The following is a 72,089-nucleotide window of genomic DNA, read 5'->3' on the forward strand; positions in this document are numbered from 1 at the left end:
GAAGAATGTCTCCTTACAGCACTATAGCAGCCTGATGCATACATTAGGAAGGTTTTAATGAGGTTTTTTTACTGCACTTATATTTTAACTTTAATTTGGAAATACTATAGATGGGCAAGGGATTTCATTTTAATTTTCAGGAAGTGGCAATGATGAACAATAAATAAAAAAATAAATCCTTTGAGACATACAAATGTTAGTAGATTTTCATTTCTGTGATAATAAACATACAGTAAGCCGAGTTAATGCACTTTCCTTAGTTACATGCAAAAAGGTTTGCCAGAAGATTCTTTCTGCAATATTCAATATCTGTTAGAAGGTATATAAATTTAAAACAGAATAAACCACATACAATTATCTTTGAGTATCTTTTTGATAAGAAAATCAACGGTAAGAGTGAGCACTCAAAGTGATTACTAATAACCACTATACTGATACAGTATGATGAATCTGTTAAAATATTTGACCCGCATTTACCTTTTGTTTTACTTTGAGCACAGGCTTTATTTTAAAAATCTTGAGTGAGTTTAAAAATAAAGGAAGTCAACAGCACTTCCCTATGTTAATTGCTGCTTGTACTATTGCTGTTGTTTTTTCTACACCATTACATTGTTATTTCCAGCTGGGGTTGTGTTTGCCATACTAATGAACTATACTATTCTTAGAACTATACTACAGTATTGTTAGTGCAGTTTACTTGAAAGTGTATCGAGGAAGCCAAAGAGGAATTATCATGTTAATTACGAGTTCTGGAAAAGCCTTCTGAAGAACATTTTTAAAACTGATTCCAGAAATGCGTGAAGGGAAAAGTAATTAGGGATGAACAATTTGAATGTAACTGGGGAAAGACACATTGTCCAGTGAAGCTTGGCTTCATCTGCTCAGCACCAACAACAGCCAGTTAGCACTGACAAAAATATGTCTAGTATGTACATAAACATAGTGAATCACTCAGCAATAGAAATGTGCTATGGGATGTGAATGAAGAATAAAGTACCAGAAAGAGCAGAGGTTCAATGTCTAATCGCAGAGGGCCACAATCTCCTGATGACTCCTGAACTACTGTTGATAGGGGCTACAGCATTGCATTTCATACCATGCATGATCTGTAGAACTCTTTGGAGCCTGGACAGGAGAATTAAATTAATCTTGTTCATTCAGGTATTTGGACTACATAGCTGAAAACATGGTTGGAACACAGTTAAAGAGGCATTGCCAGACATCTCTGCTGCATATTACCCCTAGACTGCAACTACTTAACTAAACAGTACTTAAATGTTCCTAGTAATTCAGCCACTCACACCTCTTGTCTGTAGCTGTTTACTGCTCTAGAAGTATAATAAGACAAGGGTTTAATCCCATTGTCATGACTAAATTCCACTCTGGGCTTGCAAAAGTTTGCCTACCTCAGTCACCGCTCACTTAAAATCAATTAAGAGTTTTGTTTATTCATCTGATCTGCTGTGTGCTGGGGCTCCTCCAGGTGGGCAATGCACCATAGCTGAGACTGAAATGGTCCCCTCCGACGTATAAAACATTTTGGAGACCTTTGTCTCCAAATGTACTGATGTACAGAATAAATAGGAGTTTTGAATCTGTGATATTTAGTAAAGGATATAAATGGTGAAACAGTATACAACACATAAAAGAAATTATATTGAGACAAGCATTTTCTCCTAATTTAAACCACAGTCTTTAAGCAAAATGCTGACATGTCTGAAAAGATACCATCCTTTATATTACAAATATAACAGAGACAACAAACAGCAAGCCTTCTCTTCAGCAAAATGGCAACTTAACATGCTAAATGGAATGGCTCTGCCCCCGTGAAAGGCATTATTAGGACACAGAAATATCTGTTACCATATAAACGTCTCCTGTTTCGTATCACCTAAAAGTGTTAAATACCAATTTTTTCCATTGCACTTCACAGGACGTTGCGTTGATGGCACTGTGCTCTACTCTATATGCTCTTGAAGTATTATGTTCAACACATGTCTGGCTGTTAAACTGAAATTCACATGCTTAGGCCTGGGCAATAAATGGTGAAAGATAGAAAAAGTAAATCGCTGATACAATTCCAGTGAGTTTAGAAAATCATAATAGTAACCCCCAAAAAAACATGATTGTAATGTACTTCCTGAATGTGTCATTCCTTATTTAAATCTGTTGTCCTCAGGGTTTCTTCTGTGCTTTGTTGTTCTTCCTTTCAGTTTGCAACTGCAAATGATCAGATTAAGCCACCAGGAAAGTTAAAATCCAACCAATCCATCTCTGTGGATTCTTTTAGTCATAGGCTTGACTCTTTGATGGTTGATATTTGCTCTTAGGAAAAACGTCTTATGAATGTTTTCTGTCTGTTTTAAGATTGTATTTTCCTTTGTTTAGTTTTACTGGGCCATGTTTGCTTCCCTGTCCCTTATTGTCACAGTAAATAGTGAACAAAGCCACTGAGGTTGGGGAAAATATTTTCCCTTTGTTTAAACCCCATTGCTAATAAAGTCCAGTTGTTCTCAGTTGACTGATCTAGTTAAATAAAGGATTGACAGGGTACAAATGTCTTCAGCAATGCAAAGCATTTATAATCTTTTAACAGTGAGCACATACATTTTGTATTGGAAACAGCTAAGAAGGCTTTTTTACTAGGATACTGATGTCGAAACTGTGAATGTTTTATGTCGTTTTATACCTCTTGAATCTTGGGAGAAATTTCCACAGATCCAATTTCTTCAGCATTAATCATGTGATGCCAATGATGTAGCATTGATGATAGGAGTTCATTAAACAAAAGTTGCAGTTCCCAGTTTGTTTAATTTAGTTTTTTTTTAGAATTCCAGTAATAGCTTTGACCTGAGTTTTAGAACTGCTTCATGTTTTAGAACTGCTTGGCATTTTCCCACTGGATTTCTTGGAAAATGTAGCAGTTCCGAGTAGTTCATTTCTGGTATTTTTCATCAGGTGTTTTCAAAGCAAGAGGTTCTATACCCTGACCCTGAAGTACCCCTGTGTTTTCCAATTTGTATTCAACCTAAGCTCTCAATTTACACTACTGATCTCAAGTTAATAAGTAGGACTCTGTAGTAGCTGTATAGGGTTAGTCACTAGTTGATCTGATCAGATCTGAACCTATTTCCTGCAATCTCACCTACAGTACCTACAGGTCTGGGTAATTTTAGGTAATTCCACCCCTGCAGGACATACTGTAAAAGGGCTTTTGTTGTGGAAGTGTTTGATACAGTATTATTCTGATCTATGTATACTAAGAGCTTAATTGGTTTGAAAACCAGAAGAACCAGCTGAGTTCTGAGCCTATATTATTTTATATGAGAGTAAACTACAAAGTAAACTCCCATTTTGTGGTCTTTTCGGCTTGCATTAAGCTAGTATTTAAAGTGTGCTTGTGTGATTATGCCAAAAATGTTGTTTGTTTAGAATGTTGATGGAAGTCTGGGATATGTGTTTGACTTTGACTATATTTCTCAAGTATGTGCACACACATTTCCAATCACTGCTGAGATTGAGATATTTGAATTTACCATACACAGAAGTGACCCATGTGGTTACTTGAAGTGCATTACTATTCAAAACAATGCATTGATTTTCAATGTTAGCCTATGTTTTTGAACTTCTGACATAAATAAATGTTTCTCTGTATCTAGCTGATACTGAAACTTGAGTGAATCTTGTAAAGCTGCAGGGTATTAGCAACCTTGAGATTTTCAAAGCATTATGTTTTTATTTTAACCTTTATAAAAGTTTCCATATAGTAGTTTTGCATTGTGGTGATGCATTAAATTCTACTGAAGTTGAATTAGCAGATATAAATTGTTGTAAAAAATAAAACTCTAAAGTTCAAATGTGACAGGACAGTTTGCCAGTTTCTCTGTTCTGTTATCAAAGGGCAAATAAAAAAAGTTTATCATTAATCCCAGATGAAGCAGTTTTCACATTCATTCTGATTCCATCATTTTGGTTGATAATGAAGGTGATCTGGATTAAGCATTTATTTTCCAGAAGTTTTCAAATTGTGTAAATTTCAATCTTTGTTTTCTGTATACCCCGATCTTCAATTTTGTATTGGAAAGCAACTTACAATAAGTAAGAGAAAAAATATTTAAATCTTCATATTTTAAGTTAAATAATGTGCATATAATTTACTGTAAAACCTATGGCTGTTTTTAAACTATAAACATCACCTTTTGCTGCAGCAGTAAGTAACTTCTCCAACATTTTAAATTGAATATCTACTTTTTATCATGGCCATAGGTTGACACTAATCATCATTATCTTACTTTCAACATGCAGTAAAAAGACAATGAGACCAGAACATATATATGTGGACAGGTTAAAGAAAGGGATTATTAGCTTTGATAACAAAGACTTTGATTAAATGTATCTGTGGCAATTAAACCCTGAAAAAGACAGACAAAATCAAACATTCTTCTAATACAGAACTCAACATGGCAAACAGAAATTAAAATGTAAACTTGCAATACATAAAGGACTGAGAAAGGGAGGAAAAACTGTAGAAATAGAACCTCTTCCCCATTCCTTCCCTTTCAACTAAAGCTTAAAAATCATTGTGAGCTAATTCAACTGCACTAATTAATGGCTAAATACTTAATGGCAAAAAAGTGTTTCAAAATTACACTCTGGTGCCTTGACAGTGTGTTTAACAGTCTTTTTGACCTAATTCTTCAGCTAAAAAAATGAACTGAATGATTGGTTAGCAATGGGGTATTTGTTTTGCTCAGTTCATTGCTTTAAATAACGTGATAGGGCAAGCCTCAATAACGGTCTATTAAAAAGCAGGCATGGCAGCCAGTCATAATCTCACCCACCCAGGCCCTTTGCAGTTTTCATGGGCTGTTAACATTTTGATAACAGCTCTTACACTTTCTGGAGCTTTCGTGAAAAACTAATACCACAGGGGAAATCTGTCTTGGGTGCCACCTCTGAAAACCTTCCATGACACATCATGAAGTGATGATCATGGGTTGAGTAATTTTCAATGAGCAAACTTTGCTGATAATGATACTTCAAGGGACAGTGTGACAATTCAACATTGACTATTTCAGATTATACTATAGAATAGTAAGGTAGCATTTTAAAAAAAATGTGAGAGTTTAGGGTACAAAAGGGCTAAATGGAAGTTTGATTTCTAAATTAATTTAAGGGTGATGTAGGTGCATTACAGAGCAATTATTTTAAAAGTAGCTATAAAGTAACTTTTCCAATGTTGTTGCTGACCTTATTTGCATACTTAATACATATTATTTAGCATTTGGGGCTGATATGAAAATGCTTAATAGCAACTGTTTCAGGCTTTTTAGTTTCATTTTCTAAATAGCAAATCAAAACACGGGAAAAGGTAGTTTAGAATTCATTGCAAGTCTTATAAAATTCCCCAGCAAATCAATTTGAAATCTGCTGACATTTGGTTCTGTGTTAGTCATAGCTGAAAATGTCAGGATTGCTCATCTCTACAGCCACATTAGAACATTAGACACTTTCTACTGTTGCATCTCATGAATCTGAAGAAAACAAGGTATATTCATGAAAGGTTCTGCTGTCACAGCAAGAGTTTGCAAAAGAGGTCTTCCAAGGTTCATCACAAATGACTGTAAACCGTGGGGACTGTCAGCTCAATGATTCTGCCTTTTGTGAACAGATGACGTAAATCCTCAGTGAACATTCAAAGTCTCACGCATACACGAAAATACAAAAAAAGACACTTCAAAGACACTGTAATAATAGTTTTGGGGAAATATCGCCAGTAGAAGCGTTATGTCCTTGTACAACACCTGTGTCTTGATGGAAACCAGCACAAGGGTCGCAGGAAGCGCTGCAGGGTAGGATGAGGTCCTGCCTGGTGGATTCAGATTCTCAACGCAGGTGCAGGATGCAGGACTCATTTATCTACCATTATCAACACCACATCTTGTCGAGCACTTGCAGCTGCATCGCTGGCTTAGTGCCAGTTACAGAATAGCTTTCGCAGAGGCATTGCAACCAAGATGAAGTGATTCATGCCTTCTACTAACATCTGGACATGACAATGTGTTTTCTATTGCAAAAGGGGATTTCTATATGAACAGAGCCTTTCAAATTGCAAATTAGAAGTGCAAAAAGGAACACGATAGAAACTGAATGCAATTTAATTCTGCGATATTGCAATTGTAGCAATAATTTAGGCATTAAAAATCCACTTTAATCTAAAAAGAGCAGACTAAGGGACCTAGATGAGCTTGACCAGTAAAGGCAGAGATCAGAAAGCAGGTGGAGCTGGGCTGGAATCATGGAAGCAGCCAACCTCAAGAGAAAATCCCTCGCACATAAATTTCACCAAGCACCCACAACGATACATGTGGCGCACCTGCAGTGAGGTCACAGAGAAATCTGCTGCTCCTCCAATACGTTGAATCTCTCCTGGCAGGCAATGGGAAGCTTGCAATGCCTCAGTAGCAGGTGGGTGTATATGAAGAGCACATCTGCCAGTCTTTACTTTCCTCTGCAGCACAGGAATTGCTGCCAAAAAGGGGTCTTAAACAGGAAATTCCAAAATGGGTTTTTATACAGCTATACAACGTTGGTTTTCCAGTGTTCAGTATTGGGTATAGTCACCATAGTTTCCAAAGAAAAAAAAAGGAATTAAAATAACTGATTATAAACAAGTGACAAATTTATTATTTCCACAAAAGATATGTACAACGTTCATCTCGCAAATAAGTTACAGTACATGACCTATACTCCACTTATGGTAAGTGAAAATTATACTGTCGTGATGTCACAAGACTAACCCAGTCAAATTGTGGCACCTTGCAAATACATTGTATTCACATATTATACCATTTGTGCTTTCATTCTTTTTTTTAAAAAAAAAGAAACAAGAACAATTTTGCTTATACCTCTTGCACCTTGTGTGCAATCACAATACATTTGACAACACTTGTTCAGATGTACATCTCCATATACGGGGGTCCTTCATTTCACAGTGCTTTTGCTTTTCATAATTTACCAGGTACAAGTTACTAAATATGCCCACTGACCAGTACAAATCAATTAGTGCCCGTGCTTATGCAGATTATGTGGGGATGGTTTGGCAAAATGGTAGTTCAATCAGTTCTGTAAACGTTTGACACTAGCCATCATTTCCATCCCGTCCATCCCTTGCCATGGTCTCAAGGTGGCTTTCCTTCACTTTCATGCGTGCTATTAAAATTCCCTTCATAAGTGCTCTTGTGGAATGAGCTCTTTCTGGCTTTTGATCTTGGGTCTCCTCAGTCTTGTAGCTCCAGGTTTTTCCCCCCCAAAGTGCATTTACATATGCAATCTGCAATAAATAAAAGATATAGATGCATCACAAATCTTAACTAAGAATCCTTCATAAATCAGTTATACTGTACTCTTAAGAGTTAAGTCCAGCATGACTCAAGTGTTATTAGTTGTCTCCTAAGAGTTCAGATGACTATTTAAAAGTCATTGGATTTCTAGAAATCCAAATGCTATACAGCGATTTTATCAGTAAAGTGCCATACTTACATCTATGTAGTACACATCTCCATTTAGAGATGAAACAGTTTGTTACAAGTAGCTGAATAACACTTGAATGTAAATTTCAATCCTCATCATATTTCATAGATGAAAGTCAGCAATGATCTATAAGGTGCCTCCTTCCTGGAGGGATCTTCAAATTTACCTTTTTCGTGGTTTGACTTCCCACCCATCTCGACACTTCAAAAAATTAATCTCGTTCCCCGGGGAGATCTTGGTAAGGGCGGGATCTTGAGCACAGAATGTGAACCTGCATGGGGGCATTTTATTTTTAGGCATAGCTATTCACAATTCAATTCATTTTTATATAGCGCCTTTCACAACAAGGTTGCCCCAAGGCACTTACCAAGCTGTGTGGCAGTAAATGACATTACAAAACAGAAAGAGAAAAGGCCATAAGGCCAAGCTTTTGGTGTAAAAATGCCCAGGCGACTTTAAACCCATGTACGTGTGCATTTCTAGATCAATTTATTCAAGGTGGGGGGTGGGCAACAAGCACTTTCAAACCATTTAGCTACAAGATGCAACACGTTTGGAATCAATATATAAAGGAATTTTTCCACAGATGGCATTAAAATACCACCAGGATCCAAGTGTCACCATATACACCAGCTGGAATCTAAAGTTTGAAGTAAGACTAAGTCTTTCTTCATTATAATGAGGGTGGGTAAAACTGTACTAGCGATAAGATAAAAGTGCCTTCCCTCTAGGCCTGGAACTCCCTTCCAAATATTTGAGAGTGAAGTCGCAAGGAAGCAAAAAAAAAATAAAGGACACCAAGTCTCACTCACTTCTTTTGCGTTTCTCCACATTTCACACGGATTCGCCGAACCATCAACACTTGGTCTTTGGCAGGATTTCTCCAGGTCAACCAGTTTTTAAAGAACGTTGACCAAGACTTGGATGTATCCTCCCAAGTGAGCTTAATTTTCAAAAGGTCCCCAATGTCCTCTTCAGTAAATGCCAGGAAAGTGTTGGTGAAATTCAGGCCAAGCTTTCCAGGTCTATGTTAACAGAAATAAAAGTAACAATGTTACACAATATGAAGAAATAGTCACGAGCGGTAAGTGTGATCTGGGGCAGCTTTCCGAAAAGGACCAAAAAGTGGTTAAGTTGAAATTGAATTACATTTGGAAATGTCAATAAGTCTCTATGGCGAGGGAAATACTGAAATGATAGAAAGCAAAGGAAGTTGCTGGAGAATGGGATGTGATGCAATATGCCCATCCCAGATGCTTTGTTTGTAGTAAAATGTATTACAAAATGCCTGTATTGTCTGGAGTGGTACCACACCTTGGTAAAAATATACTCTAGTACAGACACTCTGTACTTTCTAGCAGGTGTGTAAAAGAAACAATAAATAGGAAGCAAATTTACTCCATGCACCATCTTTCTCTACTAATAGAATCATGCAGTCTAGTCTTTAATGTTGAACATTAAAGGGAATCCAAATACTGGAACAGTAAAAAGAAGCTTTAGGTCACACAAAGCACAGTTAACATTAGTTTATGGAAATGCTAATGGCTCTATTAGGCCTTAATGAGCACAGAAGAATGTTTGTCATTTTCCTAAATTGGATTCACCATTTCAAGAACAAAGTTATTTCCTGACCACTTACAGTTCAACAAGTATGTCCTCCGAGTCATTACTGGCACCATACAGCTTAACATGAAGGGTAGGGTCTATATCCTCGGCATCTGTTTTGCCGAACACGTGCATCTTCATCTGGTAATGGTACCCTTGTAACAGAATTTAAATTCATTAATCTTCCATGCAAGCTACCAATATTTTCTGAACAAGAAACTAATTACTACAAGTTGCTCCAAAAAGGAAAACAAATACAGCTGGTTTTTCTTGACACGTTTATTATAAATGAGGTACTGAAGATTGATTTATTGGTTCCTTGATCATACAGGTATTAAAATCACTCAGCTGTGGAAATTCAAGTCACAGATTCTTTTTGAAGTTTTAAGACTGCTACTTGAGCTGTGCGGGACATCTAGAAGTCATGCTGTCCTACGTCCTTACTGTTTAATTTAAAAAAAATAGTTACCTCCAAAAGGGGTGTCAGCTCGGGTTTTAAGGTACATCTTGCAGCTCCTCCTTTTACGCATCTTCTTAGCATTGTAACCCAGGTTGTTACAGCGGTTCTTCCTGCAGCTCAGACAGATCCCCTTCTTAAAGCGGCTTGGGTCAGTGCACTGATAGGCAAAGCTCTTGTGATCTTTGTTCAACAGGGAGTCGACAAACAGATGCACTGAACGCTCATGCTCGCACTTCACCACATCCCCAATACCTGAAAGACCACAGCATCCATCAAAACTACTGCAGACAAGCAAACGTACATTGGTTCAAGTGCCAATTTTGTTTTGCCATAGGGCAACAACTACATCTAGGAACATGAATGTTAGATAGATAGATACTTTATTGATCCCGTGAGGGAAATTGCAGAAATTCTCACCTGACCCATCCCCCCCCAAAAAAAATGGATTTAGACCTTGATAGCACTAAGATTTAAGAAGCACTCACCACCATAGGCCATGGTGCTCAGCATTTCACTTAATCCACAGCCTGGCTGGAAATCTCCTCCATTGGGATAGATGTCTATGTGCCCAACTGGCTGCTGGATGCCAATGCTAACTCCCAGGGCCTCCCTGGTGTAGGTATGAAGGACATCTACAAAGTCAGCATCATCTGGAGACAAGCGATGATCGGACTCCACACCTTCAAACATGGGGCCAGCTGGGTCCAGACCTGCGGTCAAGTAGAATCCAGTTATCCATCTGGGAAAGGCACTCTTGTCATTCTATGTTTTCAGAAAGCTGAGCTGTCCCCCCCAATAAAGGGAGATTTGTGAAACTTTAAACTGACCTTTGTGCTTATTTTTATCTTTCCTTGTACAGGATATCCCCCAAAAAGGTCATTTGTGACAGGATTTCAAGCAATATTAAGGCTTTTAAAGATGTCAGATAACCAAGAATACAGACATTGTTTTTATAACATGAGTGTACCTCAGATGGCCTTTCGGAATAACATACCAAGGCTACACTCCAAAATCTTAAAGATAGGCTGAAGATCTGCTATTCAGCTGAATTACAGCTTTCGAACTTGTCTATCAATCAACAAATCCATTCTAGCAAAGAAAAAGAAAACCTTATGATTGGTAAAACAATACTTGAGGCAAAAAACTAAATACCAAGTCCAGCAGACATTCTCCCTGCAGTTTTTTTTTCTCAAACACTTCACACTACCTGTTATCCTGCCAACTGTTCCTTGTACAAAAGTCCCAGCGAACCCAGCAACATGAGCACCCAGGCTGTAGCCAATCATGTGCACGTTTTCAAGGGGAAACATCAGCTCCTTCTGCAAAAAAAGAACCAGAAATGTGTTAAAGATGCAGATACTGGTGACCGATGACGATTCAAAACTGGAACCAAGTAATAAATTTTGGAGGGAAAAAAAAAATCAAGGTCAGATAATCAGTTTAATAACCAGTTTTGCTCATTATAATTTATATTTTTTACCAAACAGGTCAGAAGAGCCATATGTGCTCCTCTCATTTGTACCCTCAAATGTTATTAGATGTTTACCTGTACAGTCAGTTCACTGAACAGCTGTTTTTCCCTACAGGAAAAAAAGCATGTTCTGAAACTGGTAATCAGACAGTATTTAAGGATTAATCCTTAAATTAAGGGAATCTAGCATTTGTCTGGTGCAAGAACCTTAAGCTCATGCAACAGAAATCGGGTGGAATGCTTAGGATAGCTCTGCCATTGGCTTTCGATTGCAGCCCCCATTTAAAACACTGCTGTGAACTCCCATGCCCTGCGCAATATAAAATCATTACCTTTAGAACCTACTGCAATGAACAGTTTTAAACTTGCCGTCTCTTTATTGAGGACTTTGTCAGTCTTGGGATAAACACTAGCTACAGGTTATTACTTCAACATTTTACATGTTGTGTCTATAGACTAGAATACCTGAGCATCAGAAATAAAGATGCTAAAGGCTACAGAAGATTCTTGTAATGAATCAGCAGAGAAAAATCCAAATACAAAACCAAAGTACCTTTAGCCACTCCAGTAACTTTGCAATGTCGTGTCCAACTATTCTGGTATTATTTACAGCATCTGGGTATAGCCGGTGGGCAAGAGTGAGCCAGTCTACCACAATAACATTGGCATCTTGTTCTCGTTTCTGCAGGGCAAATACTAGGTCATGGAGCCAGTTTTCAAATATACCACTCATCTGCAAGAGAGGCATAAGGAACAGCAATTATTCACGGAGGCATTTTTTGCCTTAGATTTCCCCAAACACAAGTAAGTTTTAGTTAGCCTTCAACTGCAACAAGCCATTCAGACCTTAAAAAGATCTCACAGACTAATACAAGAGGCAATGATTCAACACCTGAATAATTTCATAGATAATACCCCATGTTTTCTGAAAATTGCACTTGTTTGGCTACGAAAACCCAATTCTCCTCTATCCAAACAGGCCGTTAAGAAGCTTAAAGCCCAGATATCCACCTGAATATAAATCAAGGGTTAGTGTTTTTTTCCATGCAATAGTGGATACACAAAACCTCCCTGCAAGAAGGGAGCCTAATGTAACTAAACATTTAAAGCAAAAAGCTCCATTTAATCATCTTTACGTGAAGCTCTGTATACATTTCAGGACAACTCTGTTCCTGCAATAAGAAAGTTTCTGAACATTTTGAAAGCCAGTATGGATGAAGACTATCAGCTTGGGATGTAATTCACACCAGAAGTGAAATGTCTTTATCCGAGGTACAGAATCATTTCCTTTTTACTCAAAGAAAGCTTTATGCCCTTTTGCAAGTTATTCTCAATGTACCGTCTCTTATCCAGGTATTGTAGGATTCCCCCACTACCCACTTTAATTCTTAAATTGATTAATCACTATTAAAGAAAACATTAACAAAGATAAGGTTTTTATTTACCTATACAAGAAGCTGGAGGTGGGAGAGCTCCCTGTACAGTGTATAGAACTTAATTCAAAGCTGTCAAACTGTTCTAAGATGAATGGGAAGTTCCACATGAGGACCAAACTGGATCATTCTGAACCACAAGTCCATTCCATCAAGCACACAAAAAGCAAGATTTCCCATATAGTTCCAGCTAAAAGAGTTTTGGAATTCCCCCAAGTAAGTCCTTGCGGCCGAGCAGCAGCTTTTTCTTTGTGGTCAAAAAGGACAGCTTTGCAGTTTCCTTCACAACAATCTTGTAAAACATTCAAAAAAGGATACAAGCTGCATTTCTGGATTGCAAAAGCATTTCGAAGCTGTTGATACAACGGCTTTTCGTTATAATGATAACCACATTGTGTAATTTAATGGATATTCTTGGCTTTCGTCTTTTCATTCATCATTTTTTTTCCCCCATTATACTTTAAGGTGGGGTTCATGGGCCTATATGAAACAGTTTCAGAATGTGCTGTATCGTTATAGTGTTACTACATCCTTGGAGCCTAACCCAACAGGTAAAGGACGCAAGGACCGGAATGGGTCTTCAATTTTTATCAGGGCACAGACATTTGAGCAGGAAGTTTAGAGGTGCCAATTACCTGGAGAGCACATTTCTGGACTGGGAGTTAACAGGAAGACCCAGAGGAAACCCACATGGATAAAATGAGAACATACCATCTACACAAGAGATGCCCCACTCTACAATCGAACCCAGAACTCAAGAGCAGTGAGGGATTTGCCAGTTCAACAGCTGACTAAACAGGAAAAGGGAAAGGCAATGTGCCTTCCTGGGTCTCAGGTCTATAGCAGGATTGACAATACTCACAGTCCACCCATGGATGACAAAGAATGTCTTGGCTGTAGCATTGAAGCCACACTCCTGTAGACTGGCTTTTCCCGGGTGGATAAAGCAACCTTCATCATCGAGGCCCAGGGACGTTCGCATATTAAACTTCACTTGGGGGTTGCCAGTATCATGACTGCCATTTTCATCTTTGAGCAGGTCAGCGATGGCACCGTCTGCAAGTTAAAAACAGTTAATTCCACTCGGTGAAACTTCCAAATTTAAAGCAGAGGTGTACCTGACAAATGCAGATTTTAAAATCTGCAAAGCCTTAATTAAAAGTTATAACTTTAGTGAACAAGAGAAAAACATGGTATAAAGCCAAACCAACCTTAACAATAACCAAAATGATTACCTGTGATTAGACTCAATATAAAATCAGTTCTTAAAGTTATCTTATCCTTGCATTACAATGTTCACAAAATAACAGCTTCTGCTAAAGCAGCAAGTTATGGCAGAAAAAAAAGAAAACACATAAAAGATCCTCCCCAATGCTTGATAAAGCCGTATCATAGAGGTCACACTATCGCAGCAGCACACACACAGGTTAGGTGTGTAGGTCAAACAAGAGGAAACGCTGTATACAAGACTTCTCAGACTACAACCGTTTCATACAGAGAATGGACGTCAGGTCGTTGGCTTGGAGCCGACCACCTTGGCTACTGTGCTACAGCTGCTGGACACATGCAGTATCACATTAAAAAGTGTTAAAATTCGTGTAAAACTATTCTGCAACATTTTGACGTCAACCTCCCCCTATTTGAGTGACAAAATAAAAGCAATTTTCCCGTCATTCAAACCTACTCACCAATATTTCCTCAAGAACAATCTTTACAGAAAGGTGACAAATCCATGTTAATGGAAAAGTTTCTATGATACCAAATAATTGCAAGGACGGCATGCAGCACAAAGTCTTCCAGTTGTCTTGTGCGAGGAGTAACGTGAACTGCACATCATTTATTGTAAACTTACTAAAGCAAGTCACATCCACTTAATTCCATGGTATGCGGCTTTCAGATGGTTAGTAGATTCTCTATTGACAGAAATTAGAATACAATGAAATGTGTTCCATTGGTGCATTCTTGGAATATGTAAAAAGTTCCCCGATTTAGACAAGTGAACATATGTATACAGATATCGCTAGAAGTTTACACAATGTAACAATGTACTGCACATACGGGTGCAGTCCCAAGCGCTTATAGCGCCGCCTAAAGTCACTTGTTTACAGTGTGGGAAAATACCCACAGAACAAAAGCACTCCAAGTGCGAAGAAACGGAGCGTTCTAGAAAAAACAGATAACCGATTCAAAAGACAGGAGGGCTACATTGATTTGCTTCTGCCACAGTTCTTTGGCAAAAACCTGACACAGTATTCCATATTAATTGATTGGTTTATTGTTCCATAGAAAACCAGCGTTGGGTAAAGTGATACTTATGGACACCTGCACTTTAGAGACCGGATTGAGTTCTCTTCGCTGCTGAAAGTATGCCCCGTCGCCTTCCAGACAAGCAAGAACAAATCGACAGTGGCGTGGCGCCTTAGGAATGTAACCACGGAACATCTTGAAGGAGCCTGTGGTGAAGTTTGCCACATGCGTCAAAGCTCAGCGCTTCTACGAGTTCAATCTCCAGGCAACTACACAAACTGAAGGAATCCTCTGGCGCGCATCGATTATTTTACAAACTCCCTTACCATCCCGCTGCTGGCACCGAGTATTTGAGTTTCGGGTTGGGATTCATTACTGTGCATGTGCACACGTGCGTAAGCAGACACTAAACGTTACAATATATAGTTAGTATATGAATAAGTGTTAAGTATTGTAAACGAGACTTCATGATAAATTTGTACAAATTAAAGGGTTCTAGAGAGCCATGAGTTATTATCTATGTGAAAGCGTTTATAGTGACATTTTACTACGAGAGAAATTTACATCTTAAGTAGAAGGAAGCTGAAACAAGATCAATTTAACGCTTTAAAAAAAGCCGAGCGCAATCAGTGAGCCATTTAACATAAACTGGTCTAAAACAGTTTAGAAAACGTTAAGGCTGCAAATCGTATCATTAAATTGTTAATGTCAAGGATGTACACGTATTCGTTGACACGAAAGCTAACATTACAACGGATTCGACACGATTCGTTACAATCCATCGACATCAGGTTTATAAATCGGCAATGCTACACCTATAAATTGAATAATTAAGCATGCAATTTGTTACGTTGAGAATTGAGGACTAAACGATTTCAAACTATGAAGAGCGACTTTTAACCCAGATCTACAGATTATAAAAAGTAGATCATTTCCAAAACTTAGGACAAGGACAGTCAGCGTGATGACTTATCACACGAACCATCTGACTTACCTTTAAAAAGTCCCTCTTTCTCAAGATCAGAAGCAAGAACAACAGACGACAATACCAAAATCCACAGAGGTATAACTGTATTTTTCATTTCGTTACTTGATTTACAAATGCTAAAACAGGGGAATTCCTATTTTAAAAGTCCCAGAAAATTCCACAGGAACAATTAATATGCCTTTGTCAGTGTGAGATCCTCTCAGTTTGAAATGGTACCAGTCCTTTTGAAAGCTTTGCATTGAGTTTTTCATTGGAGTTTTTAAATAGAGATTCTTTTAGTCATCTGATCATCGGCCGATCCGATCCTATTGGTCAAGCCCCCGAAATTTACGATTTGGAGGCGGGGAGACAAAAACCTTGAATGAAGTTGTAGTACTAGGAAGCTTTTCAGAAGCAATTGCAGTTCATTTCTATAGAATGTTAAGCACATTGTTTTAAAAACCACTTTTTTATTTAGGTTTCGATCAGAAAAAGTAGGCAAAACAGAAGATGACTATGCACTAAAAACATGTTGGAAAGCGCTCTATATGCTAATTAAACATCGAATGATCTTGCTGTGACGGCTCTTAAAACCAAGACCAATATTTTTTTTCTCTCTTGGTGAAATGGGAAATACAATTTGTACAGTGTGTATTCTTCTATTCTGAGCGCAATAAAGTATAAGTCCTCCAACACAGCATCCTCTTCCTGCAAAATGACAGCATTGAGGTGTACACGTATACTGCTTAACTTTTTTTTTTATCGGCGAGACTAAGCTAGCTAAATGACTTTGAAAGTTGATTATCGTGTTCTTGCTAAACACGAAAGACTCGTTTTTGTTTGAAGGACTCGTTGCTGAACTACAAAAGGAGTACTTACGTTTCAAACACTTTGGTAGGAAGACTTGGGGCACAAATTTCGCTTCGCTTTGATTCGAACTTCTTCATCTCATACACTGTATGAGTGAAGTTTGGATATCGTTTAAAGGATTACATGCCCTACAAATTTCATTACCTACAAATTACGCATGGTATTCCACATTTCTTTAGTTTAATCAAGAAACATAATCTTGTACTGCTACGAATTCCCTGTGAAACTGTGTGTGAATTCCAGTCTGTTGACCGACAGTTACCTCATTTCAACCTCGTTGACTGCAGAAGTTTAGCTTAGGTTTCTGAAGCTGGCTTACAGCCACATTGTAGAGTTCGCTCGCCTACACTGTTTAACATAGGGAGCGGGAATCTAACCCATCCTATTCATAGACGACAGTTTTGTCTACAAAAATGTATCCTAACGATTTTGTCTCTGAAGTGAGAAGGACCTACACCTTCAAAGAAAGAGCCAGCGTGTAGGATCAGCCCATCACATGACTGCAAGGTCAAACAAGTCATTACAAGGGCAACACATATGGACGAACACCGTCGTATGCATGTATATTTGCAAGACAAAAATGTCTGTACCTGCTCAAGGGCTGAACCAGACAACTCGAATACTATAACAGGTGTAGTCCAGCAAAATATTGAGTGGTAATATTTTAACGTTTGTTAATTATTTTCTAGAAATTGTACTGGATTATTAACTAATTAATGCAGCAGTTATATCACAAAAAACTCCATGTATAATAATGTAAATACTGTACATATAGCTATAGTATCAATCTTCAATCCAAAGTTACTATGAAAGTCGGTAATGAGTTATGCTTCTCAAACATACTCCAGTGAACATTGACGTTATCCTGTGTTGTTTTCACTTCCTTGATCTAACAGTAAATGAACAATTCTACGCCATAATCACTTAGGCATCAGTCTTTCATATTTTGTCACAGTTTCTGAAATGTTATTTATGATTTCAGTGTTTCTTTAATACATGTATAGTCCTATAGACTAAACTTTTATACGGGAACGATAATTTTCATGAATTCAAAAAGAATCGCTACACAACAATGGTTTGTAGAATAAACGGGAAGATTCTGGAATTAAAGAACACTGATCAATTATTTCAATAATAAAGAATGTCGTTGTAAAAACATGAAAAAGAACATCATGGAACGGGTGCTGCGAAACTATCCATTTAAATCTTGAAAAACAATATTTAGTTAAACCTCTTTCTGATTAAACCGCTTGATCCAATAAAACGAACTTTTTGGGGGTCTTGCTTTTGAAGCGGCGCAGAGTCTGAAAGACTGCTTACTGTATGTGTCATGAGAAATTGCTCTCCCTGACCATCATTCATATCAGAGCACACAGGCAGAAGAGCAAGTCACCTTAGCCAAAGGACCAGTAATTTAACCCAACAGTTGTGCTATCACTTAGACATCAGAGGGCTACATCACTGAAACACTCCATAATTTCGTAGCTTCCTCATTAACTGATATCATCAGACATCATGGCATCAGACATCCAAGAGGCATCACCAATGTCACATTTGGGGTATATTATATATATCCAGGATTCACTTCACCATCATTCAGTAGACACTTGCCAGAACTTCAAAACCCTACTCTGCAGACAGAAAAGGTGAAGAAATCCCAGTAAAGGACACCCCTATGTGTGAAACAGGTACAGTGCAATATTACTTTCACATCACGGCATGAAACAACACTGAACACAGCAAACCTAGAAACTACAACTGAATCAATCTAAAGCCTTAGCAGCAAATCTCCACCCCTCCCATTTTGGTGGAGCTGAAAGAAAAAACTGCAGAAACTCCATCTACAAGATTTTTAAAGATTTTTTTAAGATTTAATTGATTGTTATACAGTATATGCAAGCAATAACATATTCAACACAGAGCCATACAAATATGATCACCTATAATATATTGCTTTTACCTTTTCCTCACTGTAATGCATTTTATGAATATAATGTTCACATTAACCCACAATATTGCATTGTTATCCAACTCTATGAATTAAGGTCTGTATGTGTAAAGTAATGCACAAATTAAAACATTGTGTAGAGATCTGTTCAATTTCTATACAATTGTACTGTTTATTTGCTATGCAGTATACTGTATATGACCCAGATTTCAAATGGGTTCTCATATGGGAATTTAATTGTGATGCACAATCATAGGGTCTCTAAAGCACTGTGTAAAAGATAAAGAAACAGTACCTCTGAGGAAACAACTGTTTCTAGCCACACGGTCCAACATCTCAACACAAACTATGAGAGATTGTCTGCACTCTGCAAATGTTAAATGCTGTGTTACAGACTCAGGAAAGCATAATTAGACAGGTGTAACATAACGAAATAAAAAACTCACACAGTGGGTCTAAAAATTGGGCTACCATATTTGTGTACTATCAAGAAAGTGCCATTTAATCTCATGTCATGCCCATTGTTCACTGTAATGGTGGAAGACTGTTTTTTGCAGATTACAATGCCACAGCTGAGTATGCTATTATCGAGCACTTGAATACTGTTTGTGACACTTGAAGAACTATCTTTTAGTCAGAAGTGACCCTGGGCCTGTTGCCTATAGAAGATGTTTGGGATGTCTATGAGGTTTCCAACAGAATTTATTCTGAATTACAGGAGATAGTCTTATCTCTCCTTGTACAGCTTGATGGAATCCTGAGATGTCACTCCCATGACAGACCAGCTGATGATCCAATGCCATGTGAAAAATCACTTGCTGCACATGTAGCGTGATGTCTTGGTGGGATGTTTGAAATTTTGTAAATGATGGCTTTGGTGTTCCTACTCTGTTGTCCCTGTGGACACATGACATAAGACCGTGTCCCCAAAACACGTGACATGCAGTAAGTCATCCTCCAAGATTAGAAACTACATACTGGCAATGTGTGAGTGGGTTTAATACGACTTTGCTTTGATTTATTCGTGCAGCATACGAGTTGTATGCATAACATCAGCAATCCCTGTGTATTTCGACCAACTTATCCCAGGACTACAGTATGTTTGTGCATAAAACCAAAGCATTGTATGAGACTGTCATTCACCCCATGCCACATGCCATGCAGTTGCTATAAGATATAGATAATGAAATACATTTAGCGTAATTAGGATAACAATTGCTTTCTGCAGTCTCTGAGGAGGAAAGGCATCCTAATCCACCTTACTGAGAATAAAAAGACTTTTTTTCTACATTTCATCAGTCTATTCAAATACCTGAGTTTTTCTGCTTTCATTCTACAATACGTCTAAACATGGTATGACATCTCACTTCATCTTCTTAAACTTGTTGTATTTGTTTATGTGGTACCATAACACATCTATGCTGCTTTCACAATATATAAAAAATTTTAAAAATGAGAGGGGCTCATTTGGATGATTTAGATTATTTGGTTGAAAATATTTAATTAACTTGATGATCGTATCCAGACTATTGAAAGAAGCCAGGGCATTAACTTTGAAAACATGGCAGTGTAACCTTGTTCAAATTCCTATATCCTTTTTATATCAAAAGCTGCCTCATGTTCTCAGTTTGAAGTGCACTTCCTCATAGTTTCCATTTACTGTATGTCCTCAGATTCATACCTTTCTGTTAATTCCGAAGTAGTTGATTTAGTTAATATTTAACAACATATAAAAAAGAAGTAAATGAAGTGCCTTTTACACAATGCAACTATTCTTTCAGGGATAATTCATGCTCTGAAACAACAGTTAGGCAACCTGAAGTCAAAGCTTTTTAACACCTTCACTTGCTAAACGGGTCATGATTGCCCTTTAAACAGATTTTGAGGATTGTCAAATAATTATGCCTGTTTTCCTTGAAAAAAAAAACTATTGTACTTGAAAGTTTATCTGAAGTGTGGTCACAACAGATCCGTATTTCATCTAATTCTAGAAACTTTCATCTGTTCAGGATCTGTAAGAATTCAAACTGAATTAAAATTAGATTAATATAATCTAAAAATGTTTTGACACAATACAATAGACTAGAATGAATTTACCTGTGCATTAAACCTCAATACTGTATTGAAGCATATTTCCATTGTACAGTATAAGCTCCTCAGGTACTTTACTACAGTATGTTATTTTGTGACTCCCTATCTTTTGTCATGCTTGGTCCAAAACTTCCTACTCTTTTTGTGCTTCCAAAGTTTCTAAAGATTACACTTACTTTCTTCATGCTTAACAGGATGTTCCTGTTTACACATTTGTTTCTCCACACACCACAATCTTCAAGGTTTACTGAAAAGGCAGAATAATAAGCACTATTGCCCTTTTGACATAAATACTCTCCCTGTTCAGATGTCAGCTGGGACATGCCACAAATTTCCGTTTATGATTATTTAATTACTGTAGTTCTATTTTTCTTATTGCATTCTTCCACCTAATGACTAAAACAGCAATTCTGTCAATGTGAGCAGAAGATTGACTGGCAAGGCTGGAATTTTCTCTGTTTAATGAGCCTGGCTAGGTATAACAACACTGCATGGTTGAATAGATTCCCTACTGTATATTACTTCAGACATTGTGCTATGAAGTATCAGCAACCTGTATATTTTCATTAAAATTCAGCGTAGAGAGGTACTCTCAATTGCACCAGTAAAGTGCTCCATCTACTGGAAAATGTAAGGAATTGCACAAACGTTCGAGTGCCATAAAGTAGAACTACTTTAACCTTCTGGGGCCAGTTAGCAGTTAACTTTTCAGGTGACAGTGGATGGTTTTAATTAGCGTTAATTAGAAGTCTGTTTTTTATTTTTGATTAGTGCACCTGCTGCCGTGTTTTTAATACTCTGTAAGATTTATATTTGTATTTTCTTTTCCTTTTAAAAAGTATATACAAGTAAGCAGTTTTTGTTTGTGGACCTGTGTTTGAGAAGAAGACTTCTATCAGCTAAAAAAAAACAGGACTAGATCTCATGCAAGTGACAGAGTGGGAGTAGAGAAAGTGACTACGTAGCTGTGCTATGAACACCTGATTTGTATTTTGTTGTTATTAGTTTAACTGTATATTTGTTCAGACTGAGAAGAAATTAAACCCTTTACTGGAACCCCAAATCTTATGGGTTCCAGTCACAGTTTTCATTTTCCCCCCAAAAAACTTGGATGTTAAAGACATTTACTAAGTTGAGTGCAAGCCATTCTGTTTCATTTATTTTAAAAGACTTGATCAGCGACAGAGTTACATGACTACTCAATGAAAACGGCATGAGGTTCCACATCTATTATAAATGTGGTCTATCATTTGAAACCTCTCTCTGGTGCATAAAGTTTTCCATAAAATCATTTAATGAAGTCATATTTTAAAATCTTCTGTCTTTCTGAGGTGCATATTTTAGGCATTGATATTACTAAATTATCAATGCATAAAATATGTTTAAGAACAGCTTGACTGTTGCTACTGAAAATGAAAGCACTGCATTATATTGATTAAAAGCTAGAATTGGACTTCTCAGTTAGAACTGGAGTGGTGTTTCCAAAATGATTTACAGCCAGTTACACCATTTGAAATGTAATAACACTCAAGAGCCACATTAAGTGCCTTTAATGAGTCTTATTCATGGAGATTTCAGCTATGGAAGCAGCTAAGGCTAATCACAATGTAATTAGCGATGAACAAAAAAGGATGTACCCTGAAAACTGTGATAAACTTTCATCTTTCTCTAATGTTCTGTTCTTTGGTTTAGTCTTAGGCACAGGAAATAGTGTCCTGATTTGAACAGTGACCTTTCATTTGAAAAATGTCATTCACTAAATCATTTTGCTCAATCGGTGGTTATTAAATTAAACTGACCAATTTAATTTTTTAAGGTGATAACACAGATTTATTCAAGTTAGTAATAGTAGCAGCAATCATGTCTATAGTAAATGAGATAGATAAAGTGTCAAATTTAGATTTTCTATTTTTACTATTCCATGCGAAAAAAAAAAGTAGAATTTTCAGCATGGAATTCACTTTACTTGCTCCTTTGCAGAAAATGCATACTGACAATATGCATTAAGATTTTATTATTGCTCAAATTTGATTATTTATGTACAACAACATCATCTCCATTAATTTATTATATCATTTTGTAGTAGTTTACATGTGCAATAGCATCCAAAATATGTTTCCAACCTAAAAAACAATAATGGTTATATTTGAAGGAATTGCACAATATAAACAATGTTTTAGAACTGATTTGAAATTATATATAACGTTCAACAGGCTGTGTGGTTGAAGCAGCGTGTTTAGTTCAAACCTCGATTTGGACATTGATACATTCTGCAACTCCACTGCTATGTTTTGGATTGTAAGAAAAGGTGCGGGGGATGTAATGAGTGGTTGTACTGTCTACACCTTAATGTTTGTAGAAACTTTCAGAAAGGTAATTTCCTAATGTATCTGAAGTTATGAAACCTAACCAGTGGTGTTACAAATACTGCCAGTAATTACAATAATTACAAAGAAATTGCTAATTCTTATAGCTAGAACAATTGAGCAAGAATGCTTGCTTGTGTTAAGATCCAGTGGTGTGTTACTACTGTACATGCTGATCCCTAGTTGATGTGTCAGGTCTTTAGTGAGCCTTGCTGTGTGTAGTTGAACATGATTGAAATGGTGGGCCCCAGACAATGTGCTCAACATAAATGTTTGCCTAGAAATCACCACTGATAAGTAGAAGCCAACTCCTAATATCCACACCCCAGTTCCCCAACACTGTAGTTCTTTGCTAAGCTTTATCAATGTGCTCTTTCATTGCTAAATGAGACACCAAACCATAATTAACCATAAAACACTTACCTTTGTCAGCATACAGTGGGATTGCACCCATGTTGATGCACAAACTGAAGTTGGGCAGCACAGCAATATTGAGAAAAGGTGTAGTAATTGTAGGGGTTCTTGATAACTGTGATGGATTATGAGTCTCCTATGATGCCTAATTGTGTCAGCAGCTATAGTGGTATTTCCTATTCTGTCAGTCCTATTGATGGGTTTTACCCAATACTAATAGGAGAACTCTCTCATAGAAAGAAAAAGTAAAGCTGTTATTTTTACAGAAAAGAGTGACATCTGGTGGTAATTTCAAGAACTGATTAAAATTGTATTGCTTAGTATTCCTTTATTTCCTAGGGTGCAGTCTGCATGGTGTGTGTGTGCTCTCCCTGTTTTTGCATGGGTTTCCTCTGGCTGCTCCGGATTACAGTACAAAGACATACTGGTAGGTTAAATAGCTTCTGGGAAAATTGGCCTTGGTGTGAGTGTGTGCGTGTCTGTGTTTGTGGTGCCCTCTGATGTCAAGGTTTTTTAAAAATATTTGTGTCTTGCATAATCATACTTGCTTTGTGCCTGTTTGTCTTCTGAGACAGGCTCCACCTCCCCTCTTTCCCTGTATTGGATAAAGCAGCTAGAAAATGAATGGATGGGTGTGTAGAACTCACAAGCCTGACGTCATGCCACCACAGGCAAATTGATCTGCTACACTGAACTGAAAAGGAAGTTAATCTTAGCAGGTTTAAATTATGACAGTCCAAGGCCATCACAGACACAGAGTTAGATTCTTCTTCTTCTTAACAGTAACTCTTGTTTTCCCATGGTATAGTAGACAGAGTGCAACCATGTAACATTTGGTACCTAGAAGAAACATCCAAAGATTGCACTGATCAGGTCTGGCACTGATGTGCTGCCGCTGTTTGTTCCATGGTGCCTGGCATTTTCCAGGTATTGCTCTTGAGCTCTTGAATGAGTCAGGGGAAATGAAAGCTTCCTCTGCATCAGTGGTGGCAACATGGCTCAGGGTGTGACATGCACATCACTGGTAATTTGGCAAGCAATGGGCTTCCATTGCTGTATCCAAGTAATAAAGGACATTTCCTATATCCTGAAACAACTTTTCTTTCATTTCATTGCTCTAAATTTCTTGCACTGCAAAGAAGCAGACCCTGTGTTAAAAATGTAAGTACTTAAAATCATTGAGAGCAAAATGGAGATGTACAGTACCAGTAGTGCTTTACAATGGAAAGGTGGAAGTATGTTTCCTTCAGCGTGTGTTCATGGACACAAACAAATCCCTACTAGGAACTGATTAAAGGTCTCCATGCACAATTCTATTACTTTCAGGTCGATATTGAAGCACCTGTGTCAAGGATCAGGTGGGAGGAACTATAATTCTTGGGTACCAGGAAATGAGCTGTTTAGAATTTCTTAGCAATAATGAATCCACTTCCTTCCACAAGGTGCTGTAGTAAGGTCTGTTATTAAGGGAAGTCCACAGGATGCCCATGAATATGTGAGCGTCTTCATGAAAATATCTTCGTGGAACAGGCGATTTAGAATAACAAACCCACATATCAGCATGTCTTTGTGAGGTGAACACAGACTGGAGTGCCAGGAGTAAACCCATGCAGAGAACATGTACACTCCACACAGAAGGCACCCCAGCCCATAAATGAGCAGAGAACTCTAGAACCATGAAGCCCTAATGACCATCACCATGCTACTATGCAATAGTGCATAAAGGTATCTGATAAATAATTACAACCAACAACCAGTTGGATATACTCAGCCTTACCACTACTAGACCAAGTAGCCTTCAAGCAGAAATCTGAACCAGTGGGTACATGTGGAAACTACATGGAAGCAATTTAAAACCAAGAACATGATGCACTTCTTTACCCAAAGGGTTGTAGTGGTATGGAACAAGCAGTTCAGCCACATTTTTTAAAGCTGATAATGTGAAAGAAATCAGGGCATCAATTAACTATTACCAGTTTAAACAGGCTAGATAAACAAGTTTATGTTCTAAAACAGGACAAACACAAACATATAGGACAAGTTGTTTTTATTTTATCACAAGGGGCCTAGGAGTTGCTCATGTAAATAGTAGATATTTATGCTACATACTTTAGGAATACAACACTGATTAAAAGGTCTGGAAGTATGAGATGAGTCTTAGAATATACCATTGCATATGTGTATAAAAAAAGTTTAAAGAAGCGACATATCATCATATTTTTTTGTGTTACGTAGCAATGTAACGTAAAGGAGACGAACAAAAAAAGTCAGCACACAAAAAATACTCATCCGCGCAACGTGGTAATATATTACTTCTGTCTGTGAGAGATATAAACACACAGAACGTACAAAACAGTTTTCACAATGATTTATAGGTTATTATTAATCTTGACTTCCATAGACTGAAAAATCTAAATTTCTAACAGACTAATTTCTTAAAGATAAAAATATAAAGTGTAATGACAGTAAAATATATTTTTCTTCAATGTATTCATGGGTAGCAATTTAATTCGGGAGTGTATTTTAACCAACTTCTACTAAAACTTTCTGATGTTATTGAAAAAATGTAAATACAGCGCTGTTGGTGCTTTGTAATTTTTCAGTTCACTGAATAAAGTTTTGTTTAAAAAAAATGACAGATTGTAGCCAGTTCCGCGCTGCTCGGGACTCGTTCAGTAAAGAGCAGCCAGCTCGCCCTGTCCAGGTCAGTAGGGAAGCATGGGGCGAGGCGCGCCCTCTAGCGTTTCGATCGGAGTCCTCCAGCGCTCCGGCAGCACAGCAGTGACAGACTGCGAGGGGGAGGCAGAGAGCTGGGAGCTCCGGATCCATCTTCATGAGAAAAGAGGCGAGAGAGAGCGAGTCCCGGCTTCACTTCTCAAAAGCGGCATCTTCTTGTGTGATCCGTGCCAGGGAGCCCAAGGAGGGGGCTGTGTCAGCGTCTGTAGGATGTCCCGACATGAAGGTAAGCGGGGAAAAATGGGTGCCATGAAGAGGGAGACGGACGAAGACGGCGGCGCTCGGCGGAGGGGGTTGCCATGTTTTGTATTGAAATGCATTGGAAGAGGCGCATGATGGCGGCCGCCATGAAAATTTGCCACTTTTTTTTCCCAACCCCCCTCTCTCTCGGGCTGTAACTAGCCGGAGCCTGACTGCGCCGAGTAAGCGCAAGGACGAGACTCCAAATAAATCTCCTTCGGGTCGAACCCGGCAGAGCCCCGGCCCTGCTGGGAGGCAAAGCACGGAAACGGGCGAACTGCGAGCTTTCGGAGAAGGCCCAGGTAGTGCCTCTTCGGATGTCGCTACGGGGGTGAAATCGTGGATTTTTCCGAGCCTCCCCCCCCCGGACTCCCGGCCACTGAGGTGCTGATTGCACTGTCATCAAGGTGGCCGATGCAAGGATGAGGCCTGTCAGAGGCCTACTACTCCGAGAGCAGACAGGGCACGGTGCGTCTTTGAGCCACCGCTTTGAATTTGTCAAGGAAATATCGAGATCGCTTTACTGCTTGGGTGTTGCTTTACTGTGCCTTTTCGGGTTTCATTTTGTCGAATACCGACTCTGGAAAAAACAAAATATTAAGGCTGGGTTTCAACAAGAGATTGCCTGTTCTGGACTGTTGGGGAGTTTAAGTTACTTCTGGTTATGGTGTTGCGTTTTACTGCTCATAATTTAATCTGCTTTGCGTCTTCTTTCTCAATAGGCTGTCGATATTTACTGATTACGTATCAAGAAAAGGTGAATTTCGTTTAAGAGTTAATAGCGCATCGACATGTTTATATATATGTACTTCACAAGTAATATGCGTATCAGATGAGTTTTTAATTTAGGTATTGGCTGTCTTGTTACATAATCAGCTGTACAAGCAGTTTGCTACCATCTGAATCCTTTGCCTTTCTCAAAATCATAAGCTCCCTTAAACATTATTTATTTCTGGAGTTGCACTGACGATACTGATAGTTTATAATCGCTGTGATATTGCAAGGTAACTTTTGGGGGAAGAGGAATTATATATTACTAAGCATGTTACAGTAAATCGTAGCTCACAAGGAGGAATCTGCGTTTAAACCTTAGCCAAATCTGAAAAAATAAATCTTAATGAATGTAGTTCCGGTTATTCAGCGTTTCGTGTGTGTGTGTGCAGTGCTGTTTCATGCTATGAAATATTAGGAAGACTGGGTGGTGGGAGAGACCTAGATGTATCTGCGGGGTAGGCGTGTTTGCAACCGAAATCCAGCGTTTGCACATGTATATGGTTTCTGAAGAACTGCATGAGCCACATCAGTGAACGGTTTTTGCTTAATCCAGAAAAGCAAAGAGTTGATCAAGTTGTTCAGAGTTCTTTTTTTACCAGCCTCAGTGCGATGGGTGACATTAAAAGTTAATAAGCATTGATCCTGGGTTTAGACTGCTGCTTTGCTTATGTATAGTTTGAAAGTGGTAATTTATGAATGAAAAAGACTCCACTTGATGTGAAAACACCCAACTGGTATTTAATTTGGTATTCAGACCATCTTTATCTGTGCACCTTAAATCAAGGAATTACAGGAGGCATTGGCCATTACGATTGAATGACTCAGCTGCACAATTTGTCTTTAATTATAGATTTGACTAAATTACAGATCTACTAAACTGATTAAGATTTTGTGTTCACCAGGATTCTCTGAAATTAGTGAATTTAAGTTTAACCCAGGTTTTTACTGAACTTCCGTTATATTAAAGATTGAATCCCTTCCACATTTTTGAAGGAGTTCTTCTTCCAATAATCTCTGCTTCGTTAATCTACTTAATTTGCCTCATTACTGAATTTTTTCTCTTTCAGATTTTGGGTAAATAGAACTGTTTACCATGAAACGATGACTTGCAGACCTTAGTCAGAGTGATCAACCACTGTAGAAGATATGTGGGTTGTGATGCAAAAAAAACCCCAATAGGGACAGTGGTAGAGATGTAGAAATAAGTACTGTAATTTAACCCCTTTTATAAAGGACACAAGCTAAGTCTGAGCTTGTTTGCTTGTTTTCAGTGCAATATGGCCCAAAGCACAAATGTTGTGAAAGTGGAAAGATATTCTAAAATAATAGTCTCATCCCTATTGCAATGCTTGAAACGTCCAATTCCATTGCAGCTTTCTGGAAGGAGGTCTGGTTTCTGAAACTGGTTTTAATAAAATCCTAACTTTGCTAGCTCACAGCTCTTTCATCACAAACGTAACTATTATGGTCCTGAACAGCATTCTGTATCTGTGGTAGATTTGTTGTTGTGTTTGTCACAGTAAACATTCCTTTGCTTTTATGTCAGTGCTTTCTTAAATTCAACTAAGGAGTGTATTTGATTCTGACTATTGGGGAAGAATATCTGGAAAGGCAAGAAATGCGACACTTTTGCCAACATTTCTGTGAAGACAACATGAAAGGGTGCTTTTAAATGCTGGAAGAAGGAATACATCGAAGTGCCAGGCTGATTTTAGAATTCTTTTTGTTTTTCTCCAGGCCTGATTTATTGCAACTTGTTCCCAAGTTGTACTAAAATTATATGGGTTGTCAGTTACTTTTTTGTGCTTTTTACTACTTAGTGTATATATTATTTAGATATCTTACTGAAGAGGTGTGGGAGCTTGCTTTCTTGTTATGCTTTTCTGATGCTGGTGATTGTGTACACTTTAATTGTTGGGTAGTAGCTTTATAAATGAGTTATTGGAGTTATCGATGTCCAAAAGCCACATTTTTTGTATGTGTTTAAATACTTTTAAGAACTGGGTTCAGTATCATATTACATAGTTCAGGATGATTGTGCATTGATGAATGAAGCAAAGTTTAATGTTTTACTGTCAAAATAAATCTGTAATTGTCTTTCTAATACTACAGAGGATTTGTCCAACTTTGCATCAAAACACATGGTATCCTATACGTTCACTGGCTGTCTTTAAGTGAAGTTAATTGAACACTTTTAGTATTTTTCCTCGAACATTCACACATGCCTCTCAGTTTACTGAAATATGGTATATATTTTAAATTTAGACAAAGTAAAAAATAGCTTAGTTGTAAAAAAATATAGTCCTTAGAAAACATTCAGTCTTTGAATAGCATGCGCTTAATTTGTAGTAATTCCAGCTGATAGTCAAGTGCTTTACATTTTTTTTCTTAATAGCTTTTTCTAGGACGGGTTGAACATTCTTTTCAGGTTTTAAAAGCATCATCTTCAGTTGGCTGTGTTTTGCAGTCACAATACAAATTTACTTGTTAATTGTATAAAGGATGAGTTAAAGATCTGTCATGCACATTTCCTATCTTTGTCTCATAACGTCTACAAGAGAACAGTGTGATTCATCTCCTCAAGTTTTATTTTTGTGATTTTTGTACATTGTTGAAGATATTAAGAGGTGATCAATTTTATATATATCAGCTTGAACGTTCATTCAGCACGGTTTTCAGAAATTGCAAATTATTCTAGACTGAAAAACCATTGTATGTTTTCAAATAATTGTGCCAATAACATTTCGATTTAATATCAAGCAAAATTACTACGATAGTGTATTAAAGCAGTATTATTGAGCAAAACAAAGTCTAGGGTAGGTTGCACAGAGACTGGATAGATGCCATGCTAAGTAGTGGAGCACTGCCCAGTAACCCAAAACCGTAAAGTATCGTTTCTGTGTGAATCTTGGTACTTAGCTGAATTTCTTTTCTTCAGGAATGTTTCATGTCAGAATAGCTAAAGCAGGCCCACCCTGTGATGCAGGCACAGCCATGCTACTTGGGAGCAATTAAAATTCTGCATTAAACTTATCCATGTGTTCTTTGTTGTTGTCTTAAGGGTAGGCTATACACCCTGGATTTTTTTATGTTGATGTTCCAGCCAAGCTTAGCTATAGTTCCATAGCTGGTAGTTCTTGCAACATCTTCTGAGTCTTTAATTGCTTAATTGAATTATTATTTGTTTGAAGTGACATTGGTACTGGGTCTTTAAAACCTGCATGGCTAGTTTGTAAGTTTGGGAACAAACTCAGAAGCCTAGAGTTCTTCCAGATCTCTGAAGCAGTTAGACTTTGCTTTTTTAAAACGTTCTTGGTTACCTACATCTCAGTAGGCTAGTAATTGTGCTTATTATTAAAATGGGTCAGTTTTGGTCTTATTTTGGTCAATTTTATCTCAGAAAAGGTTGTAGAGTTCTGTGGCATACATTTTAAGCCGTGGAAGCATTTCTTCATAAAACCTTTTCAACCCAGAAATCAGCTTTGTCATTTAATTGCTTGAATTTTAGTTGTTATTCCATCTATTTGTAGAAGTAAAGAGTTCTCTTTTTTTATTCCAAAAGTACCCAAAAACGTGCGAACAAGTGTTTGACATACTTGTACAGTATCTAGTCTGTGTCCCACTAATGAAGCCAGTGATTTTAATTTAAGTGGAAGGCAGTAAAAGGAAATGATCTAGGTGTATTTCAACTTCAGTAAAAATCAAGAGTGTGTAAAATTCTTTATGGCTTTTTAATGACTGCTGCAGTGTTGCAGGGAACACTGTAAACATTTTGCATGGCGGTGGTGCACTCTGTCATGTTCCCTTTCTCATTGAGTTTTATTTGTAGTTCTGCTTTTTGTGAAACATTTAATGGCACTTTTGCTGCAGATTAACATCTTTAATAGATGTTAAATTGGGCACGGGAGAGGTCAGCTGACTGAAGCACTGTGGTTTCTTGTGTGGTATGTCCTGGCAGTATATACTGTATGGCACTCCACAATCCAATACAGTGAATTGCTGGAACAGTGTTGAGAAAGCATCAAATTAAGAACCTTGCTCAGTCATGTTGTGGAGCTCTCTGGATCTTCTCACACAGAAACAGACAGCTCTGTGTTGACCTGTACACCCCCCAGTCCCCTGGTTCCTCTGCCACCACATTCAATGACTGGGACTGTGCAACTACACTGAAATGCTTGCTGAAATTTACTGGTTACTAAGACCAAGGAGTTGCAAACAAAGAGGTCTGAGCAACAGGAAAAAGTGTGATCCAACAGCAATTTGATACGTTTGTAGTGTTAGTATTTGTGTATCCTCCGGCAGCTTCATAACGACACTGTTGCTGTTGTTGGCCCAGAGGATCATGGTTTAAATGTCCACATTTCATGTCCGTTTGGCCCATCTCCCTTTTCATTTTCTCAGGGTTAGTCTCGCAAAACAAGCTTTTCTTTCTTGTTTCTTGCTTTAGAAGCTTTTAAAAGCCTGAGTTCTGAGCTCTTATTTTGAGGTTGCTGCAGTTCTCTAGAGAGCTCTGTTGCGTGGTCTAATGAGGAGAGACGTTTTTAAATGCTATTCTTCACCAATTGTTAGAAATGATATGTTGATGACTACCACATTGTTCCGATCCTGCCTGTGCAGAACCATTTCATCTGCTTTCTAGTTAGGATCTGGGAGAAGCTGTGGGCTGTGTGCGCCTCATTTGGTTCATTAATCTACTGGGCTCCACCCACAGGTTCTGGTTCTTGTTACTGTTGCAAGGTCCGACACAAATGTCAGTGCGGTCTGCACTTAACATTAACATTTTTGCCACACTTTCTTCGCATTTCCCCTGCTTCTGCTACAGAATAGATCGCAAGTTTTTTTGGTAGGTCCCGTACTTGGTGTGCAGTGAAAGACATACACTAGATTGTAGTTGCCGATTAAATAAACCCTTTCTAGTAGATGCCTCGTTTCCTCTCAAGTTCCTGGAGCAGATTTTTCACCTCAGGGAAGTGATCTAATTAGATGACTATTATAGCACGAATGTTACTGGATTATTTGCCAACTTTTGTTCTAAATGGAATTATACGTAGTTGGATCATAAAGGCTTCTTTTAAGCCTGTGTATTCCGCAGGATGTAGACGCCTATACACTATACATTTCTGACGTTATCTAACCCTTTTCCATGTATCATTGACTGACAGTTTTTTTTCAAAGGAAAGCAGATATAACTTGATCATCCTCCTCAAGATGGGTAAAGCTCGTCATTCTTCTGAGCTGTCTCATCAGCATATTTAATTGAATTATGAGGAAAGCTGTGGAACAAGTCTTCCGTCTTAATGCTTAATCCCATTGAAGCTCCTCTCCCAGTGAAAAATTGCTGCATATCTAATGGTGTTTATTTCTTATTCTAGAACTTTAATACATATACTTGTGTTTTTTAATTTACTGTAATAGTACCCTAGCTTCTACCCCTGTGCAGATATGCCTTGCTTGACTTTGCTATTAACTTGTTGGCAGTTAAGAGTTTGAGGTGTGATCTACTAGAAAGACTAGAAAACGCAAAAAAAAATCAAATACATATGTCATATTTATCATGTGACCTTCATGTACCTGTGTCCCTACAATCAGTGTTAAATCTTTTTAATTTTGAGGAGTGTTTTGTCTGGACAGTTAATTTCAGTTAAGGCGTACCAATTTCTCGCATTGATTAATGTTTAATGAATGCATAAAGAAACCAAAAGCAATTTAAATCCAATATGGATAAGGATTCTGTTTCTGTGAAGTTAAAAATTCTCTTATTGCAATGTGACATTTTCAAAAATACTTTAAGGTTATGATTATGTAATGTTATAAAACACAATATACTTTTTTATAATAAGCCTTAAGGTCAGTAGAATTGCCAGTAAAGTGATTACAAATGCAATATCAGTGTTGGTGTTATATGCAATAAAAGTCTGTCACCCCAGTGCAGGGCTCTGCATTATACTTTTGCATTAATTTGGGAAAAGGAAATGAATTTATACTTGAGTCTTGTCCACATTCACTTTGTTTTGAATTTTTTCAGTGGAATGTACAATGTATTATACACATTTTATCAGACATGATCACAAATCCCAACTGAAACAAACCTGTAGTTTATCGGGAACATTTCAGTTTTTTTGTAGTAAGTGCACTGACATTTTAATGAACAGACATGACACAAGTAACTTGATTGTGCTGATTAGCATTTGCCATCGACAGTGTTGATCAACAGGAGGTCTGTTTGTGAAAGTCACAGTCTGCTAGCTTGTGTGGCCAGCGCTGAAAGTGATGCAAGCTGTGTAGCTGTGACACATGCTTTGTGTTGGGCAGCAGACGCAGTCTTCTGTGATCCTGCCCCGTTCCGATGCTCGCGAGTGGCGAATAACTCCCTCTCTTCCTTCGAGAAAGACACTGTTGCCTGAGCAGCACAAGGACATGTGTTGTCACATCAGGAGGAGAAACTGGGATTGCAGGTCCCAGGACTTTTTTCCAGTGTTGCTCCATGCAGTCTGATTGATACTGGTCCTTCCGAATGGAAGTCCTATAGCAAGTAGACACTGACCATCACACTCTGACCCCCCCCATCAGTTCGTAAGATTAGCTATTGCCTGTGCCACACTTTCTGCCATGCTCGCTGTTGACCATCAGGGTGGTCTGCACAAAACCTTTGCTCATCATTAAAGAGGATTTGGCTCCACTGCTGAGAGAACTGAGTTTGCTTAGTCCAGCCTCCAACATACCAATGGCATGAAGACACTTGTCCATCTTATCCTCTTGATAAGTGACTATATTGGTTCCTCTCTGAGTTTAAGTTGATTGCTTTATGGTTGGTTAAACATCTCATGCCTGTGCCCAATCAACACACGCAATTGAGGTGATGTAGTGCTAATATAACAGTAATTTCTATCAAATGTTTGATACCAAAAATGTTTAATCACATCCAGAATCCATTAATTCATTTTTTTGATTCGCTGTATAATTTAACATGAGAACCTGCATGAGAACTCTTCTCAAAAAGCATTCCTGATGCGTCAACAGCAAAGACATTGAAATGCACCACTGTTAAATAAGAGTTATGAAGGAGCTCTCCTTTGAAATGTTAAATTGATGTCCTGACTACGCGGTGATTAAAAATCCTGTCGTACCTTTCACAATATTAGGTGTGGTAACGGACTAAATTCCATTTTGGACTTAATAATCTGACTTACCTAAAGTTCCCATTATTGGTGAAGCAGTTTCTTACCTCTCTACCTGAACGGCTGTGCTGGTAAATACTTGGGTGGTACTGTTTTTCAGTAATGGTTGAAGTGGGTCTTCTTCCTATGTGTAAAGCAAATTGAGATCCTTGGGTATATATATGCAATTAATTATTAATAATGATTATTAAATAGTTTGCTTACATCAGTTAAAGCAGGTACATCAGAAAGGGATAAGAAAATGATGGGACCCTTTTTCTATGCACATGTTAATTTTGTATAGATTCTCAACTGTGTGTTTTAGTGCACAAGTATGCTAGCATGCAGTTCCCCTGCTTTCCTGGTTTTCTTACACAAAACATGAAGGAATAAGCCTTCATAGCTTTTCTTTCCAGGTAACATTATTTTTTAATATCGACGTGATGTACAGCTTCAGTATAGTATTTCTTTCCATTGAAAGTGCGTCAGAGCCTGTGATGCAAAACGCCTCCTGCTCCATCTTTATTACAAAAACAGTATTAATACGTAATTTTAGTTTGTAAATGATACCCTCTTCTTCTTGTTGGTCGTCTTAAACAAAACTGCTATTTTAGTGGTGGTTTTCTATTTTGGACATCAACACTGTGGTATGAATGTATAATGGTTGCTTAATTGGCATCACCGTGTTTGTGACAGCACTCAAACAATGAATTCTCACATTTTAATTCTATAATTTAGGACACAGTAAGGGGAACTGGGAAAAAAGAACAGTGCAGCAGCGTCAGCTGAAGGTGTTGGAGCAGGGAGATGCAGTCCACGTGCTGACTTTTCCACCTCCAGCCCTTCCGGTGCAGAACATTCTGCGTCCGTTGTGGGGAATCATTTCTGTGTATGCGTGCACTGCCCATGTAAGTCCTACCTAAGCAGCAGTAGCAGTGTTATACCACCTGTAGTGTTATGATGTTATAAACTGTGTTGACTTGACTAAAGAAAGAAAAATCGCCGTTAGCTGTGACAGCTGGGTTCATCTTACAGCAGATCTTCGTCCCAGTTTCGCCAGATTGTCCCCCAGAGATATTCGCCGATCATTGGCAGCGTTTCTTGGAAACATATATTAAACAAGGTACAACTATTGACGTTTATTTGTATTGATGAGTTTATTTGTATTGATGAGTAATCATCATGTAGTTTGTAATTATTTATATATACATGATGATGTGTTGGCTTATTCTGGTGTGCATACACTCACTTTATTTAAATAAGTCATTCACTTTAAAAGACACTTAACTTTATTCCCCAGGAGACCAAACAGATATGTAGCTGCTGTCTTTATTACCACCCTCCAACAAAGGTGAATACCATGTTGGTACCAGTCATTGAATACTTATTTTGATTGTTCTCACCGGCTAACCACTGTTGATACAGTGGAGACTGTACACAATAAGGCTTCCATTTGCCAGGAATTTCTAGTTGGACTTGTTAAAGCTATTTTTACTGGAGAGCTATTGAGGAGTGAGCCTTGCCTTCTGACATCTGGGGCCTTTGTTCCAGTGATGTTTTAATATTGTTCGCAAGTTATTTTTTTTTGTGAGAGCACTCTGAATGCCTTCATGCACTCAAGATGGGAGCAGGATGATGTAGATGCTTGAATGATCTTTTCTCAAAGGAAAAGTACAAAGTGAAAATGTCGGAGCCTTGCCACTACTAGCTTATCGATTATGAGCCAGATTGCCATATCACTGGGAAGTGTATCACAAACATTACAGCAGTATTCAATATGTATACATGTTTTTAATATATATTGCTATATATAGTAATATTCCAGCATTACACAATAACACAGCTATGTACCTTACATCTGTGTTGAGGTGTTTCCTGCCTGCTTCCACTTGCTGTATTTCTAGGTATTTATTTTGGCATAATCTTTGCAGGCACTGTGAGGCATATTTGTTTTTATCATTCCCTTCCAAGCTTTAGAACAATTCAGTGAAATATCCGCAGATGCTTGTGATCTGTTTCCACAATGCACGTCGACAAATTTGGTGTCTGTTTCGTCCTATGACTTCTACATTTTTTAGTAAATGGCAAATTTGAAAGTGAACATCATGGTTTAATACAATGTACACTATTTATTAGATATTTAAATCCCTATGTAATGGTTGAAACTAACCAAAAAAGGTTGAATACGGGGTTTACCAGTCCAATGAGGACCTGGCCTGTTCACTATAGGAAAACCCTTCTTTAACATTAAAAAAAAAAATTGTTTATAGTCCCAAGCAGGGATTTGAGATGAAATTGTTAGATTGCGAATACTAAAATGTATGACAGTTAAATTTATTTTCTAAAGTCTCGGTATCAATACATTTGTAAGCATTTTTCAAAGAAGAATCACATTTGGAAAAGGTCAGATTGAATTCCAATTTATTGATTTGTGGCGTTTGTTGTGCCACAGTTTAGTGGATTTAAAGCCCTGCGCTGTCTTCACATGTTTCAGGAAGATATGACTTGCTTTTGTTTGTGCAGTGAGCTTCAGCTGGAGCATGCCCTTTCTTCATTATCTTCCTTCATCGCTTGGTTTGAAAATGGGTCCGTCTGCTTTTCTTCCATAATTGACAGAAATACCCAGGAGTAATGTTTACATCTTTGGAAGGCACTGCACCTGAATTCAAAAAAATGAGTATGTCTACTTAGTAGCGTTAAGAACTCTTTTGAAACTCGACATTTTGCTGCACCTTGCAGCGTTCTGTATTGAGCTGTCAGCTTAGTCCCCTTCTTCGTCGCTTCAAGCTCCTGCTCTTGGACCAAAGTGTAAATTCTGCGATAGTAGTGCACGGTTGATCACCTGTCTGTTTTCTGTCGCTTGCTTCTGTGGCTTCAGCGAGGTTTGCTCTCAGATGCTGGATTTGAGGAAGCTATGCACCTTAGATGCTGAACTCATCTTAAGCTACTGTCCATGCTATTTGCCCCCTTACTTTAAACGTATTAGCATGAGTGTATCTGTACTACTATGTACTGCTTGATTATTAATGTTATCGTAGTTGCACATTGGTTTATACTTTGTCAAATGTCGTTTAACAAGGTGTGTCACTCATGATAATTGGAATGGTCACTTAAATTAAAATGTGGACTTAAAGAACTAGAACACAGTGTTATAGATATGAATCAGTTGTTAGTTAAAGCTGGCGAGTTCTCATTGTGTTGGAAGAAATTAAGGAGGCACTGGGCAGTACTGCCATACTGTAGCACAAGACTATAAGAAAGGTCACAGTGAGAGGAGGCCATTTGGCCCACCTTGTCGATTGCTAGATGCTCATAGCCTCACCAGGGCTTAAACCTTCAATCTCTGGGCTACATGGCCCAGCTTGCCTTCTAAGCAGATGCCTTTAGTACTTAACTGGGTACCCACAATGTGTATTTGAGGAACAGGCCGGCATTGCCGATGAGATGCTGATATTGACTCATTTATCAACTTGCTTATTTGGGCAAACAGGATGCTTGTTTTGACAAAATAATTACACTGAGCTTGCCCAGCTCAAATCTGACATAAGCCCTAAGAGGGTTATGTTTTTAGTATGGTTGTCATAATTCCTGAAAGATCCTTCTTTGTTGTTTATTATGCTGATAGGTTCTTTTCTGTTTTCCATTACCTTTTCTGGTGAAACCTGTTAAAAACCTAATCACAAGCTCACGTTAAATGTTAAAACGTCAAGTTACCAAATAGAAACTCCACACAAGTGTATCTGTTTTGCTTTTCCATGCCCTTTCAGTGCTCTAAATGTGAAAACATGCAATACTCCTTGCTATTGAAGGATCCTACAATAAATAAACCTTGAATGTTTTCAGAGGTAAGTCTTTGCTGGTTTAGTTCCAGCATAATCAAATATTTTATAGCCTGTTGTGAGAGAGAACTAAAGTTGCAGAACAGCACTGACAGCTGTGGTAGGACTGTGCTCAAGTCCCACCTACTACGCTAATGACATTTTAAAGAGAATTTTAGAGATTTAAAGAATGACTAATTTAAACCTTCGCCAAATGTAAGTGGCGTCAGTTACTTCCTAGCTTCCTTTTTGCAAAGAATCTGTTTTATTTGTTTTTTAGAAGAATAAAAGGAATAGTTTCTCGGTGACTGGAGTTGGCAGTGCTGTGAAAATCCCCAGGCCTCCCAAGAGAAACATTAAATGATGGCCAAGTCACTTTAGCTGAGATCTGTTTCAACCCACTCGGTAGAATTGGCAGTTTCACCTTTTTGTATTATAATGACCACCTGCGTTTCCTTATAATAGGTGGTTTGGACATAAATGTTCTGGCAACTTCATTTCCTTGAAATGTGAACATATGGGAAGAAACCTGAATGCCACACTGAACATGTGATGGAATCTGGAAAATCCGTTGCAATTTCTAACAGTTTAAATAGAATTAAGGGGAGTAATTTAAGAGTCAGTTCTACTTATGCAGTTATCATGGTGCTCAGACATGCTTCATGTACAAATTCAGTTCATTTACTATGTATGTAACAGAGACGTAACAGACTGGAATTTGTCATTTACAAAGCAAAGTTTTCAAATTTGAAGAAAGCATATTGATACCTTCTGGTTCTTTAGGTTAGACATCTGAAGATCACATGCATGATAAATCAAGCATATGTGTCTGTTACCGTGAGTCTGTGTGATGATATTAAGCCCATCTACCATTTGGTGGTAAATTAGGTTGCCCTGGAGATTTCTCTTCTCTAATTTGCATTCATAGTTTACAGGAGAACCTTTGCTGGTATAAAGTAGAGGTGTCCAGCCCTGCTCCTGGAGCTGTGTGTTGGTGGGTGTTACGTCCCAGTGTGTGGTCTGTGTGTGTTTTTTGCTATGTTCCACACTGCTGACCTTTGATTGTTCTCCCTTCCCATTGGCCCACCATTACACCACTGTTCCGTATGAAGTCATAATCAATCAGCCTCTCAGCCAATCAGAGTGCATCTTATTCACTATATAACCTGGAGGTTTTCAGGAAGGAGAGGCCTTTCGTTTGACTTCGGTCCCGCTTGGTTTTGCTTTGCTTCATTTTGCTTTGGTTATCGCTTCGTTTCGCTTTTGCTTCAGCTTTGTTGGTTTGTTGTTTTGCTATGTGTGTGTATTTTCGTATAGTTTCGGCTTTTGTTGGTTTCTGTTCGTCTCTTTGTACTTTCGTTTGTGTTTATCCTTGTTTTGCCATTACCTTGCCCTAACGTGTTACATGTTCAACCTTTGTGTTCTTTTGTACCCTGTTCCTATTGATTACTCTCATTTTCCCTTATTTGTATTCCTGGTTCACTTGTGTTTTTGTGTGAACTTTTGCGTTAAGGGTTAGTTTAGGTTGTTGGGTACGTTCTGCACACATAGTTGATTTTTGTATTAGTCACACTAGTTTAGTACGGGTGAGTGCCGTTTGTCTTGTATGGTTTTGGGTAGTCAGTGGAGGTTAGCTAGGGTGTTGAAGACACCGAAGACCGTGTGTTTCGGGTTTTTATTTGTAGTCAGGTTAGCTTTCCCTCACTTTCCTAGCCAGCTCCATTTTCTTTATTTTCTTTTCTTTGGAACCACTCTAGTTCCTTACCCCTGTGTGTTATCGTGTCTTACCAGTCACTTATTCAACTTAAAATCATCACTTTTGCACCCACATTTGTTATCACGCTTCCTAGTCCCTCACCAGAACCCACCTGCTTCCAAAAATTATCCTAAATGTTACACCCCTTTACCCCTAGACACTTGGGGTCGTAACAGTGGGTTTTCATTCCAATTCTCTCTAAGCCAATGGGCTTCTGGCATCACCCAACCAGTTTTAACAGCTTCTCCCAGCTCTTCAGGTGCTGCTGCGTTACAGAGTCCTTGAAAATCTCTGGACACTTGCCCTGCCGGAGCAGGATTGGACACCGCAGGATTGGTTCAGAGTGTTCAAAGCAGTATTTTAACAACTGTAAATATGCGAATGAGAGTTTATTGCCTTTTTTAAAACGCTGCATGAGCGTGTTTCGGGTTCACTTTGGCTGCGTTTGCAGTTCTAGGATAGTGAGTCCATATATCAATTTATCTGAAAGCCATGTATTTTGGTCACAGCAGTATAGCCTGTCCTGGCAGCACAGGACACAATGTAAGACCACTTGGGTGACAGAAGTCCAATGGACACCAGTCCATTGCAGGTCATGCACACAAAGACAGTTAAGAGACATCAGTTAGCTTAGCCAGCATGTTTTTGGATGGTGGAGGGAGTCTAGAGTACTTGGAGAAAACCAATGAGAACATTAGGCGAGTATGCAGGCTCCACACAGAAGGTACCCCTAGTTCAAAACAAGCTCCAGGTCTCAAGAGCCATAAGGCATCGCCACTGACAGTCATGCCACTGTGCCACCTGGAAAAAACAATCTTTTCTGTTTTTGCGTCCTTCTCTGTTGAACAGAAATGCTGGAGTGACTTCCTGTCATTGAGATTGATAAGTAAATTTTAAAGAAGATCACCTACATCAGTGTTTCTTTTAGAATTTTATATAGTATCTTACAAAAGTGTTTCTTTCAAACTTTAGTCTTTAGGAATAGGTGAATCCTAGAAGAAAACCTGCCTTAGTCACACAAGCCTCTTAAAGTGGATTGAAAATTCACATTTCAGCAGGTCAATGACCTGGATCACTAGACTACAGCTACACATGGGTGGTTTGACCAGAAGAAAGTGAATGTTCTTGAGTGCTCCAGTCAAAGTCCTGACTTGAATCCAATAGAAAATTTAGAGACTTCCAAGATTGAGGTCTATTATCCCCGACGGATCTGACAGAACTGGACCGTTTTTGCCAGGACGAATCTGTGAACAGGACACCTTCTACTGGGAAAAGCTTGTGCAGATCTATCTGAAACAATTTCCAGTGGCATTTGCTGACAAACTTGCTTCTCCCAGCTCCTGATTTACGGAGGGAAATTAAGGGAACCCAGTTCTTCGACAATCTGTAAATTTCACTTTGTAATGTGTCTTTACTGTTAAATAACAGTGTTCAGTTTGTACATGACAGTTTTGAATATAATGCTAATTTGAAGCAACTTGTAAATATTTGTGATTCACAAGAGTATAACTATTGGTAATAGATTGAAAACCTTTGCAAGGCACTGTATAATGTATGTAACTACTCATTGTATTTTCAGTGTATTTTTAATCACGTGACATTTATTTAAACTTGCTGTAAGTTGGTTCTATTTCCCTGCTATAAACACTACAGCTCAACTAAACATGAAACTAGGCGGGCAGATTTTCACTTAATATTACAGCCGCTGAGTGTTTTGCCTCATAAGTCCCTCAAGCACAATTCACAGGTGATGCTTATCTCTAATCCCAGAGCCTGTTTAACCTGCATTTCAGTCCTGCCTTTTCACAATTTAACATTGTTGCAAAGTTTTTTGTAACATTTAATTTTGCTGGCAGTTAAGAAGAATAGGATTACTGTGTGTGGTGTTTAATATTGTTATAGTTACTACTAATAAAAAAATATCCTAAACACTGAATGAATATGTATTTGGTTGGGATCTACTGAAAGAAATGTGTGCTAATTACTATTTAATGGGAGATGACAATTAAAAACTCTGAAATAGTGACCGGTTTATGATATAATAATCTGGAACTTACATTCTGAGTGATCTTGCAAAAGATTTTATTTCCTGTCTCTATTCTGTGTAGTACATAGATCACATTTGGTTGGCAAGTCAATAATGCAAGGAGGAAAATATACAAAACATTTTTTTAATAAAATCTGTAGTGAACACCAAAATTGTGTAGGCTTACTGTAATTTTAAGTGAGAAGAAAAGCTCAGGATTTGAATAAACTGTTGTATAAGAGCACTGGTAGGTCCCTACCAGACTTTAGAATTCTGCCAAAGATGTTGGTTTCTGAGGCACCCAAACCCTTTCACTCATCATTTATTTCAAAACTGTTTTCTCCATTTAGGATTGTCATATTTCTTGTAATTGTTACTGCACTGTTGGCATATCTATATGTTTAATGAAAAAAAACAGTACGTATTTAACGTATGTCAAAAATGGAACATGGAGCATTTTTATGCTGTATGTCCTTTATTCATTAATCTGTGAATATTTGGTTGAAAAAAAACTAGAATTGTCTAGGGCTTACGTATAGAATGCTGTTATCACTTCAAAATGTAGATTGTGATCACCAGAATTCAAGAGCCAATTTAAATCCAGTTTCCTTTGAAACTATGCAAAAGGCTTCAGTTTGTATCATTTAAATAGCCTTATTGTGCATCCCAAGAAACTGTCTTATGATGGGGAAATTCCAGCAGAAGGCATATTACATCTTACTTTCAGCAAGCTCCTAACCACGCACTTACAGGATTTGCTTCTCTAGACAAAAGAACTTGGACAAGTGTTGCTTGAAATCAGCCTGTTTGGAGTATTTAAAGCAGATCTACATATGTAACTTTTATCTCCTGAAGATTCAAAAAGAGTGTTATTCTAATAATCAACTAAAACTGATGTATTTTGAAGCAAAGTTTTGGCTTTGCTTTTCCATTTTATTTCAGTAAGTTCTGCCCTGATCCGTTTTGAAATCCGTTTTGTGCAAGGTATTTTCAGTGAAACAAGAAATGAAAATTTTATATGCATAGCCATTTATAATATTCTGCTCAGCCTTTTATTTAGATTGAAAGATTTGGGGTCTAAAAGTTATTCAAAAATGGACATTCATCCAGGTCTGTTCCACACAAATACTCGCCCTGGTCTGCTTCTTTTGTATGTTTTTGATAATATTTTCAGTTTATAAATAACTTGTGCTTTTACCTTTTATCATTTTATCATCAGCAATTTTAAAAATATTCAGCAGTTTGCTACTGAGCAAAGTTCTACATATTCCTAAACTGTGACTGGCACCCAGTGGTTTAATCCTTTTAAAAATATTCATGTTTTTTTTTCCTGAGAGGTGCATAATGAGGCAGATGTTTAAACGCATTTTTGTAACAATTAAGTTAACTATTAAGTTTTACTTGCTTAAATTTTTCTGGTGTATTAGAAGCTATGATAATGTATACACCTATGTAAATATGCGACAGACCTAAATAATGCATTTTCAATCATTAAACGATTAATCAAATGGCATTTCTGTATTTTTAGAGTTGTCAGAACCAACTTAATATTGCATAATCTGTAGTGATTAACAGATTTTAACATGTTTATCTGTTACATGTTAAAAACAAAGTTAAACATGTTTTTATTGTGTTAAATGTTCTTATAGACTATCGTGCTTTTTCGGGGCATCACACTGATTTCTTTTGCACATGAAGTCGTTTATACTATAAAGCATGCCCGATTTTAGTCTAGCCAGGTGAATAGTACAGAGTGATCTTTTGAGTTTTTATGGGCTGGCAGTGATGCACTTCATCTGTTGGGCACTACTGAACCACAGTATTCTCTAAAACTCTTCTCATCTCGGCAGCAGTGACAGGAAACTGAACCACACAGCTTTGCATTTCCTTTCTAAGCAAGGAGAATCCGGGGGGCCTCTCTTGAGAAATAACCATCTTGTGCCTACGTGTGCTGTCGACTCTCTGCTTTAAAGGAACCTGATCAGCTGTTGAAACCATCCAAGGCTGATGGAAGCTGTGCTTTCACGCAGCAGCCTCCTGTTCCAGCCATGTCAGGGGCTGTCAGAACATGCTTGAATCGGATCAGGAGGACCTTGCAGTACATGGAGAATAGCGGGGGCGGGAGAAACTGCATTACTAAAGAAAATGTTGTTTTAGTCATTGGGTTGACCTTCGCGTTGGGGGACTTTACCAAAGCAGAGTTACAAGAGTGTCATTTTTTTTCCTGCAATTAGTTCCGTGAATGAGGAAGCCTGTAAAAAGCCAATCTCGTCTCTTTGACTCTTGAGTAGTTGAGAATGTGATGTGTAGGGATCTTTGCCCACAGAATTACACCAGCTCAGGTGAAGCTCTGTGGTTAATTATGAGAATGTCAGAGTCACTCATTGAATGAAACAGGGATCAAGTGGACCCCTTTCTGTTGGGTATTTAAAAAAAAATGCTTAGCTCAATATGACAGGACTCTGCATTATACTTTTGTAATAAATTGGGGGGAAAGGATGGATGTTAATTTATACATTTCTTGACTCTTGTCCACATTTACGTTGTTTTGAAGCATTTCCTAGGAATGCGCGGTATATTACACATCTTTTCGCAAATGATCATAACTTGTCACAACTGCAACCAATTCTCAGTTGTTAGGAAAAGGGGGACCTTTTTGTAGCAGGTGCACCAACATTTTGTAATCAATTGATTATAACTTGTCATCCACAGTGTTGATTCATTTTGCACCACGTTTCAAATGGTGTCTTGTGGAATTCATTTGCATTCCCTTCGTAGGGCCTAGACAATCATATGCCAATTAAGTAGCTTCCTGTATATCTGTCACATTCTTCTCTCCCAAGAAAGCTATCACTGAGCTGAGCTATGAGCAGTCTAAGGGGCAGTTTTCCAGACCCCACAGGAATCAAAGTGATTTGGATCATAACTGCACTGTGCTGTCAGACTGTTGTCAGTCACCACAATTTGGGCTTTTAGTGACTAGACTAGTTCTGCTAAGATCTTCACACTTGGACGTCCCCATCGATAGATCTGTTTACTGCAAAACGTAGCATATCATTCTGCACACTTGCTTCTCACTTGCTGACGTACATCAGTGTTGTCCACTTGGGATGTTGGCACATCTATGCCGATGGCACAAAGACAATGTTGTCTTGATAAGCAGGTTATATCGGTTCCTTTCTCTGCTTCTCTGTTCACCAAGCTTGACATTCAACAGGTTAAATCATCTAAACATCTGTGCCCATTCAACTCTTTCACTAATGATGTGATTTTTTACTCACGCAACAGTCTGAATCACTTAAATCATGAATGATTAAGTTTATCAAATTGACACCAAAACATTGTATCCAAAACCACATACTTTGGTTTTATTAAGACATGCACAAAGCAATCTTGTGGTTTAGTTTTATATGACGTGTGAATGTATTTGGTGTTTGTCTTCCAAGCTTTATCTTTAACCATCAGACCTTATGTTTTTTGTTTCATATTTTCTGTTAATATAGCTAATTATATTAATGTGGATGGAAGTATCTTTACAGGACAGTAAACATTTAATATACGCAGAGAACTAAAGTTTAGTAGTGTTATGAAGAGCTGACAAAATGAGTATTTAATCCCTTATGCAAGGGAGCAACAGATTTACTCTGTTAATTTTCTGTGGTTAAGAACAGCAGTCCTGGTCTGTGTGATTGCATCACTTTTCTGGTAAGTCTTCATGAGTCTTAGGAAATGGGTTTCCTGGAAGTGTTCTGCTGGGATTGGCCAAGATTGTTTATTGAAAAACATCAATTAAAAGGTGATTTATCAATAGTTTTTTTTGTTTCCTTGTGCAGAGGAAATGTAGAGCCCTAATGGGGGTAACATGGGTATTTATCAGCGATCTGGTGCCTCCTGCATCTTGCTGGGCTTTGTTAGAGATGTGCCACTTCTTCAGTTGCCGGTATCACAACTGTAAGGCTCTGTGGTGCCTCACAGTGGAGCTTGAACCATGTCAGAAGATGAATGGCTCTAGCTGCTGGACATGTCTGCCACCGTTCTCCCCAGTCCTTGCCCCAGCCTTAATGCTTTGACTGTGCTTGCTAACACGTCTCCAAAACTTGTGGGTTTTCTTCGCTGCTTCACTGTACACGTTTCTATGAAACTTGTCCACCATAGCATTGAGGTTGTGATTTTTACCTAGAAAAAAAACTGTAGTTGAGTGAGAAATGGCAAGAGAAGGAAATTTCCATGAGAGAGGAGAGTGGCCACCTGTTACCATGCTGAGGAGTTTGTCAAATCTGCCATTGAAGATTTTGAGGGGTAGAGAAATGTAAATTAATTGCAGCCAACTTGTAAAGTCACTATGGCCGTAACACAATTAAGTCTGCTTTTTTTTTTCTAAAGACTCCGGTTTTTGTGGGCGGAGCGGTGGCTCTGTGGCTAAGGATCTGCGCTTGTGGCTGGAAGGTTGCCGGTTCAAATCCCGCGGCCGGCAGAGGAATCCTACTCCGTTGGGCCCCTGAGCAAGGCCCTTAACCCCAACTGCTCCATGGGCGCCGTACAATGGCAGACCCTGTGCTCTGACCCCAGGCTCTCTCCCTATCTGTGTGTCCGTGTGTCTCATGGAGAGCAAGCTGGGGTATGCGAAAAGACGATTCCTAATGCAAGAAATTGTAAAGGGTTAATAAAGTGATGTTATTATTATTATTTTTCTGTTCAAGTTAATTTTTTGCGTTGCATACTTGCTTCAGATCAGAGTTCATTCGGAGCTCGGGAGGGATTGTACTAGTTGATTTTGAGCAGCTGGCATTTTAAAACTGCGTCCTCATGGGTTTCCCCATTCTGTGTTTTGCAGGTGTCAGCTGTGATGCATGTTTAAAAGGTAACTTCAGAGGTCGGAGATACAAGTGCTTAATCTGCTACGACTACGACCTGTGCGCATCGTGTTACGAGAGTGGAGCGACCACAACAAGACACACAACAGAGCATCCCATGCAGTGTATATTAACAAGGGTAGATTTTGGTAGGTATCCAGCTGTTTTGCCTCCAGATATCCACTTAGTAAGCACTGCATCAGCATGGCATTACCTTATTTGGACCTTATAATTTGTATTTAAAATCTAAAAAGTTTGTAAAGGCTGAAAAATGTGCACTGTCCCGGAAATGGCAACAGCTGATTCAACACAACTATATTTGTTCTTCCGATGTTTAAGACCTTGGCTGTTTTTTTGTGTAAAGAGCAGATGCCTTTTCTCTTATGCTGTCTACTGTACCCTAGCCTAGTAAGGAAAATGCTTAAAACAGTGAAAGGCTTTTCACTTTTCTGAAGCAATGTGTGGCAGTTAGCAAGTAGCATGCGAAATGTTACCAGTGTTACCAAATACCCGTTTTTTTAGGATTGGATATTTAGGAGACTGATTATTAATTATCTTTAGTTTCCTCTCTTCCTGCAGATTTGTATTATGGTGGGGAAGCTTTCTCAGTAGAGCAGCCCCAGTCTTTTACTTGTCCTTATTGTGGGAAAATGGGTTATACAGAGACATCCCTACAAGAACACGTCACTTCAGAACATGCAGAAACGTCAACAGAAGTGGTGAGTTTCCTCTGCAAAGTAAACATTATTAAAATAGTTCAGTATTTCAGGTAGAGCCTTAATTAACTTGATTTTATGATTCGCATTTACATTTTCATTTGTTTTTACGAAGCACAGTTTGATGGCCCTCTTAAACTTCATTACAGGTTATTAATAACTTTTTAATAGGTAAAAGCTGGATAAACAGAGACTAATTGGGAGCATTCTGTGCTTCTTAGATGAAAGCACATTTGCAAAGCTAAATGTTGTAGCCAGGGTTGCCAACATGATTTTTTCTGCCAAACCGAATGGACTGTAATTTGTAGTTTAGTGACCGCACACCACACAGCATCTTTACCGTGGGCTGTTTGACATGGATAGTAATTTGGATTGAGTGGAAATTTAAGAACAAGTTTTTTGTTTTGCTTGTGTGTATAGGGTTTGGCTCTCAAATGAATGGTTTGTACAGAACCTGTGTTTGTCAACATCCGTGAAACTAGACCTCCCATAGTACAGTCCGTCAAAGTTATAATGCAGTGGGTTTATGGGCTTTTACCCCAGAGCCTTTTTCAGCATATGCTTAACCTGGCATTACAGCTGTTCACAGTTCTGAATGCAAGCAGCAGAATAAGACCGGTGACTCAGTTAGCTGGGGTTCCCCACTGAAATGTCAGAGTAATACCATGTTGCATACAGTCCTCCCATTGGTCCCTCTGGGTTTGCAATTAAAAAAGGAAATCCAGTGAATCCTAGTGAGACGGCTCAGGAACAAAATTTGTTAAGAGGTTAATTTCCCAATCAAGAGCGTTCAATTTATGGAACACGGCCCTGTATTTGCTCATTGTGTCTGCTGTATCATCCGGTTTTCATTACCCTTTTTTCAAATGCAGCTAATGACTGACAAAAACAGAAATGCACAAAGCATCACAGGTGTGAAATGTCTATATTAATTTATTTATTTACAGTGCAATGAAGTGATTTAAAAAGGTTATGAATAAATAGGGCCTTATATATTTTTTGTGATTCAATATGAGTGGACATGTGACTCCACTGCATTACTTCGAGTCACCCACTAGGTGGCAGTATGTCCCTGCTTTTGTGATTTGCTCTTAATCTGGGATCAGTTATGTTTTAACTATACCTTGATTGTCAAAGAGATCAGTAAATTGATATTTTGTTTGGGCTTCATCAGAAATATTGAAAACAAAGATGATGGTTGTGGTTAAACATTTAATCTCAAATTTCCCTTTTCCTCTTGGAGGCCATGAAAGGGCCTGGCCTTCTTGTAAATGGCTGTTCAGAACTAGGTTTAAAAAGTTACATGGAAAATTATAAGAAGTATGACACAATTTAGAATTTTTTACGATTTAGCTATAAAATACCTGCTATCTTCCAGTCACCTACATTTCATTAAAATAAATCAAGCCTAAAATACTTTATGGAATTGTGCAGAAAGATCAACACACTCAAGTGAAGTACTATGTATATGAAAAACATAGATTCCATTTTAAACCTTTTAGGTAAGGAACATTCTAATTTTAAAGTAGTGCTTTGCCTCACACCATAGGAAGCAGGAGAAACGTTTCTCAGTAGTTTGTCATTCAGAGACAGCCTGTGAAAGCATAAAAAACTTTTTTTTTCTTTTGTAAGAAACATTTGTCCAGCCAAGGGCAATACAGTGTTACACTCCTGCTTGTTTGTGTTATATTTGCATCATGGGTGCACAGGCTTCTTGTTATGAAAACTGTCAGTGGAAGTATGGTTCAGAAAGAGGGGCCAAATCCAGTGGTGGATTTCAAAATAAAGACACCTGCATCTGAATAGGTTTGTTGTGGCCAGTTTACGTCAAACTTCCCACATCTAACGATTGATAGTGCATTTCAGCATCTCGGCATAAAGCTTTGTTCCGCCTTAAGCACCTCTGTTTCTTATTAAGGCTTTTTTTGCCTTTTTTTTAAATAGTGGGAAATATCTTCCCACTAGCTATTCACCTTTAGACTCTGTGCAGCCTTGTCCTCCTCTACAGTTATGCCTCGTTCCATTTGAATGCAGGGCTCTTATTAAGCTGTTAAGTGTCCTAAATGTTGCGTGACGCCTCCTGCGTTAGTAATCAGGCTGTTTTATTTTGGTCGTAGCAGATGTCTTTTTCTTAACTCCTTCCTGTGGTATGGATTCGTTTTAGCGCCCAGGCCAGCAACAAATTGTATAGCTTTTTTTTTTGTGGTGCGTGTTCATTTCTTTCATTTTCTGTTTTATGTATATGTTATATACTTTGAGCCTTTCACTGTTGAGATAAAAGCTGCAATCACAGGTTCATTACAAAAATCAAGGATTAGGTTTCACACTGTGAAATTGTAAAAGTTTTTGGATAATTTTAACCGTTTGCTTCTGAGGTTTTAAAATTCCACAATTCCAATATTATTTTTTAGTTTATTGTTTGATGATTTGAAAAAAAATTGTATGTTGCTACTTCACCGAATCTCATCCTAAAATGCAGAGACAGAGTTATTTTACATTTTGAAGAGATTTTTAATATGTAGGATAGTCAGTGACTTAACTTTCACTGCCTTTTCTTCTACCGTTTTATTACTGTTCACGAAGGAAATCATCGAAAGTCACATCCTTACTTATTGGGTAGCCGAGAAACAGTTTGTCTAAACCATGTTTCAAAATAAGTAACTAATGCCCATCTCACCAAGTCTTCAATTGCTCAAAAGACTTATTGTTCCATAGTCACAAGCATTCAAAGTGAGATCATGTTAACTGGAGGAATTTGAATTAATTTAAAGTAGGTAGTGGTCTGCTTTTTGTTTTCCTTCATTTCCAATTGAGTAATTTCTGTTTTGTTTCTTACAGATCTGTCCAATATGTGCAGCATTGCCTGGAGGCGACCCCAATCATGTTACAGATGATTTTGCAGCTCATCTTACACTTGAACACAGAGCACCTAGAGATTTAATATCCTTTCAGTGACATTCATCATCGTGAAGCTGTTGAATCCACCGAAATATGCCAGTACAGCATTTTGTAGTTTGCTTTTCTGGTGCCTCACAACTCATTTTTGATGTTGATTGTTTCATTTACGTCACATGGTTATTTCTCTTTGTTGGTGCAGGGAACTTTTCAGTCTTATGGATTCAAATCATGCTTTGGAGTTTATTTAATCTGTGTTCAGTACTTAAGATAATTCTTGGAACACAAGAACCATATAACTGTAAATTTATTTTGAGCAGTATACACTTTTTATTGGTAGCGTTCTCAGAGTAATCCGATTTTATCAGAATTTTCTCATCAGAAATCATCTCTTTTTTAAAAAAAATATTGGTGGTGTGGAATAGACGAAAAAGGGTTGAGGAATGTATCAGGATTTATATTGTCGTCTTTTATGTTGCGTCTTTTGCATAATTGTTAGATAAAATCAAAAATATTGTTCAAATGATGAGCTTAAAAGCAGGTCAGTCACTCTTCCAAAAACCAAAACGCCTCCGAATCCCTATTTTTCTCATCCTCCGATATCTAAAAGGAAGGCAGAGCTGTATGTAAGTGGTTTAGTTTCTTATGTAGCAGCATTTTCACGTGTGGTTCAAAATAAATGCAGCTAAGTTTGCCTGTGATTTGTTACGTCTTCTGCAATGTCTGACTAGAAACAAACTGCTGTATTTGATAGGCATGTTTTTAAGAAGAGGTGCATGGAAGTTGAAAGTTATGAGTCGTTCTCAGAGCTTGAAGGTTAACAATGGCACCCTTTTGAATGTTTGGCTGTCTCTCATCTTTCCTTAATGAAGTGCTTACGATGAATCCAGTGGTGTCCGACATGTACGTAGGATGTTTCACCCTGGGCGAGGGTTAGGAGGTCCTCGTGCCCGCAGATCAAACATGCACTTTACTAGCAGTTCCACTGGTGGGCTCTCATCTTCACAGAGCTCATCATATTCTCCAAGCAATAGGGAAGCCATGGATCCCATAGCTGGTAAGTTCTGTATCATTCACAACAATTGTCTTGGCACCTTTTTCATTGCAAGGAAAAAGCTCTAATTTGACCGCACCAAAGTACCAGTCAGTGCCCCTGTAGGCATTCTTTCTGTAAATATTTTCCATGTCATTCTTTTTAAAGGCAGAGGAAGTAGCGAGTGCTGACTAGTGTGCTTGTCCAGTTGCTTTATTTTCGTCTTCCTTTAACGGCTTCTTTTGAAGCTTTAACGCCAAGGCATGTGTGTGTTAATACTGCAGGATGCAGGGATATCCTCCTGTTCAGTTCATAAGGTAAATGAAGTTCACTTGTGAAATTAATTGGACGCTATCCATTTGGACACTATACTGTAGCGGGCGCCGTCTTTCGGATGAGATGTTAAACCGAGGTCCTGACTCTCAGTGGTCATTAAAATCCCTGGGCATTTCTTGATAAGAGTAGGGAGTCCCGGCCCAATTTCCCCCGTCAGCCTTTACCGTGGCCTCCAAATTGTCCCCATGTATGATTGGCTTGCACTTGCCCTGCGATGGACTGGCACCCCAGCCAGGGTGTTCCCTGTCTTGGGCTCGTTGGTTGCCGGGTAGGCTCCAGCTTCCCGCGATCTTTGAGATGAACATGAATTGAAAGAGATGAATTCCAGTTGTATTTATTGTATCGCCGTTAGATAAGTGATAAAGGCACGTGATTAAAGATGCGTGCACTGTGCGCACCCGGGCTTGTTGGTAATGTAAAAATAAGTAAGGGATTTACATTTGGAGCACTGTTTGATGATCTGAAACTGCACTCAAAGTACAAAATGCAGACTGCAAAACCAAATGAAATTAATAAATCCACTTGACATATAGTTTTATAATGAGCAGTTTACAAAGATATAATGTGTCCTTAGCACACTGGTGCCGCTGCGCGCTGCATGCAGTCTTAATCCGTTTCCATTTATATTCACATTAATTATGGAATTAATTCACTTATTCACATTAATGATGGAAGTCATTCATAAAGGAGTTTAATTTAACCTTAACCTGCTGTGCTTAAAAGGTAGACATCCTGATTACAAGTTTGGTATGTCAATGAATATAAAGCTTATCAAGTGTTAATGAAGCAAATTAAACCTAAGGGCACAGTTCAAAACATACATTTCAAACTAATATATGTAGAGTATTAAATACTGTATAGTCGTCTTCAACTAAGAGCTCGAGTACTTTAACTTTTCAGAACCTGTTATCTTCTGTTTTAGTAGTGTGTTGTAGCCTTCCTAAATTATTTGCTGCGGATACCAGCAGCGACACAAGAAATATTATATTAAAAAAGAGTATTGGTCAAAATCAGGTACAATTTCCTTGAATTTCAGACTTAGATCTGCCTGAACAAAACCATATTGTTTACATTTCTAGGAATTATATAAAACAATATGTAATGAACACATTTATGAGTTGTACCTCTGTTTGGAGTATGGAAGTCTATGAATGCTGGCAGCATGTCTTCTCCACATTAGAAAATGTCTTTGCAGTCGATGCAGTTTTAGCTTTGGTCGTCCAAAGTAAGCTTATTGGAACTGTTTGGACACCTTTGACCTGTTGTTTGACATGATCATGTTCCAGTCACAGGTCTTTGCACATTTGCTTTAGTTTTAGAGCGGATATAAGGATTAACACAACAAGAGAGAAGAATCTTTAGTAAATGTAAATATTAACAAGTAGCTTCTCAGGTTTTCACAAGGGATCTTAATCTGTAATACGTGGATGATACCAATATGTAAATAAAATATAGTAAAGAACGGGGAGTTTTAAACCCTCTTTAATGTCAACTGTAAAACCGATTTTGGGTGTATTTTTATATATTTGAAATGAAGGAAGACATTAAAGTTGCCATTTTATACCATCAAAGATGGCATTTCTGACCCTTTATTAAAGGAATTTACTCTGCACTCTCAGTGGGCAACACTATAATTGGACATTGTTTCCCCCTCTTGCTTAATTTTTTGAGGCATTTTAAATAAAGGAAAATCAAGCATTAATTAAAAGTTAATGAGTATTTCCCTTTGCAGTATAACGAGAACACTCATTCAATTTCTAAAAATAGTTTTCTTAGCATGTAATGACTAAAGACAGAATAATCTTGGGGGGCGAGACAGGATTATGGCCGTTTCCTCCATGGTTTCTTTCATACCCGCTGTGATGGACCATTAACCCCAAACAGCGAAGCTGAAAGACTTACTGCAGAGGTTTTCTGATGGGGAGAGTAATCGTGCTTTGACAAGTCCTTGAAGTTGGCAGTAATATCCTCGGCTCTGGCACAGTGTGGATAACAAGGTGCAGACAGAGGTTAAGCAGTTTTTGATCTAAAATACTGTTGGCCTTTTTCGTTCTTTATTGACTGCATAGTCGGACTTTATACACTGTCAATATTGGTAATGTGCAACAGTTGTTTTATATCCCTGTCATCTAAATTCACTGTTTTGTGACGGCATTCACTTCAGGATTACCTATAAGGAATCAAGGAGACATTATTGCCACTACGAATTTAATATATTTCATGTCTTAAGAAAGCAATAGCAGTGTTTCTTTGAGTGATTTAACTTGTGCCAATGGGTAGATTAGGTTATTTCTGAGTTCTCATGTCTTTTGGAGTAGATGATGAATGCCTCATGTCAGGTTTCCTTTGATGTAGTCAAAAAGGTGCTTGCTATACTGTTGCTGGGAAAAAATACAACTATCTTATAGTTACCTTGAATAAAAAAACAAAGTCAAATCTGAAAGTGTTATCCATTTGTGACGGTGTTCAAGTAATGCTTTTCTGTGATCTTTGCAGAGCTTCTATCTCAGTTGTCAGGGGTGAGACGCTCGGCAGGGGGGCAGCTGAATTCTTCCGGCCCCTCAGCCTCTCAGTTACAGCAACTGCAGATGCAGCTGCAGCTGGAGAGACAGCAGGCGCAGGCAGCACGGCAACAGCTGGAGTCGGCGCGGAACGCGACGAGACGCACCAACACGAGCAACATCACCACCACCATCACGCAGTCCACGGCAACGACAAACACCACCACCACGGAAAACAATCAACAGGCCACCCAGAATTCTCAGTTTCTCCTCACAAGGTAATTTGCGTCTGGCGCGCACGCAGCACCAAGAAAAACGATTTTGCCAAGAGCGTGAATACCCAAGTCTGAAACCCATTAGTAACCCATAATATCGATTGTCCTTAAACCTGTCATGAATTGATGCTAATTATCATGTTAAATTTAATACAAGCGTGTTACTTTCATTTGTGTCCAACTATACATGGAGTTTTTTCCATTTTTCTGTTCCACTGTGCTGTAAAATGAGCGTTGCTGTACATACACATTATTCAGTTCCCTTTCAATAACAAGATTTAGACATCACCTCCCTGGGAAGTGAAGTAGTAAACGTATATATAAAAGCTGCCCTGCTGTGCCTGAGCAGACTCATCATTCTAGTAGAATACTGCGTGTAGTAAAGCTCTTGCTGTATGGTTTTTTCTTCAAATCGCAAGAGACACAATGTTTACTTGACTTGATTACTGCATCTCCACTGCCAGACTTTCTCTTCTCTTTTTTCCCCAATTCCAGAGCCTTATTTGTCCAGGCTAGCTCAGCCCTGGTTCCTCAGTGGTGGTATGATACCCCCATTGAAATCAGAACTGCTCAGTCCCCGGTCACAGTTTCATGTCTCCTTAAGACTTATCCTTTTTTAGCCAGTACCTGCAATTCATCTCACGTTGTGGTGAACTTTAACCAATACTGCACTCTGTTGAATGGCCCTCCTTTTTTACTGCAATTATGATTCTTGCCTGATTTACTGGTTTTAGATTTTTACTCTGTGCTACACAGGCATTGTGCTTCAAACAAATCTGCCTCTCTTTTCTTCCTGTTGCTTGTATTTTTACGGACGACAGCAGATCCACTGTTTACGCTGCGTTACTGTCGCCTCTTGAATTCATCAAGAAACAATTTAGGCTCGTTGTTTGGTAGTTTGTAAATGTCTGGCTTCCACTCGTGCATCAGGTAGTTAACAGATCTTCCTCAGGATAGCAGTGGACAGTGCTTGGCATGCCTGGGTCTGGAACATGCCCAGCAAGCACTGCTTTGTGATTTCTGCTTAGCTTATGGTACTTTCTTGCAGAGATCTTTCTCTTTGATGAGCATTTTATCTCAGTCTCTGTGCCTTTCCAAGCCAGAGGTGAATGTCAACTGGACGGAGTCCAGCTATCTTTGCAGCTCCCCAAACGTGTCAGCCTTGTACCCCTGAACCTCCTCTCAGAAGTATGTCCTGGCCTACAACACTTCCTCTCAGAGCTGAAAGGAGCTAATATGCACAGCCATCAATGTAGTCTGCAATCCCAAATCAAATTAAGTAAAAATAATATCCAGAGAGATTAATCCAGTGGCTTAGAAGATAAAGATGCTCAGAAGTCGAGCAGATAAAATTAAACAGCATGGTGTTGATAGGGGTCTTCTTGTCCCATGTCCTCTAGGTTGAACGACCCGAAGATGACGGAAGCAGATCGCCAGTCCCTGGAAAGCGAACGGGCAGATCGCAGTTTGTTTGTCCAGGAGCTTCTCCTCTCCACTTTGATGCGGGAAGAAAGTTCCTCCTCAGACGAGGACGAACGGGGGGAATTCGCCGACTTCGGCGCTATGGGATGTGTAGATATTATGCCTTTAGATGTTGCTTTAGAAAACCTAAATTTAAAAGAAAGTAATAAAGGAAACGAGCCTCCACCACCTCCTCTTTGATGACATCCCACTCCGCAGACAATGTCCTCTGTGCTGTAACTGCCAATGAAAGTGGACAACAACTATTTTTGGGTTTGTTTTGGTGATTGTAATTTCAGGTCTGTCACTCTTGTTACATTGTGTACATTCATAAAGGAGCGAGAGAGGAAAAAAAATGAAATATATATATATAAAAAGATAATCAGTTCCACATAACTAATTTTTACTTCTAGCAGGTAAACTTAGGTAGCAGTGCCAGAGGCAGATTCTGCTTCCTGTTCCTTGACATGCAAAAGGCTCTCCTAATAAATACTCCACATTCAAACTGAAGAGGAAACAAAAAATTGAAAAAAAAATCTCTAATGAAGCTGCTGTGTGTATTTATGAATATTAATGAATAAAAACTGCTTGGATGGTTTACCATAACTACTGCATGAGGTTTTTTGCAGAGTGCATGAGTTTTAATGACTTTGTCATTAAAAAAAAAGGAAATAATATCCCAAAGTTTTCTTTAACTATTTTTTAAGGGTTCCCTGCGAAGGATTTTGAAACAAACCTAGCAAAAACAAATTGAGGGACATTTTGATGGTGTTCATTTTCCCAACCTGCAGTAAGCTTAAAGTGGAGCAATGCAATGCATTTGTTTTACAGCACGTTTCTAAGGCGAGCTTATGTGTCCTTTTTCTTCAGTGTAACATTTGTTTTGTGACTGCTTTTCTCCGACATTAGTCCCCAAACATGTACGTCAGTTCTTTCAGCGCTTCTGTTCGCCAGCTGAGGATCTGTATTTTTGGGGGGAGGCATCAATGGTTGACCTGAGAACTGCTGCAGAAATCCCCTCTGGAGGCCATAGAAGAAATCTCCTACGCATTTGAAAAAAGCAACTTGCTTCTGATATACTTTTTTCTTATATTGTGATGTTTTAGTGATATCAAGCTGTTTGAACACCGGGTGTAGTTTTACTCATTTATGCACTGTACAGAAGACGAGACCTCTGAATATTATTCATCTTGTTAGTTTTTTTTAACTTGTTTCCTGACTTCCTGCCTCTCCTCAGATGCATACACACATTGTTTAGGTTTCTTATCTGTGTTGTGGAGTTTGTTTTTCATATCAGGAGAGCCTGAGAGTTAAACTACAACCATTGTGTTCTTTATATTCTAAAAAAAAATGTTCTGATTTACTCTATGCTAACATTAGCACCTTTTTATTTATTCTGATTTTCTTTTTGAAGTGAGTTTTTTAAGCCTTTTGTTGGAATCATGCCACCTACATGCCTATACTATTAATCCTTTATGTAAAATACAATGAGATGTATATTAAATTTGTGCGTAAACTTTCATAATGGTTCTAGGACAAGGGCGGACTTTTTTTTAATGTAAATTTAGAGTTCAACAATAAAAACTGCGCACAGCTTTTGATGAAATTATCACAAGACCTGTTATCGTGTTTCTCACCGTGTCTGCTTTGCTGATCAGCTTTTTCCCAGTGCCTGTAGTCATGCCATGTGATGATTTTCTAAGAAGGTCGGCAGTTTTACTCTTCAGTTCATTGACTCTGCACACAGCCGCTCTTTTTTAAAGCATTAATGTTGCTCAGTGGTACTTATTGTGTGGAGTTTCTTTAAAACTGCTACAATGAATTTTTTAAACGATTGGCACTATTTGGATTCAAGATGTTTCCTCAGTTCACATCTGCTATGAATACATTGACTGTAAGATGAACGTCAAAAAGGTGTTTGTCTTTTGTATATTCTGAACATCTAAAGTAGGTACAGTAAGGGCAGTTTTGCCACACTTTTCGATAAAGCAATTCATTCTCTATTCTAGGAACTGATTTTTTCGGGGCTAACAGATTTGAATCCCAAAAATTCCCTTTTCTTGACCATAGCAGGGCATGTTATCGTGGCTTCTAGGTGCTGCAAAACTGGCTCTTTTAGTTGAAACTTCATTTAAAATTTGTGATTTTAATTTTAACTGTAGGTTTATATTTTTATGATTGCTGTACATTTCCAGGGTTCTGAAAATTACATTGAGTTTCAGTCTTCAGTTGTCATTTTAGGAGAATCTTTTGTGATAATACTTCTCCGCGTTCCTGGAAAGACCAAAGAATTGGTTGTGTTCTGGATCACAGCTGTTTATTAATTTCTTCTGATTTAAGCATGCACTGTTTTTGGGACAATACACAAGCATTAGTTATTTTTATGTACAGAACCTAATTTGAACCTTTTAGAACTGCCTTAAATAAAGAAAAATAATGCATCACTCACATCTTTACCTTTTTTAAAAAAATGTTCGTTTCTCGTGTTCTTCCATCTTATAATTCGCCTTTACATCAGCCAGTACATGGATCTGGAGACAATGGGTTTTCCTGAAAAAAAGGTGCTGCCCAGCAGAGCTTGTGGAAAATGTTTTCTAGGTCTCCTGTTTTCAGTTTGAAGATGGAAGTGGTTTCTGCAAAAGGTCCATTTTTGGAGTCAAAGTTTACTGATGCCAGTCTTGATTTTGATGGTCCAACAAACCGTTGTGAAGCAGCTTTTAAAGGTAAGTGAAAGACACGAATTTTAATGCGCCCAACTTTTCTCTTCAGTACAAGAACACCTGCCTGGATTTTTTTTGTAGTATTACAAGAGGAGTCAGAAGGGGGATTGATAATGGTAAAGGATGCAGAAGCTAATGCATGGAATGACATGTTTCTCTGCTAAGGGGTTGTAATACTGTTGCCTGTCAGATTAAAATAAAGGTTTGTCCTGTCTTGAGCAGATTTGGGAAGCTTCATGCTAAAGATCACTGCTAATAGATAACTGACTGAGCCTTCTACATCCGGCATTGCTTGAAATAATTTAGATTTACTAATTGGCTTGAATGATTCCTGGCTCTTTTTTGGCTCTTCATTTTTGTTTACATTTGGATTATACTGTATCTGTAAATTAGTAATGCTAACGGTTTTCACTGTTTTAGCCAGTATGTGGTTGTGAACCAAATAATCATTTGACTTTTTTTGCATCCCATATAAGAAGCACATTGCCAATGTTGATCAGTGCCATATATCCAGATTTCAAACAGCAGGCTAAAGCTGGTAGTTCCAAGATCATTTTGGGAGCTCTTCAAAGCTGGCTACTTGGTGTCACAGAATTAAGAGGATGAGACCCTGTCCAATGAGGCTTTCAGTTCAAGAGAATCGAGTGTCCTCTTACTGGAAATATTTGATCAGACCTTCCTGTGATGTGAGATCTTGTGTAAGATGCACCATTTTCTTGAAATGTGCTCCAGTTAGTAATACAAAAATGGCAGTCTTTTTAAATCTTCAGTTTAAAAATATTCTTAGCTTTTACAGTACCCTTTCAATAAAGTGCAGTCCAATCCATTTCTTTAAAGCCAGCATTTCAAAGTTAAATTAATAGCAAATATTCAATTCAATATTATACATTTCTTTAGTATTTTTCTTGTACTTTAGGTATACTTCAGTTGTAATACTATTATGATGTAGCACTTACTGTATCTGTGCCTTTTATAGTCCTGTCCACTGAAGACCCTTAAACTCATTTTTTTAATAGCTTGAGAATCTGCTTTGACTGACATTTTGTGGCTTTGTTTCAAATAAAACAAGCCTGAGGTTTTTGGTGTTTGCAATTCTTCACAAGATGGTTTCAAAGCATGATCTAAGAGGGCCAAGGACTGGAAAGCCAGCAAAAATGTAGGAGGAATTAGTGGTCAGATAATATTTCATATTGACTTACATCAGTGTCCTATGCCCATCTATTTGTCCAATAGAGGTGAACATATATGTGGCTCGCCATTACTTCTGAACGATTTGACTTGACTCGCATGCATTGTGCTGCAAGTGTGGCACTGCCCATTCTGGCTCAAGATCTTTGTCTGTGGCATCATCTTATTTTGTTTTAGCACAGTAGTATCATCACTCCTACTATGGGTGCTTTCTCTGGAGGAGCACTGTTCTGTGCTTTCAAGTATACACTATTCCTCTCAGAGTCCAGGATCCTGTGTTGCAGCTACCATGGCATTGTCTAGACACTTTGTAATTCTTTCCGGGAGTGCCTTTGCTGCCAAGAAACATGCACAGTAGCTGATGTGGTTTCTTAAGGGATTTAGCATAAGGCTACGGGGAAACATCAAAGCCTCCCGAAGTACAGCTGATCTGCCTCCATGTTTCACAGAGGACATGGCATTCTCTGTGTAATCTTTATGTTATTGGTCCAGGAGTTCAAAGGAGTCAGCACACTTTATAAGATCACAAACTGTTGATGTGACATTTTCAGAGTTTTCTGGATGTCAGCAAATGTCAAGCTCTTTATTTTAAGTTGATTCTAAGTGAGACTTCTTTCACTAAACCCTAAACTATTAAAATTACTCATGCAGCTGATGTCACACTTTTTCCAGGGTAGGTACTGCATCCTGTCAATGCCAAAGTTAAAGATCTTTAAAAGTTATGTGGATGTGTACCATCTGATAAGAGGAGAGCTATATTGATTGTTCTCATCCAGTGTTGAAAGACTGATGATGATTTGTTCTGTGTGAGCCATGCAGATCAATAACAGATCCTTACGGTTGGTCTTAGTGTAGTGGGTGTTTTTGCCTTCTCTGTGCCTAATCCCATCTCTTAAAACAAGCCCTTTCAAAATAATGGTTTTATTAATTACATAAACAGGCCTACTTATTTGTAGATCACCACCTACTGTACATCTGTGAAAGATCTAGAAATCATTCTGAGCTACACGTTCCCTTTGTTTTCAAGTTCCTTGATCACAATACCATTCTTTAATATTTAAATATGTTCATATTATGTTAAATGTGTTACATGCATGGCTTTTACTGAGATAAGGTTTTGGTGCCATATTGTAATTGCATCCTCTGGTTTGAACAAGTGCAGGTCATTGGTAGTTTGCCTGATAATAAACCAAGTACAAATTGCAGCTGCTGCTAGATTATTTTGGTTTTTCTCTCTGTCTCTTTCTGGACACAGTGCCCCAGAGCTCAAGTGCATCTCCATCAGTTCTTAAATTCTTTTGAGTGTAGCAACAAGCATCTATTCATGTGCGTGACCATCCACTTAAGGAGTGTTTTAGACATCAACTTAAAGCATCTGAAACTGTTGCTGCTAGTTCAGCATCAAAGCTATGGAATTCGTTTGCAGTTTTTTAAAATGTGCATTAATACGAGTAGTAACTTGAGCTTTTTAGTTTTTTAAGTTTGCAACAATATAATAAAAGTTGTTACGCAAAATAAAAATTAGTAATGTTTTCATAGCTCACTTCTTTTTCTGCTAGTTTCCATTAGCTACTCATCTAATCTGAGTTTATTTGTACATTTTAAGACAAACCTGCAAAATCTGCTGATTTCTAGGTTTGAGTCACATTATTTCCATAAGTCTCTGTTTATTGTACCATTCATAAACGTAAGGTGATGTGTTTTTGGATATTGTCTTTTTAGCATAGCTTGAAAGCTCAAACTGAAGAGCAAGATCTTAAGGTAAGATAATTTACTGTAAACTTCAGCAAAAACTAACAAGAGAGTGCACAAATATTCAGACCCATGGCTCAGTATTTGGTGGACCTTTGGCAGTAAAAGGTCCTACTGATTTTGCAAACTTGGTGCAGTTTTTGCCCATTCTTCTTGGCAAATTTACTCAAGCTCTCTAAAGTTGCTTGGGGAATCACCTGTGGACAGCAGTTTCCAAGTCTATCCACAGATTCTCAATAGGACTCAAATCAGGACTTTGAGTAAGCCACTCAACAAAGAAGTTACTAATGAATTACAAATGCATAAATCACTCCAGTGTACCTTTGGCCTCATGCGTTGGATTATTATCCTGACGAAAAGTTAATTTTATAAAGATTTATATTAATATCAGTCTTGACAGGTCCAAGTCCATGCTGATGAGAAGAAAAACTACAGTTTAATATAATGATACCACCTCCATGGTTAACAACAGGGGTGCTGTTGACTGAGTGATGGACTACAGTATGTTGTGTTTGCATCAGATGTAACATTTAGATCAGAAAGTTTCAATTTTGTCTCATCTAACCACAAAAACGTCTGTCCTATGTTTGGTGTCTGATGCTTTGTTGCAAACCCCATGCAGGATCTGAGACTTTTTTTTTGTTCTATTAACATATAGACATTATCTCCCATCACACAAACTGAATTCTTTATGTTACCATTTGCTTCACACTGGCTTCCCACCCAAGTTTCCTCCTTGCACAGCTGCTCAGTTGTGATGGAAGGCATGATTTAGGCAGCGTCTAGCAGTCTGTTGCTTCAAGATTGACTTCACCTTGCATAAAGAGATAATTAGTATTAACTGCATCAAATTAACTTCCTGTCTGAGAGACCTGACATAGATAGATTATTTATCCACTATTATTGCACACAGATATAGGCCGTTCAACTAATTGTGTGGCTTAAGATCATTTCGTGCTGCTAACGTAATTTAAGTTTGCCTTGAATGTGTGGAGTAAGTTGTGTATATGACAAATATTAATTGTTACTTCAGAGTGTTGTGACTAAGCTTTAAAGTAACAAAATGTGAAAACTGCATGCCTGAATACTTTAGAAAGCCACTGTGAATTTATCATAAAAATAAATATGTTGAACTTTCACCTTAATAGTAGTAACTTTCAGAAACTATGTTGCCTTAAATGGTATTGTTAAGTTTTATATATGAGGACATGACTGGCAAGTGATTCATTTTTAATGTTCTTTTTTGCAGTTACCTTTAGAAGCACAAAACATGTTAAGATTTAACCTGTCTTAAACGTCAGATCATATGTCACCAGACAAGACTACAAACGTCCCTTTCTTGTGACATATCCACAGATCGCTGTCATCAGAAGGTTAATTGAATTTTTATTCTCACTAAAAAAAAGGATTCCCTCCTATTGAACAGTTGCTTCAGGTCTTACTTTTAAATTCTTGCCCAGAAGAGGGCGACAAAGAACTCAAGTTATTACATTTTAAAACCGCCTAGTAAACAATTGTAATTGTTACAATAATTGTTACAGCTATGCACTGGTGAGATACAGGACTGCATTCCTGTTATTGTATAAAGTACAGTATTTTGACAGACTGTTTAGTAGATCAATATTGTGCTTGACCATTGGCTACAATATGATAAAAAAACAATAAGTGCTGAAAAATGTCCTTGAATGAAGCATTAAATATTGATCTAGTAATAGATACTGTAAGTTAATCTTTTTTATTTTACAGAAGCTAGACAGTAATAATAACTTTTCTAAAATAATGTAGTGTAACTGACAATCCTGATCACAGTTCACAGTTTTTCTTAGTAAACCAATACTAATCATATTTATCAGCAGTTGCTTTCCAGCCCTACTTTACACTGTTTGTAGCCCAGCACAAACTGTATTCTTTGGTTGTCTGTTGAAGAGCCTGCTTTCTGGACAGATAAAGTGTTGAGTCTGGGAATAATGCTTTGCTTAACCACATTCATTAAAAGCAACTTGCAAATTGAACATTTCAGGACAATTTCCTCACTTATTTTAGATGCGCTTAATCTGAAACTGAAAAGAAACCTGCACATTCCTGCTGTGTGAAATAATGGAAAGTGTCCTTCATCTGCTTCATTGGAATAAGCTAAACTGGTTGCCTGGGGGTATCATTGATTTGTAGTTGGTACTAGTGTGCTGTTGAAATGAGTTAAATAATAGTATTATATCAACATTGTAAACAAAAGGAAATTGTTGATATATAGTTGAAAGTACTAAAAAGAGGGAAAAAAACTGATCAAGACCTACTGGACCTGACACAACCAAGCTTACCTCTAATAACTTGGCACAGAATTGTTGTCAAAAAAGCAGGCCAGACCAGTATTTTATGTCATGAAATTATAAGTTCAAGAAATCATAAATGCCATATCCTATAATGCCATATCCCGATAATTCAATAGAATATTAAACAACAAAACCTGTTTCTCTATAAATCAGAGCACAAGTCCCTGATTTTCCTGCCCCCCCATCCATTAATCACAATTATTACTTTTCATTACATCTCACCGTTAAATAAAATGTTAAGTGAAAACAAATTACATTGTTGGAAAGTAAATTTTAAAATGAAAACAGAAGGCATTCCATTAAGAAGATACCCTATCTTATTTCCTTACTAAAGGGGTAAGGGCTAAAGGACTCCCTCTCCTTTGTAAATATTCTCATTATCTCCACACTTTTAATTAAATGGCTGAATCTTACTTTGATTTAATAGCTTCTTTTCCCCCTGCTTTGATAGTTTTTTCCTCCCTCTCTTGAATCGTCAGTGATAACTGAGGTAACAGGATAAGGACACTGTGTCCAAGGTCAGCACTGTCACAAGCAGACCAGAAAGCTACAGGAATTCAAGCATGTATTCAGCTGAGACCATTCAGAAATGATGTGCAGATAATAGGGAGCACAGAGGCCACAGGAAGGCTGCAGTAAAGGTGAAGCTTGTGTCAAGTAGTGTACAACTGAAGCGTGTCAGTTCTTTTAGCCTTTGAGAGGCTATTTGGGTCAGAATTAGTGGAACATGTCAAGACTTTTCCAAATATAAAAGGAAAGATTTGTGACAGTGTACCAAGGTTGTGCGCACACTAATAAAGCCTCAGTAGCAACCTCTTCTGTTTGAGTCAAGTGGTCAGGTAATAACCAGTAAACAAGTATAAAGCAGTAGAGAAAGTTTGCCTGGAGGGGCTTGACATTTGTCACAGGATGCTGATGGCTAGCTTTTCACAATGGCTTCCTGAAGTTTGTTCTCAACTTTGTGGCATTTTTTGAGAACAGATCAATCAGCATATAAATATTATATATTGTATATTATTAGCATTATAAATATTAATAATTATTGTAACTACAAGTATACTAGTGATTTGTCACTAGTGATTGTCCTCACTCAAAGGACAGATGAGATTATTTAACATGAATACCTACTTCTGTATGTGTATATGAAATCAGACTTCAGGATTATTCATGCAGTAATTTGTGCTGTACATTTAATTCTGGCCTATGAAAATGGAAGGTATATTCTCGAAGTGATCATTAAAATGAAAGGAAAAAAGGCTGTACAAGTAATGTTTGGTAAAATTCACCAAGACCTTAAAAGCTCTCAACAAACAAAAGGCTGGGTAAAAGAGTAATACTGAAACAGCAGTCAAAGTGCCTGGGCTGATAAAATGGGTTAATGAGTTCATCTAGTCTTTTTAAGGACTTGGTCAGATTGTGCTTACAGGTCATACGATGGTTAAATTGTAGTCATAAGTGCCAGAAAACAAATCTCAACCATTTCTATATATTATTTTGACTTATTAGCATATTTAAGCTTATTAACATCTTAGCATCAAGATTTATAGTGTAACTTTAAGCCTCCGTACAATTATAAGGATTCAGTCAGAAAACCACCTGAAATGGGTTGGAGGGCATTGGATTTATTTTATCTGTCCCCTATTATTTTAGATTTCAATTTCAATTGTAAACAACTGCAAAAAAACAACATTCCAGGCACAGACTTTTATGTTTTAGGAGAACATTTTTTTAATCTTAATTTGACTTTTTGCACCTACTGTAAAACTTTAAAAGCCTCAAAATTATTAAAAAACATAGTTTTCAAATGATGATAATTATTATTTATTTTTAATCACATATGCATATCCCACAGATTCAAGACTATTAATTAACTTTTACTGATTCTCCTACAGGTGTATTGTTCTTCATTTCATCATTGTAAAATAAGATATTTAAAGACCTTTAGAGTATTATCTAGGGGCAGCATGGTGATGCAGTATTTAGCATCGCTGCCTCACAGCTTTGGGGCTGTGTATGTATGTTCTCCCCATGTTCAGTGGGTTTCCTCCCACAATCCAAAATCATATTGGTAGATAAATTGGATTCTGGGAATATTGGCCCTGGTGAGATTGTGTGTCAGGCCTGTGATGTACGGTGTACCATCCAAGATGTATCCTGCCTTGTACCTGTTGCTTGCTGGGATTGGCTTTACAGTAGCTCTCCTGCAACCCTGAAAGGCTTATTGATCCAAAGATCTTATCCAGCCAGTTATGGAAGGATCACAGAGGATCATCTTCAATAACATGGCTGGTCAGTGTGCTCCAACTCTTTGTGTTAAGAAGTGTTACCTGATTTCAATCCTAAGTGCACTAACTCATCGATTCCAGTTCTGCTTTTGGGTCTATGTTTAATTGTTGCTGTTAAAGTAGTCCCTTTGGGATAAGTTTGTTAATACTTTTCAGGATACTAAAAATATTGAGCTTCTTGTTTAACCTTGCTTCCACCGAGTTTTACTACAGTATAATAAACTCATGGTTTACCATATACCACTTCACCATTAATAGTACAGTTTATAAAAGTTGAGGGATTCTACTGATTTAAGTTTTAAACAGATGTTATCTTCATAGTGTAGCAAGGTAATGGAAGGTAAACTAGTTTAAAATGTAGAAAATCACCAGAATCACAATATCACCATTCACCATGGTAAATATACATTGGAAAATTTGAAATGCACTCTGGGAATCCACCAGGAGTGAGTTAAGGACTTAACGTATTACTCTACTTATCCTGTCCTGTTGAGAACAGGTGCTGGTCATTGGGATTTATTATAGTATCAAGTAGTATCAAGTTCATATGTTGTTATTAATAAACCGAAATCATTGGACTTAGGCCTGGAAGTGATTTGATTTTTTCATGGAAAAAATACAAATTAAGAAGCTAAAGAAAATAGAAACCTAAACATTTACACACAGTGCTATAAAAGGTGTTAAAAATGAACATACCATGTTTAAATGTTAAAACGATGTATGTGTATTCACCAATTCCATGTTTTGCTGGAATTCCCAAAACAATCAACACTTTGTGTGCAACCAAAATATGTACTATAAACGTTTTCTTGCCAAATGAAAAACAACATTGAAATACTAAATGGGTTTATCCCAAGCAGCTTAAAATTCCATTTCTAATGCATCTCATAAGTACTTGTATGGATATTAGTAATGTAAATACTTTTAAATCTGTTTATTCACTAGTGAAACAAGTCTCCTGCTCAATAAATGTGTGTGTTGTAATTTAAGCACAATGGCTTGTTTTGAATATTGGATTGTTAAGCTGTAACGGTTGCCATGAGACTGGACTGCTTTTAACCTTCTTGGAAGGTAAGACAGGAAGTGGTGGAAGACCAGGAAGTGGTGACCTTACTTTTGCCTGTCACACTTATGAGTAAATGAAACGTTGAGTGTCCGCGATACTTGGTGTGACAGATCTTGTGGTCTTTTTCCATTCTTCACAGAACAATGTCACAAGTGTTTTGGATATATGGTCCCAAGACTTTTAGTCATGAATCTGGTGTAGAAAATGACTATGTGACTACACTGCTCATACTGTATAATGAGCCAATTATGGCAACAATTATGGTAACATAATTTCCCTGGATGTTTCATGAGATCCACAAAATGTCCTCAGAGGAGGAGGCTGGCCATTTGGCACAGTGGGTTGAGCTCATGGGGGTGAGAGCTGTTACTGTAGTACTACAACCCAGTATTTTATTTATTGAACCTTTCCCATTTGTCACCAGGATCCCTAAAGAGATCACCATCTTGAACATGTACATATTAGTGCTAAGGTAAATACACAAATTTAACAATATTGTTTATAACTTTCTTTACCTGTTCCTTAACAAACAAAAACTAAATGATAACAAAATACTCACATCTTTCTTTCAAGACCAATATGCATTTCAGTTAGCTATTAGCTGTAACCCATTTTCCAAGATAAATATAAAAACTTTTTTTATGTGGATTTTCTTTGTATTTCCCATCTTAGTAGTGAATGTAGAGTTAAAATTAATATCCTTGTGATCACTATAGCCTTGGTGAAACAATCAGTTTACTGTGTAAGGCAGAAAACCCAGATACATCTGACTATGTCTTTATGATAACAATGCTAAAAGATAAAAGTTTTTCCCTGTACTGGAAATTTTGAGCTAGCCATGAAATGTTGTGTCCTAACTAGAAGGGCCTTCAGAACTGATATTGCACTGTAGAAGAAGAAAGTGCTTGGGCGTTATTTGTACAGAGTGACTGGTGATTGGCTGGCCAAACCTGGGACATGATCGTATACAAAGAATTCAGGTAGAGCGCTGTTCTTTGTTTTTTTCAGACAGTGCAGTAACTTGCTATTGTGAGGACTGTATCTGTTTCCAGAGGCTTCTTTGACATAAAGTATTATAATTACTGGTAAAGTTCAGCTCCGCTTTCGCATAACAGGACATTTTGCATAAGAGAACCAAGCCAGACACTTAGTCGTTAATTATTTTTAATAACGGGGATTAATGCGGTAAGTAAGAAGGCTTCCAGCTGTTGTAGAAGATGACACAGACTGAATATATGAATATGGGTGTCAGGAATAGTAATGACAACAGAAGGATCATAACCAGAAGCCTAATTCACTGTCAGCAAAAAGTAAAAATTGCCCCAGTGCAAACGAACTGCAGTTTCATGAGGCCTGAAGAAGAGTGATGAGCTGACAGAGGGGAAATTCTGCTTAATTAATAATATATCTACAGTATATAGAGCTGCTCTGGTTATAGCCAAAGGAGGGTGGTTGCAGTGACACAGCAGAATGTGGAACTGCTTGAAGGGCTTTGAGACAGAACAAGACAATTCAAAGGCAGGGTCAAGAAAGGTGTCAGGCAGCCTTCACACTAACATGAGACAGTCTGCATTGAACAAGGGAACATGATTGATTGATTTATGGTGGCAGTCACTCTTTCCCCTCAAGAATTGTACAAAGGCTTCAAAAACACACAACAGAAATTAAAAATAGTCGGTTCCTGCAGTCAGAAGAGGGCAATGTCATCTATGTTTTTCACCTTAGTATTCTGTTGTTAGGGCCATAATTTTATTTTTACTTGTTTGGTTTGTGTTTTTCTCTTCTGTTTAAAATGTATTGCTTTTCTTAAGTTTGGTTTGTGCCTTCAGACTGCAACACGAGGTGTATATCGATTCATGAAAAGGTACAGTAACAATCAGGAAAAGGGAGATATGCTAAAACACATCCAATAAATTTATGTAAAACATTTGCCTTATTAAGATGAAATACATCTCTGGGTGAAAAATACTGCTGTAATTGCCTCACTCATTAAAGAGTATTAGATTAAAAATTGCCGGGAGCAATTGTTTGCAAAGACGACAGCCATATCACCCTGCAACTCACAGCTGGCAGCCCACTGAAGCTAAGCAGCTGGGAGCCTGGTTAGTGCCTGGATAGAAGACCTCCTGGGAAAGCTAAGGTTGCTTCTGGAAGAGATATTAGAGGGGCTAGTAGGGGGCGCTCACCCTGCGATCTGTGTGGGTCCTAATGCCCCAGTATAGTGACGGGGACACTCTACTGTAAACAGGCGCCGTCCTTCGGATGAGACGTAAAACTGAGGTCCTGACTTTCTGTGGTCATTAAAAATGCCAGGGTACTTCTCGGAAAGAGTAGGAGTGTTACCTTGGTGTCCTGGTCAAATTTCCCATTGGCCCTTACCAATTTTGGCCTCCTAATAATCCCCATCTATGAATTGGCTTCATTACTCTGCTCTCCTCCCCACTGATAGCTGATGTGTGGGGAGCGTTCTGGCGCACTATGGCTGCCGTCGCATCTTCCAGGTGGGGCTGCACATTGGTGGTGGTGGAAGGGAGTCCCCATTTCCTGTAAAGCGCTTTGAGTGGAGTGTCCAGAAAAGTGCTATATAAGTGTAAGCAATTATTTTATTATTAAATTCCTCAAAGGGCAGGTAGAGGAAGTGATGAGAAAGGCTCTGGCCAGGTGTGACGTGTATGAGTATATTGGAATTATTTGGCAAGGGCTCAGCGACACCTGCAGCCTCCTGGTTGCTACCAGGCATGAGTCACTGCTGGTGAGGGAGGTGCCAGTGCTGAGCCCCCGGGATGGGGTTGTATTGCCTGTGACTGTTAAGAAAGGAGCAGGTCGAAGCTCGTTCAGTCATGTCTGCCCATATCCTGCCACAAGAAAGGATTCAGGAGTTGAGGATACAAAAGCCTACACAGCTTTCACTCTTAAACAACATTGCTCTGTAAATAACTTTAAAAAAACAAGCTGATGTACCCTAAATCATCATTTTTGTAATGGCAACCGTGCGTTAGCAATTTTCATGTTTTACCTTTTGCGAGATTGATACCAGGCACACAACAACAGCACAACAGACTGTAGGCCCATGCTAGAATAAATCCACACTCCCAAAATTAAACTTGCCTTGTTTTGTTCAGCTATGCGGAAAATAGTCATTTCCAAATAGGTTCTAGTTCACAGAAGCCGATTTCCAGGTTCCATTTCACAGCTGAGCACAAGCGTACTTATATCCAATAAAATTGAAAGGGAGCCTTGGGTCTCAAAAGTGTGCATATGAAGGCCTTTGAAAAAAAACTGTGTTTATCAGAGCTTCTCTGATACAAGCACATTTCAGCAGCAGGTGTGTCTTTTCTGGGAAGCGTTAAAGGACTTGTCTTGGCATCTCTCATTAACACCTCTCCTAGGCAGTCAGATCCATGGCGTTAAGACATCTTTATTAAGACAAAACATACCCTTTAGCTCTCTTCAGCCCAACCGGCAGTAGGTACGGCTTGTTTTCGCAGCAGAATTAGTTCATTACATGAAGTTCTATGAAGATGCAGCAAGTAATAGCAAAGGTCAGCTGTGTAAAAATACAACATGAAGGTCAGGAAGACATATGGCAAAGGAACTCTGGCACCAGATAAATGATTTTATTAATAGGTGATTCGACAGCATGCTCGCAGCTAACAGCTGTCACTGCTATGCAGATAATGTTAGGCTAATATTTTCTTTTTCTCATGATGTTATGTATCTTTAGCCAAGTCCATAGCTTAATCAATATGACTTATTTATTCTATTTAGTGCTTTGTTACATTTGAATGATACATGTATTTGCATGCTACATAATACTTTATTAATGGTTTAGTTTATTCAGCTGCTGCTAAACGTATTAATTTCTTAATTTAAACTATTTTTAGTAAATGGCTCAGTAGTTGGAAGTGTTACACTATTTTAATTAGTTTGCAGGTTTAAGCACACGGCTATGGCAAACAACATTCTGTTGCCCTAGGATTGTCTCCAATAAAAGACTGATTCAAAGCTTTTTGTATACATTATGTTTGTTGTCATGTTGGTGTACAATTTTATTATTTGCCACAATGATGTTTAATCTTAATGGATATATAGAATGAATATCCTAAATTAAGACTTCCCACTCCTAAAAAAAGAATTTTAACTCATAGAGTATTAGACTGTGATATTTAACAAATCACCAGATATTCTTGTGTGCACAAGTAAATAACTTGTGGCACCTCCTTTAGCAGCAATAACTTCCCACAGTCGCCTCCTATAACCAATTATCAGTCTCTGACATCTTGCTGGAGGGATTTTTCCCCACTCCTCTTTACAAAACTCCGCCAGCTCTGTAAGGTTTGAAGGATGTCTTGCATGAACAGCCCTCTTCAGGTCCTGCCACAGCATTTCAATAGGATTGAGGTCAGGGCTTTTGCTTGGCCATTCCAGGACATGGAACCTCTTCTTCCTAAGCCAGTCTTTAGTGGACTTATTTGAATGTTCAGGATGGTTGTCTTGTTGAAACATCCACTTTGTGCCCAGCATGAGTTTTTGAACTGATGGCCTGACATTCTTCTCAAGAGTTCCTTGATACTTCTCAAAATTCATGATTCCCTCAATGATGTCAAGTTGCCCAGGGCCAGAGTAAGCCCCATACAAGGACTCTCCCACCACCATGCTTGACAGGAGGGATAAGGTTTTGTTGGTGGTAGAAAATCTACCACCAAACATGGACTCTTTGTTTGGCTCTTCACCAAACATGGACTCTCTTGTTGTGCCCATATAGT

The 72,089-nt window shown here is 38.1% G+C and overlaps 2 protein-coding genes across 4 annotated transcripts; one reads left to right on the top strand and one right to left on the bottom strand.

The window, feature by feature from the left end:
- Positions 1 to 6,667: 6,667 nt before the first annotated feature.
- LOC148837941 (endothelial lipase-like) lies at positions 6,668 to 15,950 on the bottom strand. Its single transcript, XM_088912195.1, has 10 exons — positions 15,744 to 15,950; positions 13,365 to 13,558; positions 11,623 to 11,802; positions 10,806 to 10,917; positions 10,084 to 10,308; positions 9,608 to 9,850; positions 9,173 to 9,293; positions 8,346 to 8,558; positions 7,700 to 7,804; positions 6,668 to 7,333 (listed from the first exon to the last, which is right to left on the bottom strand). The coding sequence occupies exons 1-10, from the start codon at positions 15,829 to 15,831 to the stop codon at positions 7,321 to 7,323; spliced, it is 1,494 nt and encodes a 497-aa protein (XP_088768321.1). The 5' UTR covers positions 15,832 to 15,950; the 3' UTR covers positions 6,668 to 7,320.
- A 10,228-nt stretch (positions 15,951 to 26,178) lies between these two features.
- kcmf1 (potassium channel modulatory factor 1) lies at positions 26,179 to 57,591 on the top strand. 3 transcript variants are annotated; one of them, XM_088910686.1, is made up of 7 exons: positions 26,179 to 26,367; positions 46,747 to 46,914; positions 47,345 to 47,484; positions 50,320 to 50,421; positions 51,256 to 51,433; positions 54,242 to 54,524; positions 55,922 to 57,591. In XM_088910686.1, exons 1-7 carry the CDS (start codon positions 26,352 to 26,354, stop codon positions 56,181 to 56,183), a joined length of 1,149 nt encoding a protein of 382 aa, XP_088766812.1. In that variant the 5' UTR covers positions 26,179 to 26,351; the 3' UTR covers positions 56,184 to 57,591. The 3 variants fall into 3 exon arrangements, with proteins under 3 accessions (XP_088766812.1, XP_088766811.1, XP_088766813.1); XM_088910685.1 differs by having other exon boundaries at positions 26,192 to 26,849; XM_088910687.1 differs by lacking the exon at positions 26,179 to 26,367 and adding an exon at positions 26,789 to 26,849 and having other exon boundaries at positions 46,747 to 46,773.
- The last annotated feature ends 14,498 nt before the right edge of the window (positions 57,592 to 72,089 follow it).

This window comes from Atractosteus spatula, chromosome 3 (assembly GCF_055471065.1).
Source record: "Atractosteus spatula isolate fAtrSpa1 chromosome 3, fAtrSpa1.hap1, whole genome shotgun sequence".
NCBI lineage: Eukaryota > Metazoa > Chordata > Actinopteri > Semionotiformes > Lepisosteidae > Atractosteus > Atractosteus spatula.

What these genes read in the sequence shown, in the direction of transcription:
- kcmf1 (XM_088910685.1), top strand. Translation starts at nt 26,804, where the DNA reads ATGAGGCCTGTCAGAGGCCTACTACTCCGAGAGCAGACAGGGCACG. An exon ending in ATTAACAAGGGTAGATTTTG is followed by an intron (nt 46,915 to 47,344) that starts GTAGGTATCCAG and finishes CTCTTCCTGCAG; the next exon opens with ATTTGTATTATGGTGGGGAA. An exon ending in TCTCAGTTTCTCCTCACAAG is followed by an intron (nt 54,525 to 55,921) that starts GTAATTTGCGTC and finishes CATGTCCTCTAG; the next exon opens with GTTGAACGACCCGAAGATGA.
- LOC148837941 (XM_088912195.1), bottom strand. Translation starts at nt 15,831, where the DNA reads ATGAAAAATACAGTTATACCTCTGTGGATTTTGGTATTGTCGTCTGTT. An exon ending in GAAAGAGGGACTTTTTAAAG is followed by an intron (nt 13,559 to 15,743) that starts GTAAGTCAGATG and finishes TTTAACTTGCAG; the next exon opens with ACGGTGCCATCGCTGACCTG. An exon ending in AGTTACTGGAGTGGCTAAAG is followed by an intron (nt 10,918 to 11,622) that starts GTACTTTGGTTT and finishes CTTTTTTTGCAG; the next exon opens with AAGGAGCTGATGTTTCCCCT.